Raw genomic sequence first — 72089 nt, forward strand, 5'->3', positions numbered from 1 at the left:
TATCGTGCGTATGGTGTCTTGCATTGCTATGTCATTTGCTTAGTTTAGACGTACTTTGTGTGAATGCCACATGTTTAGTGTCTAATTACCATATATGTGAATTATGCAATGTCATCTTGTCGCAAGGCATTATATATGTGAATTATGCAATGCCATGTTGTTTAGCCAAGCGTCATATATGTGAATTATATCATGCCATCCTTTTTCTGTATTTCTCATTGCATTTGTCGACAATGTTTGTATATTCAACTGCTCTTCCTGTGCATCAGCCATTTGAATTGGTGATGGAGAAATCTGGAGTGAAAACAAGGTCTTCAGAGCAGACAATGCTACATGCTGAAGCAGATATCTTGCTGGTTACAGATAGCTCCTCAGAGGAGGATTCAGAGGCAGATGACCTGTCCTATTATCCCCATGAGGTGTATGGTCAAGCTGCAGGGTTATATTACTCATATCATGCATATGTTGTATTGCAATGCTTAGTTTTTACATCATATACACAATATTGAATACCATCCCCTTAGTTGACACATCATATATGTGATTTCCCTCTGCTCACTTGCTTAGTACATAAATCATATATTTGAATTATATCATGCCATGATGTTTACATAGACAGCATGTATCTTAATTATAGCATGCCAACACATTTTCTAAAGACATAATATAGTTATATCATCTCATCCTATTTACATAATAATCATATTTTGAATTATGTCATTCTATCCGTGAATTATATCATGCCATCATGTTTCCATCAACAGCATGTTTGTGAATTATGGCATGCCAACCACTTTAATAGACACATCGTATAGTTATATCATGTCATCCTGTTTACATAGTCATCATATTTTGAAGTATGTCATTCTATCATGTTTAGTTAGCCATCATACATGTGAAATTGTGTCATGCTATCATGTTTAATTAGCCATCATATATGTGAAATTATGTCATGCTATTCTGTTTGGTTAGACAACATAAATGTGAATTATTTCATGCCCTGTCTTCTTCCCTACTATCCGTTGCACCTGTCTATCTTACAATATATGTACAATCAATTACTTTTCTTGTTTATCAGCCATTTGAATTGGAGGGGGTGATGGCAGTATCTGTGGGAGTAAAAACACGGTCTTCAGAAAAGATCGTGCTACCGGTCGATAGAACCACGATTGTACTTGCCCAAGAACCAACCCCACCACACATAACACAGACTCACGCAGATTGTACCCATACCTAGTTGGACAGAGAACCAGCTACACCCCTTCTAACCCCAACCCCAGCAGATAGTAACCCAGTTCCAGTTGACACAGCACCGTCTCCATCACAGAGCACCCAAACATGAGCAGTTAGTAAGGCAACTGCAGTGCCCAAAGCACGAGGACCACCACTTCGAACCCCAATTCAATGCTTAAAGCAGAAGAAGAATTGTTCTCAGGTCAGGTTCCGTAGCTATGGTTCATACTCCTTTGCTCTTGCATCACTGTATTTACTCATACCAACTAATTTCAAATTTGAAGGATGCAACTGAAACTCCAATGGAGCAACAGGTATATTTTAAACCTGTTTCTTTAACGTGTTTGCTGTTGTAACTTGCTCTATGTTGATTTTAGTTTCAATTGAATAAACAGTTATGTTCTCATGCCATGCACATTACAAGTGTTGTTATTGTTGTGTAGTTTCCCACACTTATATTATGTCTATGCTGCTTTGTCTTAAATAGATATGATCTGAACTGTCTCTATCTTGATTTGGCAACATAAACTAAACTGATATAGACCATACAGTGACCATACTACATAGATATATATTTGTTTCATGTTGTTATCCTATCCACCTTACTACTGAACTGGTTTACCAAAATGAGTTTTATATACAACATGGTAAACCTGTGATGTGTCTATTTGTTTCTTTTTTAGAATGTGGATAAAATATTGGAGAAGAGTACCCCGTTATGCAATGGTAAAGGAAGTAATGCAGATAAGGTTCAAGATAGTGAGACATCCCGGCTGGTCTCCAAGAAAGCTGATAAAAACTATATTGAAGACACTGAGACAACCCCAAAGTCCTGTCTTGATGTAGTGTTCGAGTTACTGGCTACTACTGCTGGCACTAGCTCTTCAAACTCACTGCCTGAATCAGTTCGGCTTCTTGAGTCTCAACTTCAAGTTGAAAGACATCGATCAGATGTTACGCGACAGGAAGCCAAATGACTGAGGAAGTCCCAATAGAATTCAGATGCATACTTTCTCATGCAACATCAAGTGCTGGAGGGTTTAAGCGCCAAACAAGAGAAAGTTATTAAGCTTGCTAAGCATCTTACCAGCATTATGGGTACCCAGGATATTGTTTCTTGAGCTCTTCTGAAGTGGTTTCAGTTCTGGACTTGTTTTGCTGCGGCGTTTATTTGCACTGGTCGCCAACTTTGACAACCAGTGTATGTGATATGTTGCTTTGTTCCCTATATTTGCACTGTGGCGAACTTTGATGCCCAGTGGATGTAATATGTGTAATAGTCATGATAGCGTAGCGTAAGTTTCTTGCTTATTTATTTCCTTGTTGCCTTGTTTATTTCTTTGCTTGTAGTCAGTGCAGTTCTTTTTCCACGGTTTGCTAGTGGCCGCAATAGCCTATTTTAAAAAACTACGCCACAATAACCATGGGCTATATATTTACTGTAGTGACCCTGGGCCTCCTACGGGCCGTAGAAACAATGAGCCTTCTACGGGCCATATTAACAATGGGCCTTCTACGGGCCGTAGAAACAATGGGCCTTCTACGGGCCGTATCATCAATGGGCTTTCTACGGATCATATGATCGATTGGCCAAACATGGGCCAATAACAGACCGCATTATGGGTCGTAAACGGGCTAGAGTTGGAATTGTCTGTTCATGGGCCAACCATAACGGGCTGTCATTAATTAGCCGTATTTGATGACTCTATGAAAACGTCCCAATGGATTAACGGGCCGACTGTAACCACGGGCTAAATTTGGCCCACAAGCGGAAAGGAACGGTAACGGGTCATAAGTAACTGAATGTTGGAAATGAGCCCAAGAATAAATGGGCCCTCACAAGGCTGAAAGATAACATGGGCTGGAAACGGCCCAATAAAATAATGGGCCGCTAATGGGTATAAAGTGATACACTGTTCATTATGGGTCAGTTTCATCACGGGCCGTTAATGGGCCAAGAGTTACAAAGGGCCTCATATGGGCTGAAAGACGTCATGGGCCATACATGTGCCAGAAGTTAAAATGGGCTGGAATCATATTGGACGGCCCAGATGACACTACTGGGCCTAATTCGGATAGGACGTAACTGGCCCTGGGTTAGCGGGTTGTAAATGGGCTATATGCGAACATGTCGTTAACAGGCTTTCCGTGGGCCGGCCCGCTACCTTTTGACCAAGTCAAATGGGTCGGCCTTTTCACAGGCATGGGCCTCTGTTGGGCCGTGCCATGTGTCGACATATCATAGGCGCCTTCGGTCCAATGAGTGGATGACATCTGTCCCAACAGTGAGCCGACACGTGTTTCCTCCAGCCAATGATGATTTTACACGTGGAAAATCCCCATTGGTCGGGGTTGTTAACGGGTTATCAGATCCAAATCGGAACCCGATAGCTTAACGGCGACCCGTTACGGTGGATGCCACGTGTCGGTCACCCTTGACGAAAGCACTTCTATGACGCGCGATTTATCGTCATGGAAGTGGACACTTCCGTGATGATAATTTTGGTAATGTCATGGAAGACTTCTACGACAACACAGGTATGACTGTCTTGATTCTGTCATAAAATCGTCATGGATGTACACGCATGACAGAAAACGTTACCTACTGTGACAAACACGTATCAACATGAAAGTGTTTTTTTGTAGTGCTTGTTTTCCTCGTCGAGGAGGTTGATGACAGAGGCGGTGCTTTGGTGGGTTGGCATGCTTGGAAAAGGTGGATGTGCTACAGGCTGCGCTTGTTTCCTCCATGCATCGCGTGCCGCCTTGGTTTATGCGCAATATCGCTGGGTAGCGGCGGGAAAACTGTGAGGAAATGGCGGGAAACAGTGGCGTGTTAATAAAACGCTATCAGTTAATGGAAACTTAGCATAGAAGGAACATCAAGCTAGCACGACGCGTGCGGGCACATTGCTCGCCCAAGGCTATGATCCATATACTTGCGTGCCCAATAGAGCACACTATTCACAATAAAGAATACTGTTTCGTTTATCCTAGTAGAGCAGTGGAGGCAAGCGTCACAATAAGTAGATGATGATCAGATGATTGTTTATCCAAGTTAGTTATGCATGTAATAGTTTACTTTGAAATGTCATGTGTGTATTAGCCACCTATGTAATTAGATGTTTGCCGCGTATCACATACATCTTGTTTATGTGAAACGTTTATGTTCTCTTGGCTCAGCACAAACAGTTTATCGGAATGAAGTGTATGCCCTCCATTGCACACACCTTGATCTGGTTGAACCGCTTATGTTGCGTTTCCTAATCAAAAACAGTTCATCCGAGTGAATTGTATGCCGTATATCGCAGACATCTTGATCTGGCTGACCGTTTCTTTTGTGTTGCCTAATCACAAACAGTTCATCCGAGTGAACTATATGTCGTATATCGCACACACCTTCATTTGGCTGCCCGTTTCTATTGTTTCGCCTCATCACAATTAGTTCATTGAACTGAACCGTATGCCTCGCAACGCACAAGCAACTAAAATTTGAACTGTGTTTGACGTATCCGCCATCGCAAACGTTTTGCATCTTTTTTGACGTTTTTTTACATCACCGTTTGTGATAAATGCATCACACACAATTTTCTCGAAGGGGAGTAGTGTGCCATGGCACTCCATGCTCTGTGTCATAACCGTGAGACCAATATGTTTGAAAATTCCTTCCAATTTACTGTACATGGAATTAACTTGCACACAAGTACACAAATATGATTTTTCAAACCGTTATGGTTAGGTTTTGCATGTACATGTAGTTCCAATTTGAATTACGGTCATTAAATGGCTAGAAAATCACTTAAATGTTTTAAAAGGTCAAATGACCCCTGAAATTTTCCAATTTTGACACGATAGCCGTATTAGTACTACAAATTTTTTCGTACATTTAAAACACCATCCGGTGCCACTTTACTTCAAATTTGTCTTTCACATCTAATAAAATATATCAACAGCATCACACACAGTTTTATCGTAGGAACCGTTTGCGATGAAAATGCGTGGGTCTATTTAAGTCTTCCTCCTTAAGCTTCGCCGGCTTCGTCTGCTCCAGTGTCGGCAACCCCCGAATCCATGAATCCCGATCCCCATTTCCGCAACCCCTTCTTGCAAAGATGAAGCCGTGGAAACGGTTTATGAGGGCCCGTACTATGGCCGCGTCCTCCCCGAGCGCTACCGCCTGCACCGAGAGCGCAGCCGCCTACGCCGAGAGTGCCGCCGCATCCGCCGAGAGGGCATCTGCGGCAGCCGACAGAGCAGCTCCAGCAGCCGAGACGGCTGCAGCAGCTGCTCCAACGGCGGCCGCGAACGCCGAGAGCGCTCGAACTGCCGTCCGTGTCGCCGATGTCACCCTTGCCCGGGTCGAGGCCATCCACGCCAACATCGAGGACGCACACGCCAAGATATTCCAGGCCACCTCAGAAGCTAGCATGCAACCCATGTCCGAAAAGGCGGCGGTGGCCATGGAGCACCTGCTTCCTCATGAGATCGTCGAGCGGGAGCTGGAGATGCAGGAGGCGGCGGAGATCGAGGAGCGCCGGGAGGAGGAGTTGCGTGTTGCCGAGGTCAAGGTAGAGAAGAGTCTATCCGTCAAGGAATCGGTGGTGGAGTACCAACGCGGGCTCTGGCGCAGCCACTACTATGAGTACTACAACCTTGAGGGCGGCGCCAAGGACGAGGATGAGTACGGGTACGAGTACGAGGACACGGTCAACTTCGGCAGGGGGACGCGGAGTCCACCAACAGCGGCATGTCACCAGGACAAGTCATTGACGTCTCATCTCACACCGGCGTTGCATAGGCTGGCGTGACGGTGGCTTTGTTAAAATTATGCGTACTTAGGCTTTGTTTTTAATGTTGGTCTTTTGTTAGAGCAATGTTTAGGTCAACTAGCTCTGTTTAATTACTAAAATTGCTCGATTCAGTAAGTGTGGTACGTGTGTTGTACGCTCTTTTGTGTGCCCAAATTAGAAAGCGATGTTAAATTATGCAATGACGTGGATGAGGATAGTACCCAGGGAAATTTCCACCAAAATTTGAATTATCAAACTCATCCCATGCACGTAAAGCAGAAGAAACATTTGCGATGCACTCAATCGTACAAAGTGAATAGTGTCCGACGGCATCGCGCGAAAGTTTCCCTCCACATTTCGAAATTTTTGGCCTACCGCCGAAATATCTACCCCCTCCCCTTACCCACCCCCCTTTCTCCCCGACCATAGATCACATTTCCCCTGTTTTCTCCTTCCTTCCTTTCGAAGCTATAGCCGCTTCCTCGCTTGCTTCCTCGCTCTCGCTGTCTCACATCCTACCGTCGGGGTCGCTATTGTCTTCTTTAATGACCTCTCCAGCAGTTCCTCCTACGACGACGAATTTTTCACCACCCAGGTATGCCTCTCTTCTCTCTCTCGGGTTATGACTTGGAATGAAGGATTTTAACCCGGCAGTCAATTTGAGTCATTTCTTCCTCTTGTAGGTCCCTAGGACCATCAGTTGCAACGAATGGAGCGGGGGGCTGAAGATATGCATGCTCGTTGTCACCATCAATCTCCATTAGTGAAGTTAGTTGCGTTTCAATCTGTGGACAGTGGGAGGAAGTTTCTGGCATGTGCAGAGAAGGTTAGCCCCACTTTCGTCATTACAAATCATTTGTTAGATGTGATTCAGACACTGTAACTGTGCTATGTTATTATGGATGTTAAGACAGTGTCATAGTTTGTACCTAGTATCTAAAAATGTGCCATCTCATCAGCGATGTCGTTAGAAAATTATTTGGCACCGCTTCAGTAGTTTGTGCAGCCAACTTTGGTCCACACATCCGAATAGCCAAGCAGTAAAATACTAAATCTTTATGGCATGAAGGAATTGGGCATCGGAGAACCTAGGTGCCCCAGAGTCCGGTTCCTTGATTTTTTCCACTGCATCGGCTCGCCAGTGCAGGGCACCAGTGCCAAATGTAGCAGCAGTTGTCTTGACACCGGTTTTGGCATCATAGTGGACGTCCTTAGTGCTATTAGTTCTATGTTACTAAATTTATGCATGTACACACCTATTAGTATCAATTTTATGTCATCCAAACACTGTCGCTATGGTGTTGCAATTATATTAGCTTCCTCATAAAATGTTCAATTTGTTATTTATAGTACATGACCAAGAACTTGTAGTGTTGTTGTAGTTAATTATAGCTTCTGATGTTTCAGAATTTGGTTGTTGTCTCGGTAGCAATTAATTCATTTGCACATTGATTTTTTTAGAAGATATGTCATAATTAAACTGTTTCTTCAGTTTTTCAAAATATGTATTTGGTGATTTTCTATGTTGCTAGAAACCCATTTCCTCTACAATTATTAATGATCTTGTTTTAAATATTATAGGATGAACGGAAGTGTTCTTACCTGGAATGGGTTGATCAAGAGTGGCCACAATCTTTGAAGATGTGCCTAGCAAAGCTCTAGAGCATGTATGAGAAAGAGAACAGAGGTAGGCTTAGAGAAAGTGTTCTCAACGCTGAAGAAATATTTCAAGATGCGGGAAAAAAGGAAGATGGAAAATGAGCTCAGATTTTTTAAATTAGACTTTGCTAAGATGGTGTTGGCGAAGGAGGAGGCACTTTTCTAGTTGGTCGGTGCAAAACAGGTTCTTACTGAACAGAAAGCAGAGGTGGATAAGACGAGCCTGGGTGATCTCGATTAGGGAAATGGATATATTGTTCTAATATTGTTCTTATGAAGGTGAACTAGCTATATGTTGTATTGTGTTGTTTTCAGGTAGCTATCGTATTGTGATGTTAAAATATATTTATGTGCCTGATATGAAATTGCCAAACAGTTGTTCGATATGAAATGTGAATTTGCGTAATACTGGAATTATTAATTGTAAACTAATAAACCTATTAAATGGCTCATTGAACTTTGCAAACGGTTATAGCAGTAAAAGCGGTTGTGATCGATAGCCCAATGCCATACAATTTTCTTCATCAAATCATGTGTGATGTAGTTGAATAAAAGTAGACGATTAACTGAGGCAGAGCATGTGGATAGTTACACCTATCACGCACAAGGCTATACATAAAACTGTGTGGGATGTATATACGAACGGAAACGTTTTCCCTGGATTGACTCTGTGGGATGTACATACGAACGGAAACGTACTTCTTGGATTGACTGTCTGGGATGTACATAAGAACGGAAATGTATTCCTTGGATTGACTATGTGGAATGTACATAACAAACCAAAACGTTTGTCTGGGACTGACTGTGTGGGATGGACTTACGACCGGAACCGATTGGGCCTATATAACCGTATTTGATCGCTCGCCCATTGCACACGATCTCATTTTACCCAGTGTGTGTGACCGGAGGGCCTATCCCCGACGGTTTCTTGGTCGTGCGGGAAGGACCTCCCTATCACAGTCACACACTTGGCGACGGTTCAAAATGTCGTCGCGGAAAGGGGTTAAAAACCGTTTGTATAGCACCTCGTTGTACCAATTTGTATAGCACCTCGCTGTACCAGTGCTAGCAAACCAGAACTAAACATATTCCTCTGTAAGGGGTGAAGGAATAGCAAGTGATGCTCGATGGCGACAAAGAATTTGGTAGACCAGTTCACCTTCTGCACAAGGACTACATCTGGTTGGAGGGGTTGTGATTTAACATAGAAGATACTTGAGGTGATCTCCGAAGCTTTACACACTTCTTCAAGTACCACAATCACTCTTGGTCTCTGAAGAAATTAACACCTAACCGTCTAGGGAGTTTGCAGCTCTCAAGACTAATAGGCGGAGCGTACTAAACTTAGATTCGGATTATGCTAAACCACTATCTAAGTTCTCGGCTCCAAGGTTTTTCTCTTAGTGGATTTTAAACTCAAATCACTTTGGAGAGGGGTTCCTCAACAATCTTCTCGGAATTAAACAGAGCAACCAGCGGATAAAGCAGGTGCGGGATGGCTATTTATAGCCCCAGCCTTCCCTGATGGGAAATGACCATTTTGGACACATGGTCCAGCCAATGGCCAACGGATACGTTCACAACGGTCAGATTTGAAAGCAATGGTAACATTACTTGAGGAAAAAGTAATGCTAACTCTTTGGTCGGAGTCAAATCTTTCGCAAAGAAGAAGATCACAGTCTCTTGCTAGCAAGTATTTGCTCGGAACACTAAGAGATTTCTGTCACAACTTTCATAGGATTGAGTTTAGCAGCAGAGAATCAAAGCTTCGAACACTACACCCCTCTTTATAGTATGATGGTCCTATGACTCAATGAAGAACAACGAAAGGAATACTACGTCTTCACTTCGTCTTTGACTTCTTTCGGCTACAGTCACTTTCTTCGCAAGCCACGGAACCAATTGCTTTATTTCCAAAGAAATAGGGGCACTCTCGACAGTATAACCTTCGTGGATAATACTCGCTGCCACGCAGGGTATTACCTTCAGAGTTTATATCAAACTCCTCATGACATCAGGGACCTGTTACTCTATGTACACTAGCAAACACATCAGTCCCTTACTGTTTATGTCAACAATCTTCAAAACATAAGGAGGCAAATCATTGCACCAACAACGCTATAACTACTATTATCCTGGAATATGTGATTCAGTGGAAAACTCATATGCAAGTGTGGAACGATAAATGGTAAAGTATAGGTTCCCAGTCTTGCCTCTAAGACTGGCTCAAGTGTTGTTGGTGATCATGTTTTCCGGATCTTAGGATATCGTTAAGTGTAATGATAGTGCTAAAACAACATTGAGAGTATGACGTTAGAAGAACGATCATATTGAATCGACCCAAACTTGTTTGGTATACTTTGAGATAATATCCTAAAATCAATTGTGATAACACAGATTATTAGCAGGTGTTTTTAGTTCCTCCAACCATGAGAGTATCGTAGTCACTTCCTACCATATGGTGAAGTTTGTAACACGGTGATCATAACGACAACCTATAGGTTCATTGGAAAGTTTGAGAAGGGACTAGATAGCTCGAGAGTGGGATTTGCTCCTCCGATGATGAAGGGATATTCTTAGGGCCCACTCGGTGTGACGACATGAATCATCGTCTGGCCAAACACAAGTGACTACGTCACGGGGATGCCGGAACACTTCAACAAGAAAGAAGAACAAAACCGATAACGAGAAGAACGATATAGTTAGCATGTGCATGACTCAGGAGGATACCGGCATGCCTCGGGTTTGTAAAGTATCCTGAAGCAAAGAGAACATCACATGACAATCAAATGTTCACTCGATGTCATTTGTGTAATCGTAGGGATCGATATGGACGTCCACGATTCCGCTATCGGTCATTGAATGAAGGAGATTCGTTCATTTCTGTGATTTACCGAAACTACAGGGTCAAAAGCTTAAGGTAATCACGATCTACTTTGTGTTTGTAGGACAAGATTATCGAGGATTTATTTGTGGAATTGTTTCACTAATATTCGAAATAGTTTCGAGAGGAACCGAAAGTGCTTCGGGGTCACCAGAAGGGTTTCGGAGTTTACCGGGCAATAGCGGGTATTATCAATAAATAATATATAGGTGAAAAATGTTTATGGTGATGCTAAATTAATAATAAAAGGCTATAGTATTTGTAAGAAGGATTTTATAATTAATAGAATATCAATGGGCCTTAAAAGGCCTAGAGGTGGAAGGCAACTTGGGCCATAAAGGCCCAAGTGGGGAGGCACCCCCCCCCCCTTTCCCTCTAGGGGAGGTTGAATCGGGGAAGCGGAAGGTCCTCCTTCCCCCCTTGGCCGGCGCAAGGGGGAGGGGAGTCCTTCCCCTCCTCTTGTGAAAGCACAAGTGCTCCCTGGGTGATTTTGGTAATTAATGTCAACATATCTCTTATTGGACTAATATTTTTATCTAGTATATTTTCAGATAAGTCCAACAATGGAGTGGCATGGACAAGAGGATGAGGAACCCCTTCAAGATGCTCAGGACAAAGGATTGGCTCAAGCTCAAAGTTCAGGACTCTACATTTTCTATTTCAGTGATCCAAGATCACATTGAGTCCATAGGAAAGACAATACTATTAAAAAGGGAATGAGGTGTTGCTTAATGGCTTGCTTGCTCAAAGTGCTTAGTGATATGCTCCAAAGCCCTCAACCACTTTCTCATATCCACATATGTCCCAAACCAAAAGTTAAACTCGGCCCCACCGATTTGATCTATCCGGCGCCACCAAGTTCATTTGACATAGCCACTACCAGAAACCCTAATCACTTCGGTCTCACCGATGGGATCTCGGTCTCACCGAGATGGGCTTGCAAACTCTCTGTTGCCTATTGCAATAATTTCGGTCTCACCGGGAATATGCAGTCGGTCCCACCGAGTTTGCCTGACCAACTCTCTTTTCACTTATTACCAAAATCGGTCCCATCGAGTTTGTGTAATTGGTCAAACCGAGATGAGGTTTACCCTAACCCTTGCACATCAGTCCCACCGAGTTGATCATATCGGTCCCACCGAAATGCCTAACGGTCACATTATGAACTAAATCGGTCCGACCGAGTTTTCTGATTCGGTCCCACCGAGTTTGGTAAATTGTGTGTAACGGTTAGATTTTGTGTGAAGGCTATATATACCCCTCCACCCTCTCCTCATTCGCGAGGAAAGCCATCAGAACATGCATACACTTCCAGCATTCATTTTCTGAGAGAGAACCACCTACTCATGTGTTGAGGCAAGATATTCCAATCCTACCATATGAATCTTGATCTCTAGCCTTCCCCAAGTTGCTTTCCACTCAAATCATCTTTCCACCAAATCCAGTCCTATGAGAGAGAGTTGAATGTTGGGGAGACTATCATTTGAAGCACAAGAGCAAGGAGTTCATCAACAACATTCCATCTATTACCTTTTGGAGAGTGGTGTCTCCTAGATTGGTTAGGTGTCACTTGGGAGCCTCTGTCAAGATTGTGGAGTTGAACTAAGGAGTTTGTAAGGGCAAGGCGATCGCCTACTTCGTGAAGATCTATCCTAGTGAGGCAAGTCCTTCATAGGCGATGGCCATGATGGGATAGACAAGGTTGCTTCTTCGTGGACCCTTCGTGGGTGGAGCATTCTGTGGACTCGCGCAACCGTTACCCTTCGTGGGTTGAAGTCTCCATCAACGTGGATGTACGATAGCACCACCTATCGGAACCACGCCAATAAAATTCGTGTCTCCAATTGCGCTTGCACACTCCAATCCCATCCCTTTACTTTCTTGTAAGTTGCATGCTTTACTTTCCGCTGTTCATATACTCTTTGCATGCTTGCTTGAATTGTATTGTGTATGCTTGAAATTGTGTTAATCTACCACCTCAACTTGAAAAACTTAAAAACTGCCTGTGTGTTGAGGGTCTATTCACCCCCTCTAGACACCACTTCTCCATCCTTTCATCTTGGCAGCCCCTCCTCCCCTCTAACCTATATATACTTGAGGTATTCGCCCTTTTGTGTACACAAGTTTTGGAGCCTCCTCTAGTTCCTCTAGTTCCTCTAGTTCTAGTTGATCCAAGTTGATCAATTAGAGCTTGACCTAGTTCCTCTAATCCTCATAAATGGAAGCCTACTGTGGTTCTAATCTCCTCCCTCTAATTCTCCGGTGACAATTAGCTCTGGATAGCGAAGCGCTGCCGGATCGTGAAGAACGTACGCTTGCAACCAAGTAAAGGGTCATGCTTTCGGTCTTCCGTTTGAGGGATCATTCAACGGTGGCTCGCGGGATTGTCTCCAATGGTACGAGGGACTCCAAGTACGATCTACACTGACTCGTCTACTTTTGCTACACTCCGTCGGTAACGATCGTTGATCCAAACCTTATATGCATCTTTGTATTGTTCCCGGGTGATCTAGGGCGAAATTTTTTGTTTTCTACTACATTTCCCAACATGCCATTGTTGTTTTTGCTTGCTGCATTGGTGGGTGAGGCGGCTGCGTCCGAACGGGTCATGGCGGCGAGAGGTCAACTCGATCCGCTCCCCTATTCATCGGCCACAGGGATGGCCACAATCGAGATCGACCATGGCAGCGGTGGCGGGGATGAAAGGCGCGGGAGATGAAAGTCCCTCCCTCCCCCCCCCCCCCCCCCCCCACCATTTCTCGTTTTACAAGTCCTTACAAAAACAGCCTCCAATCCTGGATATCTACGGTACGAGGGCAATTTTTTAGGGGGTGTATAAGTTTTACGGGATGAGGATGCTTTGCGGTATCTGGTGTGGACATTTTTTTCACCTCATACTGTAATGGCGGTTATTTTTCAGTTTGGGGTCTTTTGTGGGATCTGCTAGAAATTGCTCTTAGGCATAATTTCATATATTTTTTGATGTACTCAGACCATTTGATACTTCCATTGTGATAATGAATGTTGGACCATGTGGTCTCTTCGTTTAATAAATTTGGATCGTAACACTTGTATGCCCTATTCATACTTATATATCCAGGTTACCTCTTGGGTAGTGGGATTGTCGTGATATTTGATTTGTAAAGAACGTGGCATGTGGCAGCCCGTGTATGATAATGCACCGCTAGGGTCCATATTAGGAATAGTACTGCATATGGGGCCTTACAGTATGTGCCTCGCATGCCCAACTCTATGGATATTGATCTAAGGGATGAAGACGACATTATGACACGCAAACTAGTCCGCTAAAACAAACAAATGAAGGTTCAGAGAAGGAACCTGCTGGCAGTACGGTCAAGAAGAAGTCTGACTTGTCGGCTAAGTCCTTTGAGAAGAAACCTGATGAGACACCGGACGATGCGACACCACCGCTCCCTCCATATTATGTCCCACCAAGAGAGGGGAATAAGCCAAGAAACATGGCATCACCAAAGAAGAATGTGAATAACAGTGCAATTCCATGACCGGTTGTCAATCAGGCGGAGCATCGCCAAGAGCAATGAAAACACTGTGTTGGAACTGCCGCGGGATTGGTGACCCACGACAACGCATAAACTTCGCGATCTCGTGGGGTTGTGTGTACCATCAGTTGTTGTATAGTTGAAACTCAAATGTCGAAAAACCAAGTGGACAGTCTGGGGGGTTCTACAGGGTTTGATTCAAGTTTTGGTATTGCTAGTAGCGCTCGCAGCTGTGGACGCTTTATCTTTTGGAATAAGATCTAAACCTTGAATAATTTTTTCCTAAGTATCACATTGATGCCTAGATTTCTGAGTCGAGCAAGGAGTAATCGCAGCTATCTTGTTTATGTGGAGGCGCAAACAGAAATCTCCACCACAAAACTTGGGAAGCGATGAGGTTCCCCGGAGGGGAGAGCACCCTTCTTTGGGTTTCCATGGGCGACTTTGTTAAGATTCTACACAAGGAAGAGAAGTTCAGGCGAAATGAACGAGACGATGCACAAATGGAAGCTTACAGGGAGGCGGTGGACATTTGTAAGCTTGCTGGCCTAGGGTATAAAGGTTCGGGTTGGATCTTGGATGTGGAGAAACATGTTGTGGGCGGCTTCTGGCGTGTTTGACTGGATCGTGCACTGGCACGACTTGCTAGTATTCTTTGTCCTGGTTTGCATCGCTAGAAACATATCATGCTGGGAGAGAGTGATCATTTCCCAATTATATGAATACCGAGGTGCAGGGATACGAGCAAAGCAACGATCCTTTCGATATGAGTGCATGTGGGAAAGGGAAGATAGCTTCATGGGTATTGTCGAGGAGGCATGGAAAACTGCACCTAGGGCTAGCTCAGTGTCCGAGCTGTCAGCAAAACTGAGTATTGTTGCAGGTGCAACGAGTCTGTGGGGCAGGAATGCATTTGGTTCGGTCAGGCAAGATTATGTACAATTGTAGCTTGAGCATCTTCGTGCGCACCCCTTGTGGCTAGACCGAGTGAGGAAGATAAAGTTGTGGCGTCTAGAATCGTTGGGTTGTGCTACCGTGAAGAAGTTATGTGGAGATAAAGGGCACGCATCCAATGGCTGGTGAAAGGAGATAATTCCAAATTATTCCATAGGAAAGCAACTGCCCGTAAAGCCAAGAAAATAATTGTTTCTCTTGAGAGGGTTGATGGCACGACGTATGCGACCCAATCGAGTTGGAGACTATGGCTACGAGTTTATATGAAAACCTTTATACATATGACAACACTATAAGGATGGAGGAGGTATTATCTCACATCGCGACTAAGGTGGATGGTGCCCTGAATATGAACCTTAACGCTACATATGGTGATGAGGTAAAACTAGCTTTATGTCAAATGTTTCCAACTAAGCCCTAGGGCCAGATGGATTTCCCGCTCACTTTTTTCAATGACATTGGGATCTATGTGATGATTAGGTGACTGATAGGGTGCTACGAGTGCTCAATGGAGATGACTCTCCGAAGGAGATAAACAAAACGTTTCTTGTGTTAATTATCAAGATTGCTAGTCCAAAATTTTAGGAGAGTTTCGATTAATTAGTCTTTGTAACATGATCTTTCAAGATTGCTTCAAAGGTACTCGCAAATCGGCTCAAACTCATTCTCCCTGACGTCATTTCTGAAGAGCAGTTCACATTTGTACTGAGCCTTCTTATGACAGACAATTTTATATCTCCATGCAAATGTCTTTATCACATGAAGTTGAAGAAGGTGAAGAGCAATTGTTTATTTTCTTTTTTGAACACGGTATAGACATGGACGCTCATACATGCGCATATACACCCGCTGCTATGGACACACACGCACACCCTACCACTATGAGCACCTCCAAGAGACTGAGACAGCATCATCTTGAGATTGACGAAGTCGCCATAGATGCATTTGTAGTTATCCTCCCACTAAGTGCACGTAGCCGGAAGATCTAAAATAAATCCACTAAAATGCAAGCACCGGTGTCAAGTCTAGTCGAGGACTTAAACCCTCTAGAGATAGCACTGTCCGCCTAACAATCCAACCAAATGTTGGCTCCCAAGAGTAATTGTTTTGTGCTCTTATATTGGGCATGATGAAAGCTAATGACTGCCTACAGTGCCATATTTTAATGCGGTCATGCCCCAGTGCCTAGAGTGGCCATATTTTAATGTGTTCACGGATACAGTTATGAGGTGTCTCACTTTAGTTTCTTTTGCGGTTATGTTTAATAGAGGGAGATTGGGTGATTCAGGTCATCCAAGGGGGTATTAAGGTAGCTCCAAAGGCTCCTCCAGTGAGCCATCTTACTATTGTCGATGATAGCCTCATCGTCTTTAATGCAACACCGATCATGGCTACTACAAGAGTTAGCTCCTTGTTAAGGAAATAATGTGATGCCTATGAACAACAAATTAATAATGATAAGTTATCCATGTTCTTTACTACAGGTTGTTCGGAGGCTTTCCTCCAAGAGACTAAACATGTGGTGCAGGTCCCAAATGAGAAACTTCAAGAAAAATACTTGGGGCTTCCCTCATATGTTGGGAGAACAAAGGAGGATCATTAGGATGAATTTTTTTTATGTGGCCTCTCTAAATTATTCCAAGCTCCACTAAAAAATCCAAAAGGTCTTGGCAAAGTTTGACAAGGATTTGAATTTAAAAAGAAAAAAAGGCATGGAGGTGGTTTGAACTAGGGCTATGAGATAGAAGAGCTAAAAGTATTCAAGATATTATGGTAGCTCTCTTATGAGAAAAGAACACCAAGTGAAAAAATTGGAGTGAGTTGAAAGTTAAGGCCAAAAGAGAAGGCTCGGAAGAACCTAAAATTATTATTATTATTATTATTATTATTATTATTATTATTATTATTATTATTATTATTATTATTAAGTATTATTATTATTATTATTATTATTATTATTATTATTATTATTAAAGTTTTGCAATATTAAAAGTTGTTGTGATTAAACATGTTCATGTCAAGTTAATGCAATGCAAATGATTGTGGTGATGTTACGTCGATGCTAAAATTAAAATAACATGCAAAGTTGGTTAGGGTATTACTCTGGGCTATTGCAACCCTCTTCCTTCTACCCACGGTCTTGTGTAAAAGACTACTGATTCAGAATTCTAATGACATATGAACTTCAGATATTACACATATTCCTACTCAATTAGTTTTTTCTTTTGGGAAAAGTCAACTCCATATATTGTCATGTATTACATAGTGTAGAGCCTTACAAGAAACACCCTTACAATTTTTAAAAAATACATCCTTGGGGCTTCCAAAATCTTCTTCCACATGCATCCACCAACAACAACGTGAGCAAAGATTGTTGCCGCCTCTAGGCCTCCATCTCAGCAGAGCAAACTTATCGAAACCTAGTAGCTTGTAGAAGTAGCAGTTAGGATATCGTTGATGTAGACTAGAAGAGCCAACGGCCGCAATCTCCTAGAAGGAAAACATTGAATGGATCTTGTAGAACACCCCGATATGATCATGTGGATTCGAGGAACCCAAATCTCACACGCTCCCTAATGAGATCTAAGTTGGCCAACCTTCATCGGTCAAAATTGGAACTGAAGAACCAAGACACATACCGAAGACCAAGACACACATCCACATTGTCTGCTCCATAGGACAACCCACCGACAAACCTGCAAAAGAAAAAGGCAGACCTGGAGAAATAGATCTAGAGATACTCTCATCCACAGCCTCCCGACGATAAGAAGAAGCACCACCGGAACGAGGGCAGGACAGAAAGACATTATTTCACGGCGACGGTGATGTCAGCATCTCAACGGAAGACACATCCTAAATTTATTCCTAACCCTACCACCATCAGATTAAGGCCATGCAGTCCCCGGCCCTCTTGTCGCCGGAGTGACAAAGGGAGAGGAGGCCCGCGGTCTCATCGGGGAGAAGAGTGGACGGGCCATCATCTCTGTTGCTAGGTCACTGGAGCAGGTGGTGGGAAGAAACAATTTGTCTATTTCCTCCCTTCGTTGGGCGTTGTGGAAGTGTGGATCTTGATGCGGAGCATCCTATGGACATCACCATATCAAGAGTCCATTTGACAAGTGACATGTGCCACATCTACTTCATGCATACAAAGGTGAATCATCTCCTTTACACGTGTCCACTTGTACCCTTCGAGGATGGTATACTACTTGACCCCTCTCTCGTGTGCATACTTAGGTGTGAGCGGAGCTACACATTCATCATGGAGGAGTCCAAGCACAAGAGAACAATTACACCATCCAAGACGGAAGCCTGGAAGCGGAGAAGGAAGCGCCAAGAGGAAGGCAGCAGCTCCCAGGCGACCCCGTGCGCACGGGCCCCTCCGACCCCGTGCCCACGGGCCTCCCAGGCTAGCGGTCCTGAAGACCCCGTGCGCACGGGCGTGTACCGTGCCCACGGGACCCCCGTGTCCACGGGCCTCACGGACCCCGTGCGCACGGGCCCTTGCGTCCGGTCCCTGGATACCCCGTGCGCACGGGCTCCACTTACCCCGTGCACACGGGGGGGCCTGTGTGATGTTGCGGGCTTTGCCCATGTTTTACCATTTCGCCCCCACTTATCCCTCTCTTTGCCTAGGACTATATATACTCCTTCATCTCCTCCATTTAGACTTAGCTAAGATTAGATCTAAACACTAGAGCTTAGCTCATGTACCTCCCCTTGTGGGATTCCACTCCATCGGAGTTCAAGACCTCCATTGGAGAAGATCCCTAGTGGATGAAGACCCCCTTGAGGGAAGGATCTATCTAGATCATCAAGCCCTCATCTCCTTCATAGGATTTGGGATGAACTCTACCATGTATCTTATTTCCCTTCGTTGTTCATGTACCTTGTGGATCTTATGTGTTTGATTGTCTAGTGGATGTGTGATTTGACTTGTTCTTGAGTGTTCCTCTTGTTTTCCCTCTTTTGTTCATCTTGTTCTTGGGGATTCCCCCTCCAATGCGTGAAAGATCTCTCCATAGGGTTCCACCCTGCACCATCTTGGTATCAGAGCCATGGTTTCTCATGAAATTGGAGCCCCCCTCTTAGTTTTCTAGCCTAATTTTGCTTGTTCTTGCCCAATTTCAAAAATCCCCACAAAAAGAGCCATACCAATTTTTTTGTGATTTGAAGTTTTTGTGAGTTTTTGTTGATTTTGATCCGTGGATCTGATGTATAGCAAGTAGATCTACCCCCTCTTGCGTCCCCATACCCCAATTTTTCTTTCCCCCATCAAATTTGATAAGAAATACTTGTGCATGAGGATACATGGAATAGGAAACATTCTTGTTGCATACATATAGGTTGGTGCCAAGTAGTGAATCGTGCCCAAGTGTGCAATCAAGCTAGTGCTCTCCTAGTGTTTGTGCAACACGAGCTTCGTCTTCTTTAGGCAACTTTGTATTGCTCATCCCTATAGTTGCACAAGCCCCATTATCCCATCGTGTGTGTTTCTTTATTGCCCTCCTCTATATTTGTGATCACTTGCTTTGCATTTTGAGTCCTTTGAATTTATTTCAACATTTACAATATCTTGGACTTCAATTTGCATGAAATTTGTGCCACTTGTCCTAACCAGGCCACTCGATAAGCTTTACTTTGTAGGTGTGAGTGAACAAGTCCGGTACCAATTCCACTATTCTTTCATTTCACATTCAGTGATACAAGATACATCCTCAACTTGGGGAAAAGGTAGCTTGGTATTGTTTTATCTCATTTCCTACTCACCTTTGCTCGAGTCTTGTGATGGATAGGCAAAGCACATCATCTCCAGTCTACAACAACGACGACGAGTTCGATGCTATGAAGAACTTCATCGACGCCAAGATGGACAAGCGCATGGAGGAGCTCAAGGCCCTCATCAAGAACCGCAAGTGATCTTCCTCATCTTCGAGAAGACGCTCAAGTGCAAAGACTCCCGAGCTACCATCTCCGGCAAGTACACACAAGCATCGACATCGACATGACCATGAAGAGCGAGCTTCAGGACACGTGTTGGCTGCTCTGCCAACCCCGTGCACACGGGCCCTCGACCCTCGTGCCCACGGGACCTCGTGCACACGGCCTCCTGTACCCCCGTGCACACGGGCTATACAGAGTCGCGACATCAACTACAAGGTTGCAGCTTCTTCAACACCTTTGGCATCTTCGCCAAGTGACTTCAAGGCATCTTCGCCTTCGGACGCACGACATCTTCGCCAACAAGCACCCCAAGACTACGTTCAAGAGAAGCTCCCCAAGCTCAAGTCCGTGACTTCCACGAGCTACTACGACCTCGACATTGACCATGCGATTCCTTTCTATGGGACTCAAGAACCCGAGGAGTGCCTCGAGTGGGAGCGTTTGATGGACGACTACCTCAAGCTACATCAAGTCCCTTCCGAAGATCAAGTGAAGTGCGCCACAAGAAACTTCCACGACTACGCCTCAACATGGTGGCTTCACACACCTTCAGAGTACTACGACATGAAGGCCAAGGCTTCTCCACCCCAAGCAAACTTCGCGGCGACCAAGCTCTACGACAAGCATGAGGCTAGTACCACCACGATGTCCAAGCCCGACAAGCTCCAAGACGATGCTCCCAAGTGCGACTTCACCGCCATCCCTCTTTGTGGCATTGATGATGCCGAGTCTACCTTGACTCTTTTTCAAGATGGTGCGGCGACAAGTACGACTACGGAGACCTTCAAGGACCAAGCTTTGGAGGCAAGCGACAAGGTGGCGAGCAAGGATGATGCTTCCATCTTAGGAGGCGAGAGTGATGATGTGCCATCTTAGGCCTTCATCCACGGCGACGACGACGAGATGGTTGAGCATGGGATTTTCCCTTCGACCACGACGACGTCCGATGACTTGAGTGACTTTTGCCACCATATTGAGAGTGAGAGTGACTTCACCACTAGCCCCATACATGATGAGCTGCCCCAATTCCCATGTGAGGAGAGCCACCACCACCACCACTTGAGTGATTTGAGTGACTCCACCATATGCGACATTGAGTGCACCTACCTTGAGGGAGTGAGTGAGCCAACACCACAAAGAGAGAGTGAGATAGTTGATGAGGCATATGAGGCCATTTCGGTTTCTAACAACTTAACATCTACCTCTATTGTGTCTTCTCATTTGGTGCCAGGTCCCATATATGATGACGCACCGATCCTCGACTTCGTCCTCCCTTTGGACATGACGATGGCCATGGTGGAATATGATGCACCCCCCACATGGTTCCATCAGGATGAAGATGACCTCGATTTGGTCTTTCCCACCTCACCAACACCACTTGACTGGAATGATAAAGGTAACATAGGTGAAGGTGATGCTCTTATCCCACTAGTGGACGTTCTTGACATTGATTGCTTGCATGATGTTGATCCACCTAGTACCATGCTTCATTCTAGTATGATTTCCCCATGCGATGATTTGCCCATTTATGATGAGTTTGACGATTGCCATGAGGAGTCTAGTAGTTGTGATACCATGTTACATAGGATTTCTTGTCTTAATTCTCTTGGTCACACCATGTTTGATCATCCGCTTGACTTGTCATATGCTATGCATGAGATCTCCCGTATGTCATATTTTCAATCTCATTGTAGTGACTATGCATATGCCATTAAAATAAACCCAATTTGCACATATGGCATAGATGACAAGCCCATGGTTATTGGCATTTGTTTTTCTTGTGATGATATTGATATACTCCCTTTGCATCAATTATCTAATATGACATGCCATGACCACCTAGCTTCGAACATGCATTGTTTGCCATGTTGTCCATTTTCTCCATATTATGCTTTCGATATTGCTCATGACGAGACCCCCATAGTTTCCTCATACCATTAGGAGATTTTGATCCATCCTATGATTTGCATGATTTCCATGATTGTGTGCATATGCTCCCCATGAATAAACATGCTTTTGATGTGCCATATACTTGTTTGCTCAATTTGTGTCCCCATCGTGTCATACATAACAACTATTCTTTCATGATGGATGACATGTTCATATACCATGCCTCAAATTTCTTTGAGCATTGCTTATCTTGTGCTAACTCACACGTGCACATACACATCATGATGGATGATATGTACATTTACCACACACACAATTTCTTTCGTTTGTGTCTCTTTTGTGTAGATACCCATGAATACTTGTCAACCTCGCAATCCCACGAGTTGACAAAACGAGCTCTAGAGAGCAACGATGATTTGGGATCCCATGGATTGTCTTTCCCACCGCTCTCTTCGCGCAAAGGCTTAGCGCATTTCTTCTACATGGCCCTCACTTGGCTATGGGTTGTTGTCCATTACATATTATATGCCCATCTTGCCATGTTCACTTTGCATGATATGCTTATTCCTATGCCTTTGCCATGCATTTGTGACCCATGCTTTGCATTACACATGATGATTGATTCTCATACTTGTATGTGTATTTGCAAGCTTGGTGGAGATATTGCTTGTTATTTCCATATTCCATCTATGACCCATTCCTATGATGATACTATGATCTTGCTTTGTGTTCGTGCTTGCGATATGTCATGTGCATTGCCTATATCCACTATTTGCTCACATGAAATGATTGCCATGATTTACTCTAGTGTGTTGCATCTTCGCTCCACTAGTTTGCACGACTTGATTGATGTACTTGCTTATGTTGCATCACCAATGACTCATACTTGCTCATTTCATGCGGTTGATGACAACCATCTACATGCTTTGCACATGATTGTTATTGCGCATACGCTCTTTGTTTTGTTGTGTGCATGTGTAGGATACTTGGACTTCGTGTCGACTTCCACTTCATATGAGTTGACAATTCGAGCTCTTGAGAGCGAGCCTCATACATTCGACCATGACTCGCTTCTACACCACATTTCCTACCACTTCGACATTGTGAAGAACGCACAAGGACATGCTTTCGAGGTGATATCCTTCTATCTCGAGAACACCCAAACCATGAGCATGCATATTGTGGATCATACTTCATGTGTTGCTTGCTCCATGACACCTTGCACACATGCTAGCGATCTTGCTTCGACCTATCATTACCACATTGCCATGCCACATGATATATATGCATTGTGTGTTGCATCTAGTTCTTCACATATGCCATGTCCCTTTGCTTATCACATGCTTGACTTGATTACCTCACACATGTTGAACAATTGCTCTTTCCATTGTGTTGAGTGCCACGATATCTTCACTACACCCTATGCACGTTATGCTTGGATTGTCTTGCACTTGCCCCATGTGTTTAGACATTTCACTATATTTGGTGCCTACCATAGACCGTTCATTGAGCACTTTATGCATGCTTGCTATGACCTTGAGGTAGATGCTTGTTCACTTATCACATATATTTGCATCTTGACCTCCCATTTACATGCTTGTTCCCATGATGTACTTGATTGTGCTCAATTTATATGCTCAAATGCCATGACACACTTCTTTGTCAAACCATATGTTATGCTTGATGACAACACTTGTTGGGTGAATCACCTCTTGAATGCTTGGTTTTGCTCTTACGACAACCACATTTGTTTTTCCAAGTGCTTGTTATCTTTGCTCCTTTTGAAGGAATTACAAGACGGTGTGACATTGGAGAGTGCCCATTTGGAACTACAAGATGACGAATGCTTGGTGATCGTCCACTTCTACACGACGCCATCATCTCTTTCCCATGGTGATTTGGATTTCGATCCGAGGTCGGATCTTTCCCAAGGGGGAGGGGATGATGCGGAGCATCCTATGGACATCACCATGTCAAGAGTCCATTTGACAAGTGACACGTGCCACATCTACTTCATGCATACAAAGGTGAATCATCTCCTTTACACGTGTCCACTTGTACCCTTCGAGGATGGTATACTACTTGACCCCTCTCTCGTGTGCATACTTAGGTGTGAGCGGAGCTACACATTCATCATGGAGGAGTCCAAGCGCAAGAGAACAACTACACCATCCAAGACGGAAGCCTGGAAGCGAAGAAGGAAGTGCCAAGAGGAAGGCAGCAGCTCCCAGGCGACCCCGTGCGCACGGGCCCCTCCGACCCCGTGCCCACGGGCCTCCCTGGCTGGCGGTCCTGAAGACCCCGTGCGCACGGGCGTGTACCGTGCCCACGGGACCCCCGTGTCCACGGGCCTCACGGACCCCGTGCGCACGGGCCCTTGCGTCCGGTCCCTGGATACCCCGTGCGCACGGGCTCCACTTACCCCGTGCACATGGGGCCCCCTGTGTGATGCTGCGGGCTTTGCTCATGTTTTACCATTTCACCCCCACTTATCCCTCTCTTTGCCTAGGACTATATATACTCCTTCATCTCCTCCATTTAGACTTAGCTAAGATTAGATCTAAACACTAGAGCTTAGCTCATGTACCTCCCCTTGTGGGATTCCACTCCATTGGAGTTCAAGACCTCCATTGGAGAAGATCCCTAGTGGATGAAGACCCCCTTGAGGGAAGGATCTATCTAGATCATCAAGCCCTCATCTCCTTCATAGGATTTGGGATGAACTCTACCATGTATCTTATTTCCCTTTGTTGTTCATGTACCTTGTGGATCTTATGTGTTTGATTGTCTAGTGGATGTGTGATTTGACTTGTTCTTGAGTGTTACTCTTGTTTTCCCTCTTTTGTTCATCTTGTTCTTGGGGATTCCCCCTCCAATTCGTGAAAGATCTCTCCATAAGGTTCCACCCTACACCAGATCCTGACGACCAAATTTCATAGAAGCATAACTCCTGACAAGCCTCGCCATTGGTGTTCCTGCCATGATGCGAAGTTGCACTTACTGACGCAACACAAAGTTTATCGCTTACAGATTGGCGCAAAAGCGAGTGTTGAGTACTAACGGTACATGCCCTAGCTTGGTTAAAGCTAGATCCGATGCGCTTTATGCGTTCAAGCTAGCCAACAACCCAAGCTTGTTTAGGGCTCGAGCTCAAGTGCTTATAGCATCTCCAACAAGTTGGTAAATTCGTTCGCTTCCCAAACAACTGAAAAGATTTAAAACAGCACTCCAACAGATTTAATTTATGATTTGCCATACCTATTTTTAAGGAGATCATAGCTTAAGTTTGTACCACCTCGGAGGACTAAGTTTCTGCCACCTCGAATAACTTCATTTTTGGTGGTGCTCCTCGGGTGCCGAGCCGAGACTTTTAGGGTGGAGGACCGGGGGAATTCATTTTTTGTGGTGCTCCTCGAGTGTCGGGCTGGGACTTTCAGGGTGAAAACCTAAGGTCTGGCTTTCATTTGTTGTGCCTGGCAATCGCCTCATTGAAGGAATTGTTTTGAGAGCTTAGACTTCTCCAGGATGAAAACCTAAGTTATTGGATCAGACAACGACGGCGCTTGTACACTTTTACGTTCTTGGAGCCGTTGCTTTTGGAGACCTTTTATGTTTCCCAAGTGTTGTATTTGGTGGTGGTCTGTGTGCGGCTGCTGAGAGGAGTCGATCACTGTGGCGGGACCTTTGTTTTTTCCTTTTTTTTATTTTTTTTCTTTGGCTGTGTGCATCCTGGATGTCTTTGAGACATCTTGTAGATGCAGAGTCTAGGTGTAATTGGTATCTTCACGATATTAATATACTCCCTTTTTAAAAAAATCGTACCACCAAACCAAATACGGGTTTGCTACCATTTTCTCACTCCGACCTTCTTTCGCACCGCAGCACTATAAGGCCAAGGCCAACGTGCGACCACATTTGGTCCATTCTTGTCTGTTTGGGTCGAAACGAACACAAATCGTGGCCCAACACGGCGACCCAAATGGACGGACGTCCAATTTTTGTCCGTCCGCGACCAATTTTTGGCCCAAATTTGGGCAAGGTTAGCGCCAGCACGGATGCACGCGGGTGTTCCCTTGACCTCCAGCTGGCCCGCCAGTCAGTGACACATATGTGATTCCCTCTCCCCCTCGAGGCCCCGGCACCCTCGCCGCCATAGCACCGCCCATTTTTTGGCCCCTCCTTCTGCCCAAGCCTGCCGCACGCATCCACACATTCCCCCACCTGCCCGCCGCTTTGGAGGAGTTCTTGCCAGCGTTTGTGGCCTCTTCATGCCACCGTCGGTGCTAGAGAAACCACGATCGCCGGCACCACTAATCGTCCCCAACACCGTCCGCCTCGCACTGCAAGGCCGTCGTCCGCCCTCGTCTCCACTTCTACAGGTCTGTTGCCCTGCTGCATGTACGGGTGCTCTTCATTGGCTGCGTCTCTACCACGACCGCAAGGTGTTCGACACTTTGCTTGCAAGGCACCATGGATAGTGGGATGAGTATTTTTTTCAACAACTTCATTTGTTCACCAGATGATTCATCATCGGACGATGAAGAGCTTGTGGTTGTTGCATTGGTCGTCAATGACCACATTGTTAGGCAGCAGCTGAAGTTCAGGGGGTCAATCCCAAGCCATGCTCTGGCGTTGAACCGCAATAGAGAGAGCAGTCATTGCCTGCCTTTTGTCGATTACTTTGAGAGCAACCCCCTCTTCAAACCCTATCTTTTTCGGCGCCGCCTCCTGATGGCGAGGAACGTGTTCAATCATACTCGGGCGGGAATGGTAGCATATGATGATTACTTCCGAGTGCAAGGAGGATGCCCTTGGTAAGGTTCGTTTCTCCTCTTATCAAAAATGCACTGCAGCTATTCATATGCTTGCATGCGGAATTCACGGTGATCTTGTGGATGAGTACGTCTGCATGAGTGAGTCCACATGGCTCGCATCAATGTACAAGTTCTACAAGGCCGCAGTGGCAGTGTTTGGCCATGAGTACCTGAGAGAGCCAAATGTTGCAAATACAGCCCGGTTGTTGGTGATCAATGCAGATAGAGCTTTCCAGGAATGCTTGGCAACATAGATTGTATTCAATGAAAGTGGAAGAACTGTCCATTTGCTTGGCAGGGGCATATGAAACATTACACTGTCATGTTAGAATAATGGCTTCACAAGATCTTTGGACATGGCACTCTTTTTTGGCATGGTTGGTTCTCACAATGACATCAACGCCCTTCAACATTTTCCAGTGTTCGCAAGGCTTGCAGAAGGCCACTGCCTAGAGGTCAACTTTGAGATCAATGGTCGTACAACAAGTGATACTACCTGGTTGATGGTATTTATCCTCAGTGGTTAACTCTTGCAAACACAATATTCAATCCGGAAGGAGAGAAGAAACAAATATTTACCCAGTCACAAGAGTGTTAGAAAGGATGTGGAGCATGCTTTTGGTGTGCTTCAATCTTAATGGGCTGTCGTTCAACACCCTGCACTGACATGGAGCACCGCCTAGCTTCGGGAGGTGATGACTGCTTATGTAATCATGCACAACATGATCGTAGAGAATGAGCGTGATGACATCATAGACAACAAGGAATTCCAATTTTAGAGTGAAAATGTTGTTCCTGAGCACCAAGAACCGACAACATTTGAACAGTCCATTCAATTTCATCATGAAATGCATGATTGACAAACTCATATGCAACTTCAAAATGACTTGGTTGAGCACATTGGAATCACATTGGCAACCAGTGGATGCATCAATTCATTTTCTTCAATGTATTCGTGACAATTTAAATTTGATTGTAAACTTTGTGTTTTTATGATACTATGTGATTTATTTGGTTGTAAACAATGTTCTTTTTAGTTAAAAAAATCTACATTTGTTCGCCGTCCGGTCAGATCAAATGCGTCGGCCGCACTGGCAACACATTCACATAAGAAGCCAGACGTCGCCTCTTTGCATGACCCAAACGGACAAAATCCAGAGTTGGCCTAACCTTCGTGATGCCACCACATCCTCTCCTGCTTTGCCTTTTTTAGTCTTCTCCTGCTTTGCTTTTTTCTTTTGAGGGATTTCTCTTGCTTTGCTTTGCTCTCTCGCGCCCGCGCAGGTAACCCCGGCCTCCCTCTACCAAGGCCCACACACACCGCTGCTCCACATGGGTCAACATGCCCCCCCCCCACCCCACCCCACCCCCGAGCTCGTCGGCCAAGACAACTCGCGAGTCGCCATGCCCGACCTTCCTACCTCAGCACAACCGCCGCAGTCCATAAGAAAAAAGCAATGCCAACATCATGGCTCGGTAGAGATTCACTCTCCTCCGTCTAGAATGATGTTCGTTTGTCTCATGTTTGCTTTATTAGGACAGCCTATGTTGAGAAGTGCACGAATGAACCCGGTACATATGAATCCACTTTAAAAAACACATTTCTAAAAGCTAAAAAGATTAAAATTCTAAAAAAAATTGCACGGGTACGTCTCCATGTTCACGTGCATAAAGTTTCAAGAAAAAACAACTTTTTATGGCCAGTGCAAAAAAGACAAAAAATTACGTCATGGAACACTATTTAGAAGCACTGAAATTTGTCTTTTTTACGGAGACAAAACAAAAGAACATTTGTTTACAAAACTTTGTGCCACGTACACACATTGCGAACATGTATGCGTGATATTTTCTTTTGAATTTTTTTTACATTTAAAAACGTGCTTAAAATATGTTTTATTAAAAGTGGATGCATATGTCCATGGGTTCAAGGGATGTAGTTAAGAACTACTGCCTCCGTTTCTAAATACAAGACCTTTCAGATTTTAATAGGCTCGTACCGATGTATCTAGACGCATTTTAGAATATTAATATATCCCCTTTTCAAAAGAAAAAGAAAAAATGTTTCTCAATTAGAAATACTATGTTCAGTTGGATTCGAATTTCAAATATTATGTGTAAATTATGTAATGCATGACCATAATGTTTGAATAATATTATGTGATCAAAAATACAAATTGTTTCAAGTGGAAAAGCACCGTACAAAGAGAGATAGAAGGAAGGTAAGCGTTATGTAAGGCTAGATGTTCAAGAAGAGAATAAAAAGTATTATGTGTAAAATTATGTAATGCATGACCATAATGTTTGAATCATTTTATGTGATCAAAAATACAAATTGTTTCAAGTGGAAAAGCACCGTACAAAGAGAGATAGAAAGAAGGTAAGCTTTATGTAAGGATAGATGTTCAAGAAGAGAATAAAAAGTATTTTCCATTAATTCTCTCCATCTAGAACTTTTTTGGTAACCAAATTCAGCTAACTCTATTGGAGATGCTCTTACACTCCACAACGCAATAATCGCTACAAAGTCTTACAAATAACTCAAAAGGAGCTCATAGCCAAATTTTTAGCAATACAACAAAGATACCGAGAAGGAAAGAGAACTAGTGGTCATAATAGTGCTACATAAACAAATTTGTACGTAAAGTACATCAGATGATAAAACAGGGCCAGGGACGGGACGGTGATACTCGAGAGCATTGCATTTACCAACACTAACACATTTTTCAGGCTTTCAGCGCATTCACTATGAACTCCCAATAGGGCGCTACAATACTTCCAAACTGTAGCATAAGATATGTTAAATCTAGGAAAATGGTCACAACACATACCACTAAGACACTAAAAGCAAAGCATGTTCCTTAGTTGCCTAAGTTTTGAGATAATCTGTAATTATAATTTGCAGATCTACCACAAACATTATGTGGTCGTCCACTATTTATGTGGTTTGCTTATTTGTTACATACAGGGCATTGTAAATGTATTGTAGCCTTATGACAAATGCGAATAAAAGTCCAGTAGAAGAGGGTTTCCAACTAGACTTTTATTCGCAAGTTTAAGGTTTTCCAATTTCATACGCAACAAAAGAGACATATTTTAAACCCATTCACAAATGTTGGATCATTTCCAAACGGAGGAAAATGCATGTCATTAGATATATTTTTTAATATGGGACACAAATATTACAAAATAAACAGAAAACTGTTGCATCAAACATTAAAGTTTGTAGTTGATCACCATAATTTTATGTTATGATACTAAATAGTGGGAAAAAGTAAGGCAACAAAGAGTTGCACATAAATAACCTATTTAAATAAATTGTCATCAAACTCACATGCAGATGCAAGTGCAAGTCAAACAAAGTTCAAGTGTACTTTACAACAACTTGGTTTGAGAGCTGAGGCTATTGGAATTGTTGTGGAATTTTGCCCCACTTAAGCATGTTTGAATTTTGTGGCTAGCCATATGATGCACAACCACAATAGTGGCTTGATGTGCTTTCTTAGGACCCATCTTAACTTTTATAAAAATAATTTTCTAGACAAAACGTACCACATAAGTAGGACTTGTTGAATACTAATAGGTAACAACCCCATAGAACACACAAGTGATTTCAGATGTTTGCCAAAACAAGCACTAAACTCATAATGGTAATCTCTATAACAAACTTTTGTGTCTATGCGATCAGCTAGTCCAAGCCAAGTTTTATAAGTACACTAAGGTGCAATTTTCATGCAATATCATGCCATGTCCTACAACTACAAAGATCTAAAAGCACAGCACACATCAAATAGCATTTGTTTAAGAAATTAAGAAAACAGAGACAAGTATAATCAATTTATATATTTAGGCCACAAATCTATGAAAAATTTAAAGCACTTCGTAAGAAAAAATTCAATACATATCTATCCTTACCGCCTTCAGGAAAGCATGCAAGTATGATTGTATGAACATGAAGCCCTCGCATGGAATTTCTTAAACTTGTCACTTTCTGTTTAGCAAACAGACAAAAAAAAAGCATATCATTCAATATTCACATTGGATGCATATCATTCAATATTCACATTGGATGAAACACATCCAGAAAAAGATACTGCCAAGAAAACTTATTGTATGCCAATAGTTGACCATCATATCAAAAAACGTAAAAATGATAACACTAAAGGCGCCTAGTGTCCATAAGTTATCAATGGCGTTCTCCACTCATAGCTATGATAATTAGACCAAGAACACGTCTCGCTATTTTTAAGAACAGGGCAATTATCTACAAATAACTATTCTTGTATTTGTATCAACAATTCTACATATAACCAAGCTAGCTAGCCGAATATACAATGTGTAAGGGTTTCGCTTTTGTTTCCTTTTTAGTCTTTGGGCTGCAATGCCCACAAATGTTAGGTGAGAATCCTTTCAATTAGACCACCCCCAACATGCATTCATGCTAACATCCGGTATCTATTATGCCACATGTCTACTGATTACGGAATTTGCGTGCCAACCAATCAACGAAGTGACATAAGGCTAATTCAACACTTCAATTAATTACGGAATTTGAGTGCCAACCAATCAACGAAGTGACATAAGGCTAATTCAACACTTCAATTAGTAATGTAGCAGGCTCTCCAATAAGTGATTACCAATAGGCAAGTTCCTAATATATCTCACGAATAAAAAATGATGCCCATAGTTAGGATCAGTGTTCCAAATAACAATCAGCAGTGCACAAATAATCACCCCACCATTTAGTGTTTACAAGATAAACAGGGATGCGCACTATTTAAGTACGAGTCAGATAATTATATTTATACTTATATAATGAAAAATAAGCATCTAAAAGATCATTCATCTAAAATCCAAAACCTCAACTCCCAACAATCAGCAATGGAAGCAGCAGAAAGGGGGAGATTGGTTATTCTATGCTTGTTAAATGTTTCAACCTAAGATGTTTCATGCTACAATTTGTGGTGGACAGGGGTTACAAATATTTCTACTAAACAACCCCCTACATCATATTCAATATCTATATAAGCTGTAATTTCTATCAGCCTGGCCTTTAAATGCGATTTCACAAAGGCCTTTATTTGGAGCAGTGCCTATAATCTTAGGGTTCATTTCAATAGAAGGTGATGGCATCTTCTAGGATTTAACATAAGCAAACTGGTGGCAATTTACATACCAGGAGTGCCCTAAAAGATTATAAAATATACCACAAGATTCTTATGTTTCTACAAAATACAGTATTACCTTTTAGCATTTTTGTAACAATTCTATGTGATATTTAGGCTCCAGTAAGAACAACAAAACTCACGTCTACCTAGTGGATATACATGGAAGTCAAGTACGCCCTCCATTTCAAAGTACAAGGCCAACAGTGTTTCAATATCCTTTCAAAATACGAGGCATTCATGTAGAAATGATGACTTCGCATCTATGGCTAGGAAATATTCTCTCATATTTTCAAGACAATAACACCATGGCTAACATGGTCATTTCCTCTACTTCCTAAATCTCATGCTAGACCAGCATGCACCTAACAAAATGAAATGGAGATGGCACATTATTATCAACTATTATCACATGCAAAACTGGAAGGCTGCACGCTCGGAAATAGAAGCATCCTCAGAGTCAGAATACAGGAATTGAATATCCAAAATAGCAACAAAAAGTACCATAAAAGCATGAATAGTCTGCAATACAATATAATAACAGAAGTTTGGGGCTACTAAATATTCCATTCCAAGCATGCAGAACTACCTTAACCCAAATGCATGAACAGGTCTCAGTTGAGTGGTCGCAAATAGATCCAAACAGCACTAGCGACCTGGCGAAGGACGGGGGGCAAAGCAACTAACTGAACTACTGAACTTAGCGTTGCACTTGAGGGGGGAAATGCAACCACCATACCTACCTTGAAATCTCATCGAATGCTGAACTATGTAACAGGAGGTCTAACGCCTATTTCCATGGAAGTTGCTCTTCATGGCTACTTTTTTGTTTAATGACTTGGGGCCTCCAGGATTCCTGAGAAATGGGCAAGAGTTGCAAATCAAGGAAATGTTTCACCTAGGATGTTCTAATTCAAATTAGTGCAAAAATATACTCACATTTTCTGTCGCTTCGCAACATCATGCTTCATTTTCAGAACAATGTCCATTGCATGCTGCTGATGTTCTCTTGTATGCACATGTAAACCAAGGTCCTCTGCACTCCCACAGTTAAACATGCATATCCGGCACCAACCAACATCTCCACTACTGAAGAAACCACCCTGGACAATAGAACAGCAGTTCAGTGATTAATAGGTACTCCTACATCAAGTATATATAGCATATAGTAACTCATAATGCATCAGGAATAAACACAAAAACGAAAATAAACTTATTAATTCAATATCCATAACCCACCGAACTGAAGCGGCCAGATTCTTGTGGAAAACCATGTCGAGAATAGTCATCAAAATTTGGATCATCTGGATGTATGTGTCCTTGGAACCGGTGGCCAGAAGGTTCAATTCCATGCAATTGACCATGCCCAAGGGGTTCAGAACCATGAAGATTTCTTGGAAGAAAAATATCAGCAGGGTGGAAATGTGTATGAGGGAACCCTGGATTGTCAAAATCATGCTGTCTACTCCCTGGAAGGTTGCCAGGGCCTAGCTGGTCCTTACGAAGACCTCCAGGACCAGCTGTCATCCCTTGAACAAATGAACCTGAAAACCATTTGAAGCAGCCATTGAAAAAATGTGAAAAGGATCAAGTAGTCATAAGCTCCTCTTCATTCGTTAAACTCATGAAGACTTTCTGACGATGAAGTTTCAAATCAAGCCTTGAATCATCTTATAAACCTTACCTGGGTTTCTAGGCATTCCATCAACCCTGTGATGGCCAAATTCTGCACCAGGTGACACAAAGTCAGGATGGCCAACAATTGAATGGGGCTTCCTTGATAAATCTTCAGGGAAGCCTATAGGATATGGGCCTGGCTTGTTTGGGAATGGAGGCCTTCCAGGTAATGAATCGAAACCATCAAAAGGCCTTGGGCCTCTCTGAAAACTGTCATCATCAAGATGAGTTGGCCCTGGAAATTGCTTCATATTCTCTTCAATATCTTTAGGGTTGACATTGTATCTGCCAGGATATGGTGGCGCCAACGACCTGAAATGTTCCTGTGAAGAATTGAACCCTTCTTCGTGGAAAGCCCTGGAATTTCCTAGCTGCTCTCCGCCAACACCATTTCTCATTCCTGAACAGAAGGAAGTTTTGGTCAAGATGATTACAATAAAGAAAACTCAAGTGTCCCTAAAATGGAGAACTCAAAAGTGTTTGCATTTGATTCAAGAGAATTACCAACAGGATGTGGTCGGCCAACATTTTCTGGAGCAAAAGGAGGCATAGTTGTGTCATGAAGTCCAGGCAAGGGTCCAGCCATGGACGGTCGAATCATGCCATCATCAGGTCTGGTGGGTGCAGGCCGCGGAAGGTTTGGTGCAAGCGCCCTTGGTGCCATTTCAGATTGATATACACCATATAGTTGTTGCTGCACTGTAGGCCGGACATTTTCAGGAAAACTATGACTAGGTGGCCTCATTTGATTCGTCTGGGCTTGCGTACATGGCACAGGACCAGGATGGAGCATATGCTGAGGAAGCATGGTATCAGGTCCGGATGGACACTGTCGGCCCATGCCTGGGGGCACATAGGAACCCAGCGCTCCCTGGCCTTTCTGTGATGCCTGCTGCAATGATCCTCCTTTCTCAAGATCATTGGATATATTTGAAGCTTCAGACTGTGAATTACTTTCCTGGACACCAGACTCATCCTTTCCTTTGCCTTTGTCTAAACCATCTGCAACACCCAATGCAATGCCAGTTTGTACCGCATTTTTTCTGATATTACTAAAATCATTCTGCTCCCCATTCACATTTTTATCACCCAGCAATTCTGGCTTTATGCCAGAATATTCACCGCCTCCATTTGTATTATCACCTACTTCAGCATTGCCAGTAGCATTAGCTGCACTTTCTGACTTTCCTGATTCTTGGAACTGATGCGGTGTTGCAACATAACTCGTAGACCTGCTAGTCGAGGTTGGAACATGCTGCTGCTGCTGCATATATTGTGGACCATGGGGCTGGAAAGGTTGAGGATGTATCTGTTGTTGTTTTGAGTGCATTCCTTGCTGGTATGATTGACCTGTTTGTGGAGGAACGGGTGTGCTAAGAGGAAATCCTTGTGGTGGTGCCTGCGAAGGGATGCTGGGATGCATTGGTGGCCGCTGAGCCTGATGCCCATGTTGCTGATGTTGTGGGGTATGCTGACTACCTTGAGGAGCCAGCATGGATGGCTGTTGACCTTGCAACGGAAATTGACCCTGAGGAGGGTGTACAAGTGCAGGATGCTGAGGACCAACTAACTGTTGGTGAGATGCATGTACAGGGTGCTGGATTGCAGCACCATGTGGCATCTGATGTGCTGGCTGAGGCTGCGAATATGATTGATGACCTGCTACCCCATGTACTGAAGGGTTCTGAGATTGTGCAACTGGATGAGGCTGATGATAGACATGAGGTTGTGGGTACGATTGCTGCTGCACTTGTGGATGCTGGTGCTGCACCTGAGATTGAAGATGTTGCTGCTGAGGTGGGTACTGCATTTGCGGTTGTTGCTGGGTAACAGCCTGCTGATGATGTGGAGGATGAGGTTGCACATATGGCTGCACCTGGGAGGCTATTGCTTGAGTTGCAGGCATTGCAAATGGCTGATTACCAACTTGGGTATGGGCTATAGGTTGTACATCACCTTGTGGTTGCATCTGTGGAATTTGAGGCGCTGAATGCAATGGTGGATTCTGCTGAGGCTGTGGCTGAACAGCTGGTGCTTGGAGTTGAGGATTCTGGGACTGGTTTGGCACCATGTGTTGGGGCTGTGACGGCTGCAGGAATTGAGGCTGAGCATATGGAGCAGGTTGTACAGGAACTTGAGCAACATTCTGTGGTGCCACTTGTGTTTGAGGTTGCGTGTACTGTTGGTATTGGCCATACTGTTGATACTGCTGGGTGTAGGGATTGTAGCCAGGGTAATGCTGCTGGTAGTACTGGTGGTACTGGAGCTGCTGCTGGTACTGCTCAGCTGTTTGAATTTGTGGTGCAACTGCTTGACCTTGAGTAGCAGAAGTAGGTGCCCCTGCGAAAGGGGCCACAGCAACCGTGCTTGCTGTGGTCACACCAGCTGAACCAGTTACCAGTGCAGAAGCTGTAACAGCTCCAGCTGTAGGAGCTGCTACAGGCGCCACAGAGGAAATTGCAGAAGGATCTTGGGTGACTGCCTGGGTCATTGCAGCTGATGACTGTGTAAGACTACCGTCAGCCTGTTGTGTTTGGGGTTGCACGCCCTGCAAAGACACAAAAAGGTACAAAAATATTAATGCATAAAGAAATAGTCATAGACTTATAGAACAAATCACTTTGAGGCATGATGTACATACAGGACAAAGCTGAGCATGTTCTTGCACTTGACGATGTACAATCTGAGTACCACAACGGTTACAAACAACTGGTGAGTTCCCATAGGCGCAAGCGGTACCATGTGTGTTGCATTCAGACAGATTTCCTTGCCATTGGCAACCACTCTTGTTGTACAGGCATTGTACTGTAACTTTACCAATTGTCTCAGCAAGTGATTTATTTGAATCCACCAGAGGCTGCATATTTGAAAGCAGGTTATAACAAAGAGGGTACTACTTCCAAGTACACTAAACTCACTGTACTGTGCACAAATCACTCCCTTGAGAAGAGGCTATACCTTGGAATCGGCTTCCGTCACTAAGTAACCATCATAAGGGCAGGCTTGTGTGGTTGCTGCTACATAAGCCAAGCAAGGTTTGCAGTAGAGATGTGTGCACTGAGCTTGCAGAGCTTCGTTGGGGTATATGAGTGTCCGACAAACAGGGCAAAAATATTCACCAGGAAGAGTTTGTATATTCAGAATACATTCATTATCGAAACCCATTGTCCGGCCTCACTAACTTCTATCCAGTAAGGGTTCAGATGCCTGTACATATGCTAATTTCATAAGTTATGCATTCAAAATGTATGAGCTAAAACCAGAAATCCAATGAGGACACAAAAATGTCAATTATTCTCTTTTATAAAGGAAGCAAATACAAAATTTCATTCACAAGAAGACAAGTAATCAACACATGGCACCACCACATACACAACATGATAAAAAGAAACAAAATGGTTAGTCAATGATGCACAATGCTGAAGAAATGGCTCATCTTTTTAACAATAGCAAGTCAAATATTAGAAGTCAACGAAATACGAAAGGTGTAGCTGCTTACAGCCATACTGGATCAGGACAAAGAATATACGGGGTATCTAATTGTCACCACTCTCCATGATCAATGCATGATGGACAGCCATAAAAGGCAAGCCACCAAAAGTATTGCATGTGGGTCCATATGCCATCATTATTTTTCAGTTATCAAGTGCGGTAGGTGCTTTGTTCAGAACAAGGCAAAGTTTGCTAATGAACCAAGTTACCAAAGAGTACCCGCAAATCCCTAATGTGCTAGCACGATACAGTAGAGATATACAACACATGCCTATACCATAACGTGCCATAACTAATTAGATAGATGAATATTTCCATGCCCAAGAAACAGACATCTGGTAGATTATCTCTTAGCAGCCAGCAGCCGAAGTAGCTTGACAGCTGACTCAATCTTAAACCATAGTAAGAAATAACAAAGAGAACCTACACTGTCGCATAGTTAAAAAAAAATATTAGGGCCAACTGAACTAAAAAGGTAATGCTACTTCAGTAACAGTAGGTCAGACTCCAAGCGAAGAGTATAGAGGATGTCTAATTCTGTTACCGGCTCTCTATGGCCTGATTAACAGCCATAAGAAGAGTGACACGTACAGTGCAGCGCATGATGCATTAGGCTTATTCTGTTAGCTTTGGAGTTCAGCAGGTGTTATGTTGCCAAATAACCAAGTTACATGACAGTATCCCTAAATCCCTAATGTGCTAGCATGATAAGCAGTTCACATACACCACATGTGTTTCCACTATACAGGGTGGAAAACAGACAGGCATATGGCAGGTAATCAATGTAGCTAGAATTAGCAAAGTACATAGCTAATCTCCACAGACGAAATGCATGATGAAACAAAGATACTGATAATGATCAAACATATTGTTAAAGCTGAAAATTGCCATGCTAACCATGCAAATATTGAAGGACTACATCATTGACATTGAAATTTCATTGGACTTATATAAACAGTAGCGGACACCAGAACATTTTAAACTCTGGGCAAACCACAAATCAAAGTGCTTAGGATGCCACCTTTTTTTCATGAAAATCTCGTGTTGCACAGCTGGCAAAAGCCTGGGCTGGAGAGATGCTTGGACCACCCATGCCTATAAATATAGTCTACACCTACTTTTAAAAAATAAAAAAATAAAGAAAGGTGCGTTTCTCCAGTTTTTTGGTCAGTTCACCCTTTTTCTCAATTGCTGTTTTTTTTCTTCAAGCGCGCAGGCTGATGTCTATTGGGCCTCACCCATTGCCTGGCCCAGCAGTACAGTCAGGCCTCGCTTTCCTATAACTTATCACACCAATTTATATATGTCTACGAATTGAAATAAATAAGCCGCCCCAAGGAGTGGGTTGCTGTCTGTGGGATTAAAAGAAGGGATAAATTTCTTGTGTGGAGGAAGGGAGGAAAAGATTTAAAGAAAGAATAGATCCCGCTATTATGAGCCCTTGAGCACGAAGGGAAAGAATTAGAAGAAAAAAACATATTCGGCAAGAAAGAAAGAAAGAAATTAGAAGAATGGAAAATAAATTCCATTCTCTATGCATGGGCCGATGGGAGAGAGCACCCATTAAATCCTCTTATTAGCAGGAGGTTAAATTAGAAGATTTGCTAGGAAACTAGCCAGAGGAAACTCACGCATGCCTACACGACCAAGGAAGTAAGGAACGACAATAGAAAGGGTTAAATCCTAAATAAGGCAAATCCTGCTGCATGCAAATAGGCTGCCAAGTTGATGTTTAAAGATAAATTAATTTGACTTTTTATGCCTGCTATTTGAGCAATTTGACCGATATATGCATTTCTATTAGAGCTCGGCATGTGTGTCACCGCTGCATGGCACCATTCAGTTGTTGTCATACCGCACTGATGGACATTTAAGTGGACATGTCAAATTCCTCTCCCATTGCAACGCACGGGCATTTGTGCTAGTGACAAATAATAGCACAAACGACACATCGAGTGAATTTGAGTATCACTAGCAACAGACAAATTCTTAGATCTGAAGTTAAACTATTTCCATCTTAAATTAATGAGAGTATTCGAGGCTTACTAATCTGAACAGAAACAACATACTAAATGAATCAAAGTAACAAACAAAATTATAAAGCTGAAACAGCTTACTAACTGTTTACAATAAAGATTGTGGCGGCAGGCAGGTTATCAAGGTTAGGAAGCTAGCCAACTACGTTACCGGGCTGAGCAGAAACGACATGCCAAGAGTCAAAGTAACAACACTAGTGAATTACATTATATGAAAAGCTGGATATTGCTTGGTACCACCAGCCAAAAAAACAATAGTCATGTACCAAATGTCTACGCAAAATACTGGCAGGCAGACATGCCTAAGAATAATGTTGACATTGAGGTATAACACACCCACAAGAGGCAAACAAAGAGGGTGCGGATCAAAAGTAAGTACAAACACCGATCCGCACGTCAACACCGATGCTTTCCAAACTAATTCACAAATGCGAAAGCAACAAAGCAATCTATCAAGCCATCAGCAGCAGTGAAGCCAGTGAACATATACATGAAAAGGACCAAGTATGTATCTACTTCACATAAGGCGGCATCCACTAAGGAGAACTGAAATCCATATCTAGTGTCGGACTTAACAGGGGAAACGGGGTTCCGTTGGACGAATCCCCGATTTGTTTACTTGAATATATATAAAACAGCTAGTATGACTTCGTATTGATTAGGGATCTAATCAAAAGTAGCATTCGTTGAGGAAAATATGCATCAAAATACATGGGCGGATGCACCCGAACGTCTCATCGATCCTTAAAAGGGGATTTGTCTAGTTTGATTCGGCTGTTCCTCACCCGCACAAAAGTACGAACAAGCTAGGGCTTCCTTACCAGCAAACGGAGTCGCGTCCCGACCACGCCAGCCCAGCAGCAGGACAAGGGGTCGGGGAGGGAGATCGCGAGACAAACTAGTTGCCACGCTTCGAGATGGCAGGCGCGCTTTGGTGGCGGTGGTGGTGGTGCTGGAGAAGGAGGAAGAGGGGAGGGGTTTCGGCGGCGACGGACCCCGGGACGGTGCTGTGGGAGGGATTTGGGTGTACAAGGGTTACCTTTGGTTCGCCAAGCCAGCCTCCCCAGAATACGAATATTGGATTTTGCAAGGGTTCTCTATGTAAAAGGTTTTAATAGGGTAGCCCTCGTGGAAAAACTACTACTCCCTGTAAAGAAATATATGTAAGGGTTTATATAAATCAAAGGGAGTACATAATATCCGGTGCGGTTTGGAAGATGAAAATTTATGTATAGTTGTAACGATAGTTATTGAATATAAGTAAAATAATACTTGAATAAAAACATTTCTCATGCATGGTTGAATGTTGTGGTATTCTTTTTCTTGCACGGTTGCATACTAAGGTGGGTCTTATCTCATTTATAATTGTAGATAATGAGGTGACATGATTGCGCATTGACATAAATAAGTTAGTGAGGATGATTCTCTTTAAATACTCCATCCATTTCAAAATAGGATATAGGATACTTTAGTATAAAGTTGGGTCATCTATTTTGAAACGGAGGGAGTATATACTAGGATATAGGATACTCTCATATGATTTTGCATTTAATAAGTCGCTTCACTAATTTTGATGAAACTTAAAATCTCTTGTGTCACGGATGTAGATGACTCTCTAATTTCGATAAAGCTAATGCTCAAAGTGTTGAGTCTTGGGTGTTTGAAGTTGATACTAGATTTCTATTGTGTTGCATCCGATCACAAAGTTAGTATGTAAAATCTAGTATTTTTTTCAGCCCAAATACACACGTGCAGAGAAGGAAAGAAATTTGCACCTTACGTATATCATGACAGAAGTTTTGGCAAACAAGTGTTTGCCCATTAGATAAAAGTGGTTGTTTCTAATTCTTAATTGACTGTGTTATGCAAAAACAGTGGAAGGAAAGGCAGCTTTCTGCTGGCGGCAAAGATCTTCTTAAGTCGGTTGTGCAGGATATACCATCATAGAAATGTTTGTCTTTAAAATTCCTAACAAATTTACAAAGGAATAACAGACGCGATGTTACATTGTTGTGAGGAAACAGTGACAACCTAAAGAGGATCCACCGAGTTGCATGGTGAAAAATGTGTGTGCCAAAGAAAGATGGTCGTATGGGCTTGTTTCAATCTTGCAACGTTTGACAAACAGATGTGTAGACTTGTTGATAATTCTAAATCACTATGTGCATGTGTCTTGCATGCTAAGTGTTACTAAGATATTGATCTTTTGAGGGCTAGTTTAAGGAAACATGTTTCAAATTTCTTATACCTGGCAGAGCGTTATGGCAAGAGTGAATACCCTAAAACATGGCCATATTTAGAGAGTGGGTGATGGAAGTAAAATCAATGCATGACAAAGATTCTTTGATACCTGAGTCACCAGCGAGGAAAGTGATTACCTGTGAGGAGGAACTTGCTATCTAAGGTAAGTGAATTTATTGAGCTCGCGACTAGGCAATAGGATCAAGAACTAGTTCATTAATATTTTTGGCCTATTGATGCGCAATGCATCTTGGCGTTGCCACTGCCGTCGTATGACACGGATGATTTTGTGGCTTGAAACCTCACAAATAATAGAATTTTTATAGTCAAATTGGCATACTATGCAGAACGGTTCCACCAATTGGGTGCAAACTTAACCGTGGTGATGGGATGGGTTCAACAACTAGTAATCCCATATAGGGCAAGATTTCGAGCCTCAAGTGTCCAACCAAAGTTAAAATTTTCTTATGTCATTCTTTACATGGCATTATGCTTCGGAAAACAGACATATGAAGGTATCGGGTCAATGCCCTGCATATAATATGGGTGTCGAAGACATCACATATTTGTTATATCAATACCCAAAGGCAATATTAGCCTGGATCTACATGGGAATTGAAGATGTGATTTAGAAAGCTTGCCAAGAAGACCAGTCAGGTGAAATTGTGTTGTCGTCACTTCTCTTATCACCTGCTAAGCTGAATATAGACGTAGCATTTGACTCGGACTTGTTAAAAGGAGCCGTGGGTGTCGGAACATGTTGTACGCTACGCTAGCCCCAAATAAAAAAATCTACCGCACACCCAAGATCATGCTACTGGAAATAGATCAGATATCGGTTTACCACTAGACACGCAGTCACAACAGTCGAAGTAGAGTTGGTGATGCGTGTAATCGATCTCCCGGGGCGTCTCCTCCTCGTGTCGCCGATCTCCCTCGAACAGCAAAGACCCACGAACGGTACCTCGCGGATCCCTTGAACGGTTCGTTTGAGCACCGCAAGTGCGATGCCTCCAAGGTATCCACACGTGCGAGGTGCAACGTCAGGCAGCGGACTGCTAGGTCCGGTCACACGGCATGGGCGTGGGGAGGTACAACGGAAGCTGTCCAGGGTGGAAAAAGATCAACCCTAGGTGGTGCACCCACTCCCCTTTATATAGACCTCCGAGGTGGGCTCAACACTTCATCCCACTAGGAGTCTAGATCCATTTTCCACTCGGTTCCAATCCAAATGGGCTGCAACCCCTCAAGTGTGCGACCCTATAGGTTCATGTAGGTCGACCAGAACACGTTTCGCACCAGAGTGGTACGGTAATCCTATCTTGGAGATCCTGTTATTAGACCATGGTGAACCTACAAACTATGAAGAAGCTATGATGAGCCCAGATTCCGATAAATGGCTTGAGGCCATGAAGTCTGAGATAGGATCCATGTTTGAGAACAAAGTATGGACTTTGGTGGACTTGCCCGATGATCGGCAAGCCCCATTGAGAATAAATGGATCTTCAAGAAGAAGACATACGCTGATGGTAACGTTACTGTCTACAAAGCTCAACTTGTCACGAAAGGTTTTCGACAAGTTCAAGGAGTTGACTATGATGAGACTTTCTCCCCCGTAGTGATGCTTAAGTTTGTCCGAATCATGTTAGCAATTGCCGCATTTTATAATTATGAAATCTGGCAAATGGATGTCAAAACTGCAATCCTTAATGGATTTCTTAAAAAAGAGTTGTATATGATGCAACCATAAGGTTTTGTCGATCCTAAAGGTGCTAACAAAGTGTGCAAGCTCCAACGATCCGTCTATGGACTAATGCAAGCATCTCGGAGTTGGAATATACGCTTTGATGAGGTGATCAAAGCATATGGTTTTATACAGACTTACGATGAAGCATGTATTTACAAGAAAGTGAGTGGGAGCTCTGTAGCATTTCTGATATTATATGTGGATGACATATTACTGATTGGAAATAATATAGAATTTCTAGATAGCATAAAAGGATACTTTAATAAGTATTTTTCAATGAAAGACCTCGGTGAAGCTGCTTACATATTAGGCATCAAGATCTATAGAGATAGATCAAGATGCTTGATAAGATTTTCAATGAGTACATGCCTTGACAAGATTTTGAAGGAGTTCAAAATGGACCAGTCAAACAAGGAGTTCTAGCCTGTATTGTAAGGTGTGAATTTGAGTAAGACTCAATGCCCGACCATGATAGAAATAGAGAGAGAATGAAAGTGATTCCCTATGCCTCAGCCATAGATTCTATAAAGTATGCCATACTGTGGACCAGACCTATTGTGTACCTTACCATGAGTTTGCAAGGGGGTACAATAGTGCTCCAGGTGTAGATCATTGGACAACAGTCAAAATTATCCTTAGTTACCTAAGAGGACTAAGGAAATATTTCTCGGTTATGGAGGTGATAAAGAGTTCGTCGTAAATGGTTACGTCGATGCAAGCTTTGACACCAATTTGGATGACTCTGAGTCTCAATATGGATACATATTGAAAGTGGGAGCAATTAGCTGGAGTAGCTCCATGCAGAGCATTGTAGACATAGAAATTTGCAAAATACATACGGATCTGAATGTGACAGACCCGTTGACTAAACTTCCCTCACAAGCAAAACATGATCACACCTTAGTACTCTTTGGGTGTTAATCACATGGCGATGTGAACTAGATTATTGACTCTAGTAAACTCTTTGGGTGTTGGTCACATGGCGATGTGAACTATGGGTGTTAATCACATGCCGATGTGAACTAGATTATTGACTCTAGTGCAAGTGGGAGTGTCGGTGTCAAAACCGGCGGATCTCGGGTAGGGGGTCCCGAACTGTGCGTCTAGGCGGATGGTAACAGGAGACAAGGGACACAATGTTTTTACCCAGGTTCGGGCCCTCTCTATGGAGGTAAAACCCTACTCCTGCTTGATTAATATTGATGATATGGGTAGTACAAGAGTAGATCTACCACGAGATCAAAGAGGCTAAACCCTAGAAGCTAGCCTATGGTATGATTGTTGTTCGTCCTACGAACTAAAACCCTCTGGTTTATATAAACACCGGAGAGGGTTAGGGTTACATAGAGTTGGTTACAATGGTAGGAGATCTACATATCCGTATCACCAAGCTTGCCTTCCACGCCAAGGAAAGTCCCATCCGGGCATGGGACGAAGTCTTCCATCTTGTATCTTCACAGTCCAGGAGTCCGGCCAACGATGATAGTTCGGCTATCCGGACACCCCCTAATCCGGGACTCCCTCAGCAGCCCCTGAACCAGGCTTCAATGACGACGAGTCCGGCGCGTAGATTGTCTTCGGCATTGCGAGGCGGGTTCTTCTCCAAATTCCATATACTTGTCGAATAGTGTCCGGCTTTTGATAAATGTTGTGCTCCTTGGCTTCCACGCCCAATAATGGCCATCTTCCATGTGTCGAACGAATGCGAAAAGCCAGGGTATTTTTACACTTTTCCCCCTAGCTGCGCAAATGAGCCGCCTATAAAAAGAGACGAGGATTTAGATCCGAATCACACCATCCCCCCTCCGCAAGCTTTCATCGGAGCGCCTTTGACAAAAAATCCATTCCATCATGGACAGTCGACGCGGCTCCTCCTCTCGCGCTCCCAGCCCCCAGCCTGGGGATTGGGAGAGATACTCAGTCCCGCATAGCAAGCTAGTGACGCTCCAAACCAAGGGATTTCTTCCCCCAGCCTTCATGATTCCAGTTCGAGCCGGACTCGCCACCTATAAGGGCGGAAAGCAAGCGGAGAGCGTCCCCGATCCTTCCAAAGGAGAGCGGGTATGCTTTGTCTCTTATCTGATAAGAGGACTCGGATTTCCAATACATCTGTTTCTCCGGGGGCTCCTGGAGTTCTACGGCCTCTAGCTGCACCACCTTACGCCTGCCTCCATTCTGCACATCGCGGGCTTCGTGGCCCTTTGCAAACTGTTCTTGGGCGTCGAGGCTCATTTTGCGCTGTGGAAGAGATTATTCTGCCTCGTACCCCATTCTCATGAGGGGTCAATATATCAAGTGGGCGGAGCCGAGCTATGGCTCATCGCCGGGACCGGATATCTATCTGGAACCCCGAAGAAGGCGTCCGAAGACTGGCCTTCAGAATGGTTTTATATAGAAGACGCCCCGCTACCGGATCCCGTTCGGATCGGGCTCCCGGAGTTCAGTAATGCTCCCTTGAAGAAACGCCTAAGTTGGCGTCCACGGAGCCCCTAGAGGGAAAATGACAGGGCCGTCCTTTACCTGATGAGCCGAATAAGGTTGCTAGCTCATTCCGGACTGACCATGATCGGTGTCATGGCCACCTGCATTATGCGGGGGGTGCAGCCGCTCTAGTATAGGGGCCACCCCATGTGGGATTTCAACGGGGAGGACGATGCCACCCGTCACGGCCGTACGGGGCCGGGATCAGTCGCCGATCTGGTGAAGATCTTGTCCACGCTGTACAAGGGGGAAGAGGAGGATTTTCTCCGCGTCAGTCCATTGAACGGATTTTCTATGAACAATCCTCAGAGCTGGGTAAGCGGACATTTCCTTTTTTTTGCACATATGATCCGTACTCCCATGGTTAGATATCTCATTTTGTGATTTCGACGCAGGAACTGCGCCAGGCCGTAAAAGATATAAATAGCCCGCCTTCGCAACCCGAGGATCCGGAACGGTTCCTCGATCCGGCCTCCCAAGAGGATCCGGGCATATTGGTGGAGCTGATTGATGGAGTATTTCACCAACTAAGCATCGATAATGTCTTGGTTGCCGTTACGGCCGATTACCCCGGAATACTTCCAGCCTCACAGGTAACTGAGACCGAAGCCCTAGTACTTTGATAATGACCCATCCGTGCTTATTTTTGATCACCGTATATCAATGGTGTTTCGCAGGGGGTGCCTTCGAGGCGGGAGGCCGAGCCCGCGGCGGCTAGCCAACAAGGGGCAGCACGACCACGCAGGCTAAAAAGAAGTGCAGTCCGAATTGAAACGCCGCCGCAACGGTGAGGCGTGCCACCATATTCCCGGGATTGATTCCTGGAAGGTATATTAACGCTGGTGCTCCTTTCAGGAAAAAGAGCGCTCGCCGGACTGTGTCCGGAGAGATGGCCAATCGAGCCTCCGCCAGCCAGGCTCCAACGCCGGGTCCGGAAGCGGAGGTGAACACGAGGCATGCGTCGGATGCTCCTCCGACAGAGGATGCCGACAGATTGTCCGCCACCAACTCCGAGGTGGAGAGTGCCATGAATCACAGGCGCCGCCGGACAGTTCTTCGTGACGCATGTTTCTCCCAAGAGGCATTGAACGCCTTCAATTCGGGAGACGCGCACCTCCGTGCCACTCAAGATGGTCTAGCCAGAGCCACGGAGCAGTATGTAAAGGACATACGGGTGAGGAGATTTGACAGTTATATATGCCAGTAGCCCCCGAGACTTAAAATAGTTAGGAGAACTGATTTAAGGATCATTTGTTATGCAGGATCTTACGGAAAAGAATACTCGGCTGTCTCAGGAGCTTGAAGAGTGCAAGGCCTAGCTTGAGGCCGCACTAACCGCCACAGGGGGAGCCACAGAGACCCCCTCCGGTAATATATACTTCGAAAGATAAGTAGTTTGTGAAGTGCGGCGTGTGTATAAGTCTGACAATAATATTGCAGATGGCGCCGGACTAGATCCGGACAAGCAACAACTCCTGCGCCGGTTAAAGGCCGGCGAGAATGTGCTTACAAGGGTGAGGCAAGAGAAAAATAATCTCCAAGATGCCAACACCCAGCTGGGTGAGGAACTAAAGGATGTTCGAGCCCAGCTGTCTGACTCCGTTAAGGAGAATCGGCGGCTTCGTCGCGGCATTTATAATAAGTGCTTGAGCGAACTTTTGAAAAGAAGAGTTCAGCGAGGAAGTCGACTAACAGAAATATGTCTGTAGGTATGCTCACAGGTCGTCCTGCAGAGGAAATGCCCGGTTCAACGGGTGACCTACTTCCCGAGCTGCTGCAATTGCACGAACGAGTTCGGCAGGTGATGAGAAGCGTCGCCCAGGCCTTGTGGCCATCCATTTCCCTACCCCGAAGGCCTTGGAGAGCTTGCAGAGAGGCTTCAGGGAGCACTACGGCGCTTCCGGCTATGGAAGATATCGACCTACCGTCAAGGTGCCAGGGAGGCCTGGGCCATGGTGAAGACGCGGTACACGAAGGCTCACCCAAACCACATGGCCGAGGTCGGACCTGTGGGGCCCGATGGGAAGGAGATCCCTGTGAGCTTAGTGTACGGCCAAGTAGAGTTGGCCGCCAAGTATTTCCAGCGGGACTGTAAACTAGACAGCCTATTAGATGGTATTGAAGAGGAATACAATCAGTCAATTTGACTATGTAATTTAAAATGACATGGAAATGCCTTCTAGCCGTATTGTAGATCGTTTATCGTAGCGGACCTTTTCGCTTCAACCTCGGGACCCGACAGTCCGGAGTGTGTCCGAATACCCTCGCGGTTATGTAAGAACCGGGGCATGCGTGGAGACCAGGCGTAGGGGTCATGAGTGCTTTATTAGACAAGTGCCCAACTAGTTATGTTATATTACATGGTTAGTAAGAAACATCTTCCAGGGAGAATAGTTCCGTTAGGGGTTCCTTTCCCTGGGAGGCATGCCCTAAAGTGCATGTCCGGACTGTGAAAAAAGCAGAAAAACATCTGGGGGCAGATAAATGAATAAGTAAGAAATCGTCTTTTAGTTCACCGACCGAATATTCCCTTAAGAACGCTAGCTTTCGGCTTCACCCAATTTGAGGTACATGTCCGGCTGACCCGGCGGTAACAATCGCAGAGGTGCTCCCTTTACCACCTAGCCAAACAATCGGGAACGTAGGGGTAAGCACAGGAGCCAGGCAACCCAGCTTGGCCAATACTTAAGTCATATCGATGCATATAATGGTGAATAAAAGGTACATGCGGAAGTGTGACACATATGTTGGGCATAAAGCCCGTATAAATAAGCTTCCGTTAAAGAAGCCCCTAGGTATACTGAGCGTGGATAACGCGTCAAGTGTGTGCGAACAGTGCGCAAACGAGCCTCCAACGGCTTCAGAAAAAAAAGAGGGAGAAGGAGAGAAATAAAAGACAGTTTAAAGTATAAAATATAGACAGAGGAAGGAGACGAACTCAGAGTCCGGCGCTAGGCGTAGAATCTTCGAAGACGGGCTGCGTTCCATGGGTTCGGCTCAAGTCGGTTATCCGATGCGTTCCGCAGACGGTACGCTCCGCCGGTCAGGACTTGGTCGGTGATAAAGGGACCCTCCCATTTGGGCTTGAGTTTGTCCTTTTTCTTGTCCGGCAGGCGTAGAACTAATTTGCCAACATTGTAAGCTTTGGCTCGTACTTCTCTGCTTTGGTATCTTTGAGCCTGCTGTTGATAGAATGTGGAACGGGCTTTTGCCGCGTCGCGCTCCTCCTCCAAGGCGTCCAAATTGTCCTGCCGATCGAGCTCGGCTTCTCTTTCTTCGTACATGCGCACGCGAGGTGAGTCATGAATTATGTCGCAGGGCAAAACTGCCTCTGTGCCATACACCATAAAAAATGGTGTGAATCCGGTAGTGCGATTCGGCGTGGTCCGCAGCCCCCAGAGTACGGAGTCGAGCTCCTCTACCCAGTGCGTATTAGATTCCTTGAGGGACCGCACTAGTCTGGGTTTAATGCCGCTCATGATTAGACCATTTGCTTACTCGACTTGACCGTTAGTTTGAGGGTGATAGACTGAAGTGTAGTCGAGCTTGATGCCCATGTTTTTGCACCAGAGTTTGACCTTGTCGGCCGTGAAGTTCGTGCCATTATCAGTGATGATGCTATGGGGGACGCCGTAACGGTGTACTACCCCTAATATGAAGTCTATCACCGGTCCGGATTCGGCCGTCTTAACAGGCTTTGCCTCTATCCATTTGGTGAATTTATCCACCATGACCAATAGGTATTTTTGCTTGTGGGTTCCTCCTTTAAGGGGTCCAACCATATCAAGCCCCCAGACCGCGAACGACCAGGTGATGGGTATAGTTTTGAGGGCGGTAGGTGGCATGTGGCTTTGATTAGCAAAGAGCTGGCATCCGACGCATCGTTGGACCAAGTCCTGAGCATCTGCCCGGGCCGTCGGCCAATAAAATCATGTACGGAAGGCCTTGCCTACAAGGGCCCGGGCTGCGGCGTGGTGCCCGCCGAGTCCGGCATGAATTTCAGCCAGAAGATTCCGCCCTTCCTCTTCGGAGATACACCTTTGAAGGACTCCAGTTGTGCTTTTCTTATAAAGCTCTCCCTCATGGACCTTATAGGCTTTAGATCGCCGCACTATGCAGCGGGCCTCGTTTTGGTCCTCGGGAAGTTCCTGCCTAGTTAGGTAGGCTAGGAATGGTTCTGTCCACGGGGCAGTGACAACCATTATTGTGTGGGCTGACGGTGTTATTTCGTTGGCAGAACCACCAACTATGTCAGAATGTTCGGTGTGGGGTAGTGTGGCTGGGTCCGGGATGTTATTTCCGGACTCTCCCTCCCATAATACGGATGGCTTGAAAAGCCTCCCTAGGAAGATGTTGGGAGGGATGGCATCGCGCTTTGCGCCAATGCGTGCCAACACGTCTGCTGCCTGGTTGTTCTCCCGGGCTATATGGTGGAATTCGAGCCCCTCAAACCGAGCTGACATTTTTAGGACGGCGTTGCGATAAGCTGCCATTTTCGGATCCTTGGCATCAAAGTCTCCATTTATTTGGGATATTGCGAGGTTTGAATCCCCGCGGACCTCTAGGCGTTGAATGCCCATGGAGACTGCCATCCGGAGACCATGTAGAAGGGCCTCGTATTCAGCTACGTTGTTGGAGTCCATGTACATTATCTGAAGTATGTATCGGACTGTATCTCCAGTTGGGGACGTCAGAACGATGCCAGCCCCCAGGCCAGCCAACATTTTGGAGCCGTCGAAGTGCATAATCCAGTTGGAATATGCGCCGTACTCTTTAGGGAGTTCGGCTTCAGTCCATTCGGTGACGAAGTCGGCCAAAACTTGCGACTTAATAGTTCGTTGTGGCTTGTAGGTCATCTCGAACGGGAGGAGCTCGATGACCCATTTGGCAATCCGGCCCATTGCGTCGCGGTTGTTTATAATGTCATTAAGAGGTACTTTGGAGGCTACTATTATCAAACACTCTTGGAAGTAGTGTCGCAGCTTCCGGGATGCAATGAACACCGCGTATGCTATCTTTTGATAATGCGGGTACCATGACTTGCATGGAGTTAGGACAGTGGACACATAGTAAACTGGTTTTTGGAGAGGGAACTTGTGTCCGTACGTTTCTCGTTCGACAATGAGCACCGCGCTTACAACTTGATGGGTTGCCGTGATGTATAATAGCATTGGTTCGCCCATGTTGGGCGCGGCCAGGACCAGATTTGTTGCCAATATGGCTTTGATTTCTTCGAGTCCGGCCGTGGCGGCATCCGTCCACTCGAAGTGTTCGGTGCACCGTAGGAGGCGATAAAGGGGTAATGCCTTTTCTCCTAAGCGGGAGATAAAGCGGCTTAGAGCCGCCATGCATCCAGTCAATTTTTAGCCAGGGCCGTACGGAGTGATGAATGCCGTTGCGGCTTGGTCTGTCTCTGCCATCTTAATTTGGTGGTAGCCGGAGTATGCGTCGAGGAAGCACAATGAATCGTGTCCTGCGGTAGCGTCGATAATTTGATCGATGCGGGGAAGGGGGAAGGGATCCTTTGGGCAAGCCTTGTTAAGGTCCTTGAAATCGACACACAGGCGCCAGGATTTGTCCTTCTTTGGTACCATTACCAGGTTTGCTAGCCAGTCCGGATGTTTTATATCTCTAATGAATCCGGCCTCCAATAGTTCGGCTAGCTCCTCTCCCATGGCCTGTCTCTTAGGTTCGGAGAAACGCCGAAGAGCTTGTTTGACTGGCTTAAATCCTTTTAGGATATTTAGGCTGTGCTCGCCAGCCGGCGTGGGATTCCTGGCATGTCTGAAGGGTGCCAAGCAAAGATGTCCCAATTTTCGCGTAGGGATTCTCATAGTGCGGCGTCTACATCAGGGTTTAATTGTGCCCCGATGGAGGCCGGTTTTGTAGGGTCCGTTGGATGGACTTGGAATTTGACTATTTCGTCCGCTGGTTTAAAAGAGGTGGACTTGGATCTCTTATCGAGTATCACATTGTCCCTGTTCACCGTGGAGCGCAACGCAGTGAGTTCCTCGGCCGCTAGGGCTTCGGATAGTGCCTCAAGGGCAAGTGCGGCTGTTTTATTTTTGGCGCGGAGTGCTATGTCCGGGTCACTAGCAAGAGTGATGATTCCGTTGGGTCCGGGCATTTTGAGTTTCATGTACCCGTAATGGGGTATAGCTTGAAAAATTGTGAATGCCCTAATAGAGCGTGGTATCCGCTGCTGAACGGGGCCACTTAGAATGTGACCTCCTCGGACCTGTAATTATCCGGCGTGCCGAACACCACATCCAGTGTGATTTTTCCTATACAGCATGCTTCCCGACTGGGGATTATTCCTCTAAAGGTTATGCTGCTTCGCTCAATGCGGCTAAAGTCTATTTCCATTTTTCGAAGGGTTTCCTCGTAAATGAGGTTTAATCCGCTACCGCCATCCATGAGTACCTTGGTAAGGCGAAAGCCATCCACTATTGGACTGAGGACCAATGCGGCTGGTGCTCGGGCTGTTCGGAATTTAGGTTCATCACTGGCGTTAAAGGTAATAGCCGTGTCACTCCATGGATTTATTGTTGCTACCTGGTGGACTTCGGCAAGGTTGCGGAGTGTTCGTTTCCGCATATTATTTGATGCGAAAGTTTCAAAGACTGTTAATACCGTACTAGTATTGTTGGGCTGGTGCTCTGGAGCTAGAAGCTCTTCGCCACTTTTGGCCACCTGGCGTAGTATCCAACATGCTCTAAGGCTATGAGTTGGCGTGGCGCCCTCTGTACTATGAATTTTGCAGGGTCCATTGAGCCATCCCTCCAGTACGGTTCCATGCCCTTTAGGGGTTTTTTGCTTTTTGGTATTTAACCCAGGTGCCTGGTAATGATGCACCCTTTTACTTTGTACTAGGGTTGTGTTCAAGGCCAGATTATCCCAAAATTTGATTACGGTTTTCCAGGCGCTCTCCATCGCACAGTACTTTCGTACTATGGATGCCAAGTCAGCAAATCGTGTAATTTCGCGACGACTTACGGCGATGAGGATTCCTTCGTCCGTGCAATTAATGCAGAATAATGAAACTGCGTCTTCTTCACGACAGTCCTTTATCCTGTCATGACCAGGAGGAATCTGGCCCAGTAATGATGTACTGTTTCAGTGGGCTCTTGCCGGATTTGGGATAGATCTCTTATGTTTGGGTGGGCGGGTGGAGTTAAATTCCGAACTCCGTCCGATCTAAGACTCAGGGGCCAAGAAGTTCCCGAACTTGGAAGCTTGGGTTCTTGGACGTTGTCCGATGAATCTAGTCCGCTGCCTGACTTTAAGTTCAGGGCTTGAGTGGTGTTCTCCCCTCCGCGGGAATCCGGCATGGAAGGGTCAGGAATCCGGACATAGCTAGTCCTTAAGATAGAAGAAGGGTCGCCATATTGTTCCTCTACCACAGCAACGTGGTGGGTAGCCTGGGAGAGTTAATCTCTCTCAGATCGGTTTTAGGCCCAATCTGGTCGTAGTCTGTAGCGACTCCCAGGGCGGCGATGCGATCCAAGAGCTCATTTAAGGAAGAGAGCTCCATCGGATCTAACTGCTCGGTGAGTTCCGAGTTGACGTGAAGATTGCTTTTGATGACCCGAGAAGTCATCGTCGGCACGGCGGCCGAACAGGCGGTCATAAGAAAACCGCCTAGCCGGAGAGTTTGGCCGATGGCCAAAGCTCCTTCAGCAATGGTGCCAAAGACGAGACGAGGCATCCTTCCTGATGGCGACGACACAGAGGAACTCTCAATGAAAGCACCAATGTCGGTGTCAAAACCGGCGGATCTCGGGTAGGGGGTCCCGAACTGTGCGTCTAGGCGGATGGTAACATGAGACAAGGGACACGATGTTTTTACCCAGGTTCGGGCCCTCTTGATGGAGGTAAAACCCTACTCCTGCTTGATTAATATTGATGATATGGGTAGTACAAGAATAGATCTACCACGAGATCAAAGAGGCTAAACCCTAGAAGCTAGCCTATGGTATGATTGTTGTTCGTCCTACGGACTAAAACCCTCCGGTTTATATAGACACCGGAGAGGGTTAGGGTTACACAGAGTCGGTTACAATGGTAGGAGATCTACATATCCGTATCGCCAAGCTTGCCTTCCACGCCAAGGAAAGTCCCATCCGGACACGGGACGAAGTCTTCCATCTTGTATCTTCACAGTCCAGGAGTCCGGCCAACGATGATAGTTCGGCTATCCGGACACCCCCTAATCCGGGACTCCCACAGGGAGACTGATGAAAATATCCCCTAGAGGCAATAATAAAATGATTATTATTATATTTCCTAAATCATGATAAAGGTTTATTATTCATGCTAGAATTGTTTTGAGCGAAAACTTAAATACATGTGTGGATACATAAACAAATACCATGTCCCTAGTGAGCCTCTACTATACTAGCTCGTTGATCAAGATGGTTAAGGTTTCCTAACCATAGACATGAGTTTTCATTTGATAACGGGATCACATCATTAGGAGAATGATGTGATGGACAAGACCCATCCGTTAGCTTAGCATATGATCGTTCAGTTTATTGCTATTGCTTTCTTGATGTCAAATACATATTCCTTCGACTATGAGATTATGCAACTCCCGGATGCCGGAGGAATACCTTGTGTGCTATCAAACGTCACAACATAACTATGTGATCATAAAGATGCTCTACAGGTATCTCCGAAGGTGTTTGTTGAGTTGGCATAGATTGAGATTAGGATTTGTCACTCTATGTATCGGAGAGGTATCTCTGGGCCCTCTCGGTAATACACATCATAAGAAGCCTTGCAAGCAAAGTGACTAAAGAGTTAGTTGCAAGATGATGTATTACAGAACGAGTAAAGAGACTTGCCGGTAACAAGATTGAACTAGGTATGAGGATACCGACAATCGAATCTCGGGCAAGTAACATACCGATGGACAAAGGGAATTATGTATGTTGTCATAAGGTTTGACCGATAAAGATCTTCATATAATATGTAGGAGCTAACATGGACATCCAGGTTCCGCTATTGGTTATTGACCAGAGAGGTGTCTTGGTCATGTCTACATAGTTCTCGAACCCATAGGGTCCGCACGCTTAACGCTCGTTGACGATATATAGTGTTATATGAGTTATATGATTTGGAGACTGAATGTTGTTCGGAATCCCAGATGAGATCACAAACATGGCGAGGAGTCTCGAAATGGCCGAGAGGTAAAGATTGATATATAGGACGATGATATTCAGACACCAGAATAGTTTTGGAGTGCACCGGGTAGTCATCGGGTCACCGAAAGGGCTTCCGGACACCCCTCGTAAGCGTATGGGCTTAATGGGACAAAGGAGGGGACAGACGAGCCCACTAGGGTGCTGGTGCACCTCTCTACATGGCCGGCCGGCCATAGGGGAAGGAAAGGGGAGGGGTGGCCCCTCCTGCCTTTCCCTCCTCATGAGAGAAAGGAAAGGGGAGGGCGCCTCCTCCTCTTGCCTTCCTCCTACACTCATATGTGGAAGGAGGGTGGCTCGGGGAAGTCCCCAAGTAGGATTTGGCCATACTTGGGGCGCCCCTTGGCCTCTCCCCTCTCCCCCACCTATATATATGTGGGAGGGGGTGCCCAGCACAACTACAACAATTGCTTAGCCGTGTGCGGCACCCCCCCTCCACTGTTTACACCCTCGGTCATATTTTCGTAGTGCTTAGGCGAAGCCCAGCATAGATAGCTTCACCATCATCGTCACCACGCCATCGTGCTACCAGAACTCACCCACTACCGCGCCGTCTTGCTAGATCGAGAAGGCGGAGGACATCACTGAGCTGAACGTGTGCTGAACGCGGAGGTGTCGTACGTTCGGTACTCGATCGGTTGGAACCCGAAGAAGTTCGACTACATCAACCGCGTTAACAGACTCTTCCGCTTACAGTCTACGAGGGTACGTAGACACACTCTCCCCTCTCGTTGTTATGCATCTCCATGGATAGATCTTGTGTGTGCATAGAATTTTTTTTGTTTTCCATGCAACGTTTCCCAACAAGAACTTGAAGGGAATATAAATCCTACCTTTAGCCCCTCGTTGGGTTCGACACTCTTATTTATCTAAAAAGCTACAATTGATCCCCTATACTTGTGGGTTATCAAGACCTTTTTCTAGCGCTGTTGCCGGGGAGCAATAGCGTGGGTTGAATATTCTCGTGTGTGCTTGTTTGCTTTATCACTAAGTAGATTTTATTTTCTGTTCTAAGTTGTTCTCTATCTTTAGTTATGGATATGGAACACGAAATACCAAAAAGATAGTTGTACTTGCTACTCATGGAGATGGGGAACCTCTTAAAACCCTCGATGCTCGTTATGTGGAAAATATTAAACACTACTTTGATAATCTTGAGAAAACCCCATTCAACTTGATAATGGGAGACACATTGGATCAACGTGAATACTTTAGTGATTATCGCTTGACTCGCAAAGGGAACTCTTATGGGATCAAATTGATTATTTGCAATGGTATGATTGGAATTTATGCTTGGGATATGATTACACTTGTTGCTCTAGGATGAGGTCTCCACACCTTCCCTTTTCATGTGAATTTAATGATAATGAAACATTGGCTTCTTATGCTAATGGTATATATGATTATTATGATGTGGAACGAATAAAATAATTTGTCGCTTTCAAGGGTGCTTATGAAATTGAATCTTTGTTTGAAAAGTGTGAAAATTGTGATGGTGTTGTTTACAGATCAGAAATTATGCTATACTTAAATATTTCTATGAGAATTATAAATACAATGTCGATATTGATGAATTTATTGATAAAGTCTCCACTGTCCAAGAAGAGACTAATATTTTGCAGGAATTTATGGAAGAAGAAATTGCTGAAATTGTGAGCTCATTATATTGAAAAAAATGATGAGGAGAGCGAAGAACAAAAGGGGAAGAGCGATTAGCTACCCGTGCCCACCTTCTAATGAGAGTAACTCTTCAACTCGTATATTGTTTAATTTTCTTTCGTGCTTACCGAAGGATGAATTCTATGATCCCGTTGATTCATCCGAAATATCCCTTTTTGATGAAATTAATGCTTGCTATGCTTGTGGCCAAGATGCCAATTTGTATTATGCTTATGGAGATGAACTTGCCATAGTTCCTTATGTTAAGAATGAAATTATTACTATTGCACCCTGTAGCAACCAGACCTCAAACAGTCTAGTCTCTGTGCATCAGTGTCATCCCTGGATCGGTAATGCTGACACGCACATTACTCGAGGATTTATAGCAGAGTTTCAATCACACACTTATTACATCAAATGTCTCAAAAGAGAACTTATTACAATAATATGGCTTAAGGCCATCTAAATAAGATAACAACTGAAGGCTTGGAAGATAAGTGAGTCCATCATCACCAACAGCATAACTGAGTGAACGACAACGACCTATCGCACCTTACTCATCGTCTGAAAAGTCTGCAACATGATATGTTGCAGCCTGAAACGGGAAAACACATGGAATATGCTGGCAATGTAACACAAAAAAGCAATGAACAGAATAAATGTTATCACTACATGCATATATGGCTGGTGGAAAGCTCAATGGTTAATGGTTTTGCATAAAGCCATTTTTCCCCTACAACAAAGGAATAAATTTTATTTAACTATCATGGTGGTTGTTAAACATTGAGAAGGTTCCTCCAACTCAATCCCAATTAAACATTATCAATTAACCCAACAAATTAACTTAGAGTGATGAGATCAACATGATAATCCAAGAACCAGATACTCAAGATGTCCATGACCGGGGACACGGCTAACCATGATTAGTTTGTACACTCTGCAGAGGTTTGCGCACTTTCCCCACAAGACTCGATCTCCTCCATTAGATTTCTCGCACTACTTGGTGTTTGAGAAATGGATGACCGAGACACAGTTTTTCAGAAATATTAACTCTTTACTCTGGATGGACAATTACACCTACTTTCCCCTACATCTGCCAGCCCACCACTGAAAGAGGTCATGCAACCTACTCAACTATGTTAGAGCCCATAATAGCTTGTGGTTGCACATGGAAGTTTCTAGCATGAATAATCTTATGATCCCTTTGAGTCTAGATGGCGAACCGTAGGATGATCACACGGGTACACCGGGATATCCTAGGACAACACTGGATTCTCCAGGTGCCTGCAACCAATCCACCCAGATGTGTATTTAAGTAGCCACCTTAAGTTAACCATTAATTAACAACTCTCACATCTATCATGGATACACTCAACCAATCCACGTCTACGAGCATAGCATAGCAATTCTGAGCATAACGTAGAAGTAACTCCCAAGGTTTGATAATAAAAGGGCAATAGGTTCTACCTCATCATATACTTCCCAAACCCACATGTTAATCACATCCTAACCATGCAATGTTTGAGGGTTGTAACTAATGCATAAAAACTGGGTAATAAGGGATATGATCAAAGTGTTACTTGCCTTGCTGACGATCTGCAAATCCTAGAGACTCGTAGTAGCACACTTCGCACTCCGGGAATTCTATCGCAAACAAACAATAGCATACATAAGCACTCCAGCATAGAAGCACATGTAAAACTCAAATAAGAAGATCCAAACAGAAACTTCAACTGAAGAGCTTCGATTTGCAAAAAGAGTCAACTCAAACGGAGCATCGAAACTCAAGATACGAACGAAACAAGATCCATTTACTAATCTGGACTAAAGTCAAATTTTACAGTACCAAAATCATGTTCAAATTGGTTAAACAGAAAGAGGGCTTCGAGACGAAGATTTAGGCGCTGGTTTCATCCAATTTGGACTAACGGTTAAAAAGTTATACTAGATAGAAGATCAAGGGTAGAATCGCGATAAAAAATAATCGCAGATAAATCCCTGGAAAATAAATGAAATGAACAGACTAACGAATGAAAGTTCGCTGTCTGAACCTAACCAACGAACAACGTTCGTTAAAATGAACGAACGGACAAACATCCGCTAAATAAATAAACCGACGAAAAACCGAATCGATATATTAAAAAACAGATCTAGGGTTTCTAAAAAAACCCGACGGTTTTACCTAAACCAAAAAAACTGGGGCGACGAGGTCAACGGCGGCAGCTCGGATTCCGGCGGGCGGCGGCGGGCGGCGGCGCAGCGAGGCGGCGGCGGCAACGGCTTGCGGCGCGGCTCAGCGGCGAGGCGGGCTGCGGCGGCGGGACGGTGGTGGTGCAGGGCGGCAGCGCTCGGGCTTTAAAGGGGCCCGAGGGGTGGTGGCTTGGGGTAGGGGGCGACAGGGCGGCTCGAAGCCAGACTCCGAGAGGAGTCCGCCGTGGGCATGGCGGCGCTCGACGGGGAAGGCGGCGGCGGAGCGGGCCGGCTGGGCCTTCGGCCCAGTGCGGTCTGGGAGACTTTTTTTATAATTTATTAGGATTTTTCTATTTTGGCAGAATTATTTTAAAAAAAGTCTCCCGGACCACACTGGGCCGAAGGCCCAGCCGGCCCGCTCCGCCGCCGCCTTCCCCGTTGAGCGTCGCCGTGCCCACGGCGAACTCCTCTCGGAGTCCGGCTCCGAGCCGCCCCGTCGCCCCTGCCCCAAGCCACCACCCTCCGGGCCCCTTTAAAGACCGAGCGCCACCGCCCCTCGTCCCCCGGTGTATCCGTGTGATCATCCTACGGTTCGCCACCCAGGCTCAAAGGGATCATAGGATTATTCATGCTAGAAACTTCCGTGTGCAGCCACAAGCTATTATGGGCTCTAACATAGTTGAGTAGGTTGCATGACCTCTTTCAGTGGTGGGCTAGCAGATGTAGGGGAAAGTAGGTGTAACTGTCCATCCAAAGTAAAGAGTTAATGTTTCTGAAAAACTATGTCTCGGTCATCCGTTTCTCAAACACAAAGTAGTGTGAGAAATCTAACGGAGGAGATCGAGTCTTGTGGGGAAAGTGCGCAAACCTCTGCAGAGTGTACAAACTAATCATGGTTAGCCGTGTCCCCGGTCATGGACATCTTGAGTATCTGGTTCTTGGATTATCATGTTGATCTCATCACTCTAAGTTAATTTGTTGGGTTAGTTGACACTGTTTAATTGGGATTGAGTTGGAGGAACCTTCTCAATGTTTAACAACCACCATGATAGTTAAATAAAACTTATTCCTTTGTTGTAGGAAAAAATGGCTTTATGCAAAACCATTAACCATAGAGCTTTCCACCAGCCATATATGCATGTAGTGATAGCATTTATTCTGTTCATTGCTCTTTTGTGTTACATTGCCAGCATATTTCATGTGCTGACCCGTTTTGGGCTGCAACATATCATGTTGCAGACTTTTCAGACGACGAGTAAGGTGCGATAGGTCATTGTCGTTCACTCAGCTATGCCGTTGGAGTTGATGGACTCACTTATCTTCCAAGCCTTCTGTTGTTATCTTATTTAGATGGCCTTAAGCCATATTATTGTAATAAGTTCTCTTTTGAGACATTCGATGTAATAAGTGTGTGATTGAAACTCTGTTATAAATCCTCGAGTACTATGCATGTCAGCATTACCGATCCAGGGATGACACTGATGCACAAAGACTAGACTCTTTGAGGTCTGGTCGCTACACACCCACACATGATAGTCCTAATATCTTTTTGAATTCTCCCAATTACACTATATCGGAGAAGTTTGCGCTTATTAAGGATTATATTAATGGGTTGCATTTTACCATTACACATGATGATTTTGATGAATATAATATGCATGTGCTTGCTACTCCTACTTGTAATTATTATGAGAGAGGAACTACATCTCCGCCTCTCTATGTATCCAATACGATAAAATTGCAAGAAACTGCTTATGCTATGTATTAGCCTTTACTTGATGTGCATGAACTGTTCTTTTATGACATGCCGATGCCTAGGAAGCGAGTTAGACTTCGTCATTGCATGTTATATGTTGCTTGGTGCTCACTACTAAATCACAAATCATTGTTAATTAAAATTGGCTTTGATATACCTTGGGATCCGGGTGGATCAATTACTTGAGCACTTTATGCCTAGCTTAATGGCTTTAAATAAAGCGCTAATAGGAGACTACCCAGAAGTTTTAGAGAGTCATTTTATTCTGTTGTGTGCTTTTGTAAAGTATAAAAAAAAGGGGAACCTAAAAACTTTTTCAAAAAGAGAAGCAATTAGAAGATTATGCATTGGAGAAGTGAGGGTCGACCTTGAACACTTTTATTCATGCTCAAGGAAACAATGTAGAATTTTTCATGGAAGTTTCTCACAAAAATAATTATACCATTGTACAAATCCATTGTATTGTAAAAATAATGTGCCAAGATTTACCTTTAGGATGTTTAGATTGATTGTTTGGTGTGTGCGGTGAAAAAACAAAAACTTTTGCTATAGTGCATGAATTTACATTTTTTTACTAGAAAGTCAAAAATTTCTAAAAAAAATACACGGTACTGCTATGCAAATTGTTTATTTTTTCCTAATTTTCAGATTTTTTTGAGTTAGACAAGTATATGTACCATCTGCATCTTTACAGATTGCTGTTATACTTTTGTTATTTTCCTATATTTGAAATCTTGTTGAGCCCTGTTGACTTGGGAACCATAGAATTGTGATATCATAAAGTGGGTAATGTTTGATTATAATTATACAATAATTTTATAGCAGGACATGATGGGATTTGATGTTATACGTACTAACCCTGCTAATAAAAAGTTTGGTTAAGTTTTGTGTGGATGAAGTGTTCAAAGATTGAGGAGGTATCGATATGAGGAGAATAAGGAGAGGCAAGAGTTCAAGCTTGGGGGCCCAAGGCACCCCAAGTAAATATTCAAGAAGACTCAAGCATCTAAGCTTGGGGATGCCCCGGAAGGCATCCCATCTTTTCTCAACAATTATCGGTATGTTTCGATTTTTGTTTTGTTCACAAGATATGCGTAAATTCTTGGAGCGTTGTGTGCTTTTCTTTTTCCTTTTAGTGATGCACCATGCTGGTATGAGATGGTCCTTGGTTGATTTATATAATTCTCTTTGCACTTCACTTATATTTTTGAGTATGGCTTTATAGAATGCTTCATGTACTTCACTTATATCATTTGAAGTTTGGATGTCTGTTTCTCTACATAGGAAAACCGCCATTTGTAGAATGCTCTTTTGCTTCATTTATATTTGCTAGAGCATGGGCAAATCTTTTGTAGAAAGAATTAAACTCTCATGCTTCACTTATATCTATTTAGAGAGTCAACAAGAATTGGTCACTCACATGGTTAGTCACAAAATCCTACATAAAACTTGTAGATCACTGGATATGATATGTTTGATTCCTTGCAATAGTTTTGTGATATAGAGATGGTAATATGTGGGAGGTAAAGAGGAATTTCCTCTCCTCTCCCGCAAAAATGACTACTCCACCACCACCACCAAGCTATGGTGTCCTCTGAACTAGGAGTTCATGGAGGGACTCCTACACTGGGATTTCTCGCCCGGCCTTGCGGTCGCGGCTCAGGTGCGTCGCCGTTTTGGCTCTCATGTCCACTTCTCCCCACTAGATCGACCAAAGAGTTCTTCTTGGTCATGTGTTTCTCTTCGGCATCCTTTCCTCTTACTGAAGAACCGGTGGCCATTGCGCTTCAATGTTGTATTGGAGGAATTCCTTCCGGTCTTAGTGTTCAACATCTTGAAGGGAGATTGATTTTCTGATAAAGAGTGTCATTGATTTTGTGTGTGCCCACATCAAATATATGGGGTGGCTGGCCTACTGGAACATGAGAGGGGACAGATGCAGTTTGTCTATGTGGCTTGGATACCTACCTATACCGCTGGACTATCGATGTGTGGGTGGGGCAGAGACCTAATTATAGAGGTACAATTTCTGGTATATGTGTGGAAGAGTAGAGAGACCTACCTTATGTATCGAGGGAGATCGATCGGCATCCATGCATATGTGTAGGAGAGAATAAGGTTGGGAGAGAGACAGAGCTAGATTGTCGGAGGGGTTGGTGGTGGAGTTGCTTCTCACAAATGGTGGGAGAGGCTTGCTAGACAAGCAGAGGGCACACCTGCAATATCAATAAGAGAGGGGATGCCTGCCTGTATGTGCACGTGCGTGTGAGAGATGGGTCAGGAGGCATGCACGAATGACGAGGGGGACGATATGGTTGTGGTAATCAGACGTAACTACATAGGAAGACCAATCGTCCTTGGTCAGAGAAAGGAGAGACATAACTTGTGAGGTACGTCGACCGATGCATGGGGAAATAGTTAAATTCGACCTAGGTATATGTAGGGAGATCGATCAGTATGTGTTAGAAGCAAATAAGGCCCGGAGAGAAGGATAGAGAGAGGGATGCAGCTAGGAGGTGGTGCGAGAGGCATACTATATCGAGGGGGAGGAGTGTGCGAGTATGATATCAACGAAAAGAGGGGCGGGAGTGAGACATGGACGGTGAGAAGAGAAGAGGGAAAGCTTGTGTTTGTGGTAGGCACACCTGGCTAGAGAGGCATATCGATCGATGTGTGCCGGGAAGAAGGAGCTGGGGGCCTACAAAGACCATGGGTGAACGACCTAAAGTGAAAGGATGAATTTCCGCCATGGAGCTAGAGAATGCCGAGGGAGGGTGAGACGGAGGCGGGCGTGTGCATGCACGAGAGAAAGTTAGCGCTAGCTACAAAGATAAGAGGATTGTGTGGGTGTAAAAGACGAATAGAGATCATAATTCATTGTAAAAAGTGAATTCCGATATTTGAAGAATTTATCATAGTGTTTTAAACCAACGCATGCGTGAATATATAAAATGGTGATACACATGGTGTGGTTATGAATATGTTATACCACATATAATATACTAACAGAGTTGGTGATGATGTTGTGCCTACCATCCTGCAATATAGGCTGTCCGATTTATATCTGATGGCTAGGAAGGAAACTATGGCAATTTTGAAAAAAGATACCCACACCCCTCTCTACATTTGCAAATAAGGCCTTCCCCCGTTCATACTTTTCTCCCACAAGATAAGCTACTCATACAAATGCATCTTGATGTTCCGTGCAACACATGGGCATCTTGCTAGTACTACATATAATATATAGAACATTGATTATAATTTGGGATAATGTGTGGCTTTTGCAGCTCAGGGCTAAATACTTGTCATAATGTAGGGGGCGGGGCACTATACCTTGTGTGATAAACATGGTGTACGTATGGAACATGGTTTAGATCATGAGTATCTAGTTAGTACATCAAATGTACTATTATTTGGAATCAACATTAAGTGTGTTCAAAAATTTGAATTCGAGTTCATATCTATCTCTATAGTAATCATGTGGTGTGTTGTTAAGATAATACACGAATGATGGTTTAAGTTGGCAACAATCATGATTGTAGATTCTTATTCAAATAGAGAAACAAATTCAAATATAGTTCGAATTGCAGCGGTAGTTTAGACATTTGGAATGCACTAAAATGTTGGTATGAGTAGGTTACATGCATTATACAAACATCAAAAAAATTTAATTGGACATAACATGGATTCATACGTAGCTTTGAATAGCATTTGTACGGTAAAACTAGACAAGACTCTCTCTTTGTGTGGTGTGAATAGCTTTATTTTTTTATTTTTTTCATTGAGGGAAGTGCGAATTGATTTGGTACGTAACATATTACACATTAGGCTTGTCCCTAAAATTCAACCCGCGCCTTATTATATCCCGAAAATTCAGATATTGTGCTCCCAAAACGCGCGCCTTAACAACCCGTGCCTTGCTTGTAGCGACTAGGATCCTAATGGACCGAACTCTCCTTCAAGTCCAAATACATCTTGGTGTTGCCTGGGTGAATCGAATAAGGTGAATCACGAGCCTCCTGAAGAATTAACTTCCTGATCTCAGGGTCATTAGGCACATAGATACGATCCTCAAACCATAAAGTTTCGTGCTCATCCTCATGAAAACCTTTAGCCTTTCCTTTACTCGTCCTTTCCTTTATCTTTGAAATCTCCTTGTCCATCTTCTGGGCTTCTTGAATCTTTCCCAGCAAAGTGGACTGAATTTCCAGTGCAGCAACATAACCTCTCAGAACTATCTCCAAGCGAAGCTCTCAGGGATCATCTGCTAACTCCTGGGGTAATCCTCCGGTTATGAGCGTGTTAACATAACTCTTATGGCTCAATGGATTTTCTACGACATTGGCCTTTCCTAGATGATAATGCAATCTCATGTCATAATCCTTTATGAGCTCCAACCATCTCCTCTGCCTGAGGTTTAACTCCTTCTGCGTGAAGATGCATTTCAAACTCTTATGATCCGTGTAAACATTGCAATGGTTACTGATGAGAAAATGTCTCCATGTCTTGAGCGCATGCACTACGGCTGCTAACTCCAAATCATGTGTGGCATAATTCAACTCATGAGGTCGGAGCTGACGTGAGGCATATGAAACAACTCTTCCTTCTTGCATAAGAATGCCTCCATGTCCCTGACGAGAAGCGTCACAATATACTTGGAAATCCTTGCGTATGTTCGGGTGAATCAGCACTGGGGCTGTAACCAAACATTTCTTCAACTCCTGAAAATTGGTCTCACAATCCTTGGTCCATTTAAACTTGGTGTCTTTCTTCAATAACTCCATCATGGGCTTCGCGATCTTGGAAAAATTCTCAATAAATCTCCGATAATACCCTGCGAGTCCAAGAAAACTTCTGATCTCTCCAACTGAGGTGGGTGCCAACCACTCAGTGACAGATGCAACCTTGGTAGGGTCTACTGCTATTCTTTCACCTGATATAACATGTCTGAGAAATCCAACTTCCTTCAACCAAAACTCACATTTGTTGAACTTGGCATACAACTGGTGTTCCTTGAGCTTCTCGAGAACCAAGAGCAAATGTTCCTTGTGCTCTTCTTCATTCTTCGAGTAGACCAATATGTCATCAATGAAAACCACAACGAACTTGTCCAAGAACTCCATGAACACCTTGTTCATCATACTCATGAAATAGGCAGGGGCATTGGTCAAACCAAATGACATAACTGTATACTCATATAGTCCATACCTCGTGGTAAAAGTTGTCTTAGGTATATCTTGCTCTCGGATCTTCAGTTGATGATAGCTTGATCGAAGATCAATCTTGGAGAAAACCTTAGCTCCCTGCAGCTGGTCAAACAAATCATTGATCATCGCAAAGGGTATTTGTTCTTGATTGTCACCTCATTCAGTGCACGATAATCAACAACCATCGTCAAAGATCCATCCTTCTCAACCAGAAGCACTGGGGCTCCCCAAGGTGATGAGCTTGGTCGAATATAACCTTTCTCCAATAACTCCTTAATCTGTTTCTTAATTTCCTCCAGATCATTGGCGGGCACCCGATACGGTCTCTTTGATATTGGTCCGGTGCCTGTAACAACTCGATCAGAAACTCAATGTCTCGGTCTGGTGACATGCGTGGTAATTCCTCTGGAAATACATCGGGGTAATCCTTCACAACTGGTACTTCCTCCTAAACAATTCCCGAAACGGAATTCACCTGAGTCCTCCTTGGCGCATGCCTAGACACATACTTGATCCGTTTTCCCTCTAGGGTGGTGAGGAGAATAGACTTGCTGGCACAATCGATGTTTCCCTCAAACTTGGATGACCAATCCATGCCTAGGATCACATTCAATCCTTGTGACTCCAGGACGATAAGGTCGGTGGGGAAAACGTGTCTACCTATGGTTATTGGCAACTGATAACATCCCCAGCTAGCCATATACTCTGCTCCTGGGGAACTCACTAACATAGGTGACTTAAGGGCTACTATTGGCAACTTAAACTTGTCCACAAATCCCCTTGATATGAATGAATGAGATGCACTAGTGTCAAAAAGAACAAGGGCTGTAAATGCATTAATCAAAAACTTACTGACAACTGCGTTGGGCTGCTCCTCAATCTCCTCCACACTGATGTGGTTCACCTGACCACTGGTGAAAGGGTTGGGCTTCTTTCCAGAACTTCCATTGCCATTTCCATTCTTTGCTTCAGAACATTCAGTGGCGTAGTGTCTGGTCTTCCCGCACTTGAAACAAGTAATGTGACTCAGATCCTTCTTGGCGGGTGTCGCGGGGTTGGAACGACTCTGACTGTTGCTTCCTCCATTCCCATTACCATTCCTAGGGCCACTGTGGTTGTGTGAACTTCCTCCATTGTGCGAATGTCCTCCATGGTTGTGATGAGTGTGTCCTCCCGAGCATGGGGAATAGCGAGGCTTCTGCCGAGCTCCAGAATTGTAGTTCCCCTGTCCATACTTCCTCTTGCGGTTATCTATCTGTTGTTGCTTGCCTTCAATCATAAGGGCCCTGTCTACCAGATCCTGTTAGTTGTTGACGGTTGCCACCATCAACTGCATACTCAGCTCATCATTGAGTCCCTCAAGAAACTTCTCCTACTTCACGGCATCTATGGCCACATCATCTGGGGCATAGCATGCTAACTTGCTGAATTCATCCACATACTGTCCCACTATACGACTTCCTTGGCGTAAGTTGTGGAGCTCACGCTTCTTCAAACTCATGGCTCCAGCTGAAACATGTGCGGTGTGGAAGGCATGCTGAAACTGATCCCATGTAACTGTAGCTATGGGGTAAGTGGTGGTGAAGTTCTCCCACCAAGAGGCTACGGGTCCATCAAGCTTACGTGTGGCAAAACGCACTCTCTCCGCATTCGTGCATCCAGCAGTGGTAAGCTCCCTCCCAATCTTGCGGAGCCAATCATCGGCAAGAATCAACTCAGTGCTGCTAGAGAACACCGGCGGGTTCAACCTTAGAATACGGGTTAGGTTGTCAACAGGGGGTGGTGGCGGTGGATTCTTGTTGTTGTTGTTGTTGCCTTGGTTCTGGATATCATCTGCATCAAGGCATTCTGTTGTAGGATCAACTGGATGAGCTCCGGCGGGAAAGTGAATCCAGGGTCGCGTCTTGGAGGCATTTGATGGGTTTAGAGGGGGTGAGAAGACATAATAGAATAAGGTCTATGAGAGATTTCACTACCCATATGCATATGAGGCAAATACATTCAATTCACACCACTCAACATCAAACGAGATTCACACAAACGATCTAAACTACGATTACAAATCAATCGATTCTAACTACTTGGAAGAATACTAATAGTAATAGGGTGGTCGTCTAGAAATTTTGATCGGTGGAAGACCCCATAATATCAGCTCCAGCTTCGTCTTCATAATCATCATCACTGTCATCATCATCATTGTTTATTTCAGTGTCATCCAATATGATGTAGTCCTCTGAACGAATATCCACTTTAGGTTCTTGCTATTCCTAGCTTCTTCTTCAGATCTTCATGCTTCTCCAGTAGCACAACAATTTCCTCTTCATAAGCATTGTGTTGACTTGAGTTCCTCTTCTAGCTTGATATTCCTCTTTATCACCTTCTTGGTCTTCTTCATGATAGCGCACATTTGATTCTCATATCGGCGAATGTGTTGACCCATCTCCTGAATGTATGCTGCAATAGATCCATCCTTCCTGGTACGAATCATCTCCCATTGCTCGTTTAGGCATCCACATATCGGATAGACGGTGTCTTCAAGATCCTTGTGGTACACCTCACAAATATGTCCAAAAGTGATGTGAGCTGCCATGCTCTTTCCTAAGCTCCAAGTTGGTGCATCCAAGGTAAACTTGATGGGTTCGGTTGTTGGTGCAAACGTCCTCCCAGGTACACAAACTTTGATCCTCCAGCGCTCCTCTTCAGGTAAAGTAGCAGTGAAGGTTCCAGTGAAGCTTGGTAGTCCGATGTTCAGGTACTTCGTGACTTCCTTCAAGTGGCGTCCGAAAGGGGTGTCGTCATCCGGCTGAGTGAACTTGTTCCTCGGGTCTGACATCTATAGAGTAGAAACAGAGGAGAATTAGAAATGAGTAGAGAAGAGAATCTAGTGGCTTTTCCTAGTGGCCGCGTCCTAGAGCCCGCGTGTGCTCTAATACCATCTTGTAGCGACCACGATCCCAATGGAAGTCTCTGTGCTTAAGTGTCATCCCTGGATCGGTATGCTGACACACACAGTACTCGAGGAATTATAACAGAGTTCAATCACACACTTATTACATCTTGTCCTCATAAAGATTATTTATTACACAAATACTATGGTTGAAGGCCATCTAAATAAAGTAGCTGTGGAAGCTTCGAAGATAAATGAGTCCATCAAACTCCAACGGCATAGCTGAGTGCATGACAACGACCTATCGCACCTTATTCTTTGTTAGAAAAGTCTACAACATGAGACGTTGCAGCCGTGTAGGTCATCACATGGAATATGCTGGCAGAGTTACATGGTAGGGCAAATGAATGAAAGAAACTATATCTACATGCATATTTGGCTAGTGGAGGCTCTAAGATTAATGTTTTTGCATAAAGCTAATTTTTCCCTACAACAAAGGAATAAATTTTATTTACTACAAGGTTATACCAATATTGAGAAGGTTCCTCCAACTCAAATCCCAAGTATCATCGTTAAACCCAATACATTAATTAAGGAGTGATGAGATCAACATAAATATCCACTTCTAGATACTCAAATTGTCCATAACCGGGGACACGACTAACCATGATTAGTTTATACACTCTACAGAGGTTGCGCACTTTTCCCCACAAGACTCGACTGCATCCATGGTCGGAAGATCGAGACATAGTCTTTTTGAAGCATTAACTCTCTACTCTGGGTAGGATGGTACACCTACTTTCCGCTACATCTGCTAGTCCACCTCTTCAAGAGCTCACACAACTTACTCAACTATGCTAGAGCCCATAATGGCTTGTGGTTGCACACAGAAGTTTCTAGTCATGAAATATCATATGATCCCTTTGAGCCTGGGTGGCGAACCAAGGGAAAATCACATGGGTACTCCGGGATTCCCATGGGCAAACACTGGTTTCTCTAGGTGCCCCAACCAATCCACCCAGATGTGTATTAAAGTTGCCACCTTAGTGTTGTCCAAAATTATTATCTCTCACAACTTTCATGAATATCACGAACAAATCCTCGTCTACGAGCATCACTAAGCAATATAAGAGCATAACGTATATTCCTAGGGTGATCAAAGGTAATAGGTTCCTACCTCATAAACTACAACCAAACCACACGTTCCAATCCAACTCATGCAAATCTTTGAGGGGCAAAACTAATGCATAGTAAAAACTAGGTATTGAAAAGTATGATCAAAGTGTAACTTGCCTTGACGATGATCAGAAAACTCTAGAGATTCGTAGTAACAAGCTTCGCACTCCGGAAAATCTAACGTGGACAAACAATAGCATACATAAGCACTCAAGCAAACGATGCACAGAGAAAACGAAGAAAAGATCCAAAGAAAACTAAAAACAAGCAAATAATAATCTAAATAGAAAAAAAAATTAACAACATTATATCTATGTGGATTAGATCTTAACAGTAGGTACATGTGATTAGCTATGATTTGCAAAAAGAATCAACTCAAATAGAGCTACGAAACTCAAGATACGATCGAAACAAGATCAAAATCAAAACTGAACTAAACTCAAATTTTAAATTATCAAAACATGTTCAAGTTGGTTTACTGGATAGATGAGACCGCTCTGAAGATTTTGGCATTGGTTTCGTTGAATTTGGACAAACGAGCAAAAAGTTACGAGGGTTTAAAGATCAGGGGCTAAACTGCGAAGAAAATATTCGCAGATAGGTCCCTGCCGAAAACTAAAATTAAAAGAAAAACTACAGAACGAACGTTCGCTACCGAAACTAATCTAATGAATTTGTTCTCTACAGAAACTAAATGATCGAATGTTTGCTAAATAAACTAACTAAAACAATAAACCGGATCTAAAAAGAAAAACCGAAAAATTAACGGATCGGACCGGGGACAGTTTATACCAGTTCATAGCGGTTCATCGGCGATGATGACAACTCGACGACGGCGAGGCGAACGGCGGCGGCGATCGCTGGCTCGGGCGGGGACAGTGTCGTTGGGCTCCGGCGATGGCGGCGTGGCGCGAAAGTGCGGCGGCGGCGCGGTGGTAGTGGCGTGCGGCGGCGGCGCTCGAGGTGAGAGGAGAGGGGGTCAGGGTGGCAGTATTTAAGGAGGGGAGGGGGTGCGGCCGGCTTGTGGAGTGGGCAAACCGAGGTGGCGGCGGCCTTGTGCCCTGGTCGGACACGGCGAGCGGCGTCGTCACTCGGGACTCTATCTCGGGCGGTTCGGGCAGGCGGTGGCTGCTGGACCGCGGCCTGGCGCTAGCTGGGCCGGCCCGGTCCGGTTGCGATTTTTTTTAAAACAATTTTTCATAGAGACAAAACACTAAAAAAATATAAATAAAATCCTTAAAAATACCAGAAAAATTCACATAGTAATATGGCCTGATTAGTGACCTAGTGAACATTTTTCTGGGCCTAAATGCCTAAACTAAAAACAAACATTATAGTACTAATTACTCTGCTAACTAATAAATAAACTAGCGAATAAAATCAAATAAACTCTGCAAAAATTCAAAATTCAATTTCCAATATTTCTTTACTGATTTTGAAGAAGTCATTTTATCTTCTCTCTTTATTTTAAAATAATTGGAAAATAATTTTGAAAACAATTTGATCCAATATACCAATTTTGATAAATCAAAATTGGATTTTTGTGAAACCTTCAACTCTCTCAAATTGGTCCTTGAGTTGCTTAAGGTCTCTTGGATCAGAATGCAACTAAAACAAAGCAACAAAAATGCGTAAATCATGGATGCATATGAATGATCTATGAATAACATCCAAATTGAAAATTGGGATGTTACATTGCTATCCCGAAATTACAATGCGCGCGAAAACTCCCTCCAGCTGCCAAATCCCGACACACGAATTCCCCCTTTTAACCCTGAGGCGAAAGGGCCGCTAGTTAAAATCGGTGGGGGTACTTTTGTAATACACCCTACATTTTGGACAAGCGCGTCCCTAAGTCATGGTTCCCCCTCCCATCGCCTCCTTTTCGCTATTCGAAATCCCAGGCCGCCATAACCTCTCTGCTCCAGCCGCAAAACCCCACCCTCCTCTGTCCGCCACCTCACCGCTGCCCAGCCGGAGCCTCTTCCCCGACGATGTTGTCCACCGCAACAGCTCGATGTCACTCATCCACCTTCCCGGATGAGGATCCGTCATCCCGCCGGTTCAGCCGCCCCGTCCTCCACCTCCAAGGAGTTGCTCCGACGATCGCCTCGTCTATCGCGGCTGCTCCATCCCCACGACGACGCCTTAACCTGCTCCACCGGAACCGCGACATCCTCATCGACTCCTCAGACAAAGCCAAGGCCTACTCAGCGCCAACAAAGAGGTTGTACATTCATCACATCACACCTTCTCCTTAACTTGACCCCCCGGTGCCGATGGTGCTCCATCCCACACCCCCATGGCGCGGCTACCTCGAAGTCGGCGCCATGGGCGACATCTCCATGGCGGCTCTCCCCCAGCGTGAGGCCCCTTCGGCGGCGGCGTCCATACCTGCCCGATCTACTGCTGCTGCTCTAGCTCTCGCTCGCTCGCTCGTGCTGCTGCTGCTCCGGCTCTCGCTCGCTCGCTCGTGCTGCTGCTGC

At 44.4% G+C, this 72089-nt stretch overlaps 1 protein-coding gene across 4 annotated transcripts; it reads right to left on the bottom strand.

Moving 5' to 3' along the window:
* Positions 1-26928: 26928 nt before the first annotated feature.
* On the bottom strand, positions 26929-40139 carry LOC123111141 (trithorax group protein osa). Of its 4 annotated transcripts, XR_006454165.1 has the most exons (11): positions 39878-40139; positions 36487-36735; positions 36170-36385; positions 34033-36076; positions 33536-33928; positions 33091-33395; positions 32791-32954; positions 32595-32707; positions 30602-30677; positions 27269-27388; positions 26929-27185 (listed from the first exon to the last, which is right to left on the bottom strand). XR_006454165.1 is itself a non-coding variant. In XM_044531830.1 (9 exons), exons 2-8 carry the CDS (start codon positions 36691-36693, stop codon positions 32635-32637), a joined length of 3402 nt encoding a protein of 1133 aa, XP_044387765.1. In that variant the 5' UTR covers positions 36694-36735; positions 39878-40139; the 3' UTR covers positions 29097-30677; positions 32595-32634. The 4 variants fall into 4 exon arrangements, 2 of the variants coding, with proteins under 2 accessions (XP_044387765.1, XP_044387764.1); XR_006454164.1 differs by lacking the exons at positions 26929-27185; positions 27269-27388 and adding an exon at positions 29097-29469; XM_044531830.1 differs by lacking the exons at positions 26929-27185; positions 27269-27388 and having other exon boundaries at positions 29097-30677.
* Between the last annotated feature and the right edge of the window lie 31950 nt (positions 40140-72089).

This window comes from Triticum aestivum, chromosome 5B (assembly GCF_018294505.1).
Source record: "Triticum aestivum cultivar Chinese Spring chromosome 5B, IWGSC CS RefSeq v2.1, whole genome shotgun sequence".
In the NCBI taxonomy this organism is placed as follows: Eukaryota; Viridiplantae; Streptophyta; class Magnoliopsida; order Poales; family Poaceae; genus Triticum; species Triticum aestivum.

What these genes read in the sequence shown, in the direction of transcription:
- LOC123111141 (XM_044531830.1), bottom strand. Translation starts at nt 36,693, where the DNA reads ATGGGTTTCGATAATGAATGTATTCTGAATATACAAACTCTTCCTGGT. An exon ending in AACATGCTCAGCTTTGTCCT is followed by an intron (nt 36,077 to 36,169) that starts GTATGTACATCA and finishes GTGTCTTTGCAG; the next exon opens with GGCGTGCAACCCCAAACACA. An exon ending in TGGCCGACCACATCCTGTTG is followed by an intron (nt 33,929 to 34,032) that starts GTAATTCTCTTG and finishes CCTTCTGTTCAG; the next exon opens with GAATGAGAAATGGTGTTGGC.